Source organism: Procambarus clarkii, chromosome 61, assembly GCF_040958095.1.
Source record: "Procambarus clarkii isolate CNS0578487 chromosome 61, FALCON_Pclarkii_2.0, whole genome shotgun sequence".
Classification (NCBI taxonomy): Eukaryota; Metazoa; Arthropoda; class Malacostraca; order Decapoda; family Cambaridae; genus Procambarus; species Procambarus clarkii.
This window is the reverse complement of record NC_091210.1, coordinates 9,132,126-9,204,214: the sequence shown is the minus strand read 5'-3', so window position 1 is coordinate 9,204,214 and position 72,089 is coordinate 9,132,126.

Here is a 72,089-nt window from a genome sequence, read left to right as displayed (position 1 = left end):
TTGTGATGCCCAAATCTCTGACATCTAAAGCATCTTAGGGGTTCTGGGGTGTAAGGCCTGTGTTGGAACACCCCCCAGATTCCAAGGTCAAGTTTTTCTGGGATCCGTCCTCTTACTGTGAGAAGGACTTGTCGAGTTTCTTGTTTTGTTCGTACTTGGCATCTCTCTGCTGACACCACATAGTTCAGCTTTTCGAGATGGCCAAGGCCCATATGCAAGGGATAATGGAGGACAATGACTTTACTTATTTTATCCTCTGGTTTCAATTCCTCACATTTTGCGTAGTTTTTTAGAATCGTAGCGGCCGACTCGTCTTTTGGCCTTAGAATGTATTCTCCTTTGAGATTAGGTTTTGCCCTGACCTGGAGCTGGGGGTACTCTTTTTCCAGGTCCACTACAGTAGCGTAGGAAGACTTACCTTCCGTGTGCTGCACTTTGAAGACCGGAAACGTAGATCTAGTCTGAGGCGCTGGGAGAGCTGGAGAAGCTGGAGAGATTAATGGGCGATGGGTCGTCATGGAGTGGCTTGTCCTGTTAGCCTTAGTCACGTGATGCCACTCGCCGTCACTTTCGGAACTGGTGTCCATTATCGATGGTCTTTTCCTACTCTGAGCAGCATTGCTGGATCGATTATAAGTCAATTGGAATTCCATGATGAAATTTCAAATGATCACTTGTGGAGTGGTCTGGTGAGTGAAGGACGTGACGTCTGGTGTACAACTGAGAGGTGTGTGTTGAAAAACGACTGAAAAACGACTGGCAAAACGATGCTGATTTTCAAAATATACCTGGAAAAGATCATTCCTCCCTACACCTGGGGGGTACCTTCGTTAAAATACAATTTCTCCCACCCTACCCATCAACATTGGTGTTCCCCAGGGCAGCATACTTGGCCCTCTCCTCTTTCTCATCTACATTAATGACCTTCCAAATGCCTCCCAACACCTCAAACCAATCCTATTTGCTGACGACACAACCTTCATTTACTCCAGTCCTGATCCCCTTGCTCTAAATGCCACAGTAAATACTGAGCTAAATAAAGTCCATCTGTGGCTAACTGCCAACAAACTCACCCTTAACATTGACAAAACTTTCTATATTCTGTTTGGCAATAAATCCTCTAATCAAATAAATCTCAAAATAAACAATACCCAAATTTGTAACAAATTAGATGGCAAATTCCTTGGCATTCTCATTGACCACAAGCTGAATTTCCAGGGACACATTCTAAACATATCAAAAAAAGTTTCAAAAACTGTGGGCATTCTTTCTAAGATCAGATATTATGTACCACGCCCTGCCCTGGTGACTCTCTATTACTCCCTTATCTATCCATATCTCAACTATGGTATTTGTGCTTGGGGCTCTACTACCCAAAATCACTTACGTCCTCTAATTACTCAACACAAAGCTGCTATTAGGACAATATCCAATTCTGGCCCCAGACATCACTCGGTACCCCTACTCAAGTCCCTGAATATGTTAGACATTAAGTCACTGCACATTCTCTCATGTGTACTATACATATATAAAACGCTAAACTGTAATGCCAATCCTGATCTCAAAAGCTTCATAGAAGGTTGTAACAGAACCCATGAGCACCACACCAGAAATAAATACAGTTTTGATATTCCTAGAGTACGACTTAATCAAACCAGAAATGCTCTACAAATCAAGGGGCCCAGAATGTGGAATGACCTTCCCAACCATGTTAAAGACAGTACCTCTCTCAACCAGTTTAAGTTAAAAACGAAGCTATACCTAATAAATTCCCTGTAACCTACCTTACCCCTCTATTGTCAACCCATGTATGTTTTTTGTTTTTTTTTGTTTTTCAAATCAACGCTGTTTTAATGTAATTTTCTGTAATAATTTGTAATTGTATTTGTGCTGTTTCTTCAACAATGTTCCCCCCTCTTTTACCTCTATTTTTATTTGTACTCAACGCATTTTTTTCTTTTTACCCATTAGTTTTAAGCTTTAGTCAGTAGTGTTTTTTCCTGCCCGAAACGCTTTGCGTAATAGTGGCTTTAGGCATTGTATGTACTAGCTCTTATCTATAAAGCCAACAAACTTTGTAAAATCTCTTTATGTATGTACCTTTGCCTAAATAAAAATTATTATTATTATTATTATTATTATTATTATAAGTAAAAAGGTATACAGAAATAACAAAGAAAATAGATATGAATACTATTACCTTCGATGTTAGTAGTAGATGTGCAAGTGAGGAGAAAGAAAAAATATTACGGAGTTGGAAGGAAGTTTCTAAGGTACTCTCGTATCTCATGGAATGTGACGGACAGGGCAAAGGTAGTTTTATTATTAATCATGGATGAAAGTAGATTGATAATATTATCTTGGAACGTTAATGGATTAAAAACTAGAGTGGTGGATGTACACTATTATACTCTTAGAGAATATTAACATAGTAGCACTCCAGGAAACTGGGGATAGGGATGGTAACATTCTGAACATGAAGATGAACATGTTGAACATGAAGATGTTCAACTGCTGGGCGAGCCCTCTCCTACTCATCTGAGGGGAGGGAGATTAGATTATGCTTGTTTGATAAATGCTAAGGGCATAGAGGAGAATTGTCTTACTGTGGATGAAATGCTAAGAGATTTTGCATTACAAATACAGCTTAAACTAGATAAAAAGCATGCCTGCCTTCAGAGGAAAAGCTTAAAGTTTAATAAGGGAGAATTAAGGGGTCTTGTTGGTCATATTAAGTCTTGGTATGATACTTATAAGCCAGATTCGGCAGAAGCATTTTATTAAGTTTTAATTAAGGAGGTAGATGTATTTAATGCAACATTGAACCGGAAAACATCTGGTATAGAAAAGCATCCTCCCCCATAAAAGTGTGCGGAGAAGAGAAAGGAAATTTGGAGCAAGTATTGGCAGGAGTTTGCAGAGAAAGTTAGGAGTAACAAACGTGAAGGAAATCTGCCAAGACATAAATGAAATAAGGGGTAAAAATCATAATTTTGTTGCACATCCTGACCCGTAAGGAATTGCAAAAGGTCTCGTGAATAAATGGGCGGAAGCTGCCAAACTTAGTTCATTTAATTACCCGCTGTAACGAGAGAGTCGTTTGATTCTTGGAAAGATCTAAGAAAGGATTTTATACTTACAGCAGGTAACAGTGGTGATGTCACTTGCACAGGTATTACCAGAGAAGAACTAATAACGGCGATTAAAGTTGGGAAATCTACCGCCCCCTGGGGAGGATGGAGTAACTTATGAAATACTTAATGAACTTGCCATTATGACGAAAAGCCCGCTGTTAGACCTCTTTAATATTAGTTATAAAGAGGGCAGAATTCCCAGTAAATGAAAAAGAACTATGATCATCCTTATCCCTAAAGCCAATGGAGAGTACAGACCTGTGTCTTTAACCTCGTGTTTTTGTAAAATGATGGAGAGGATCATTTTAAATAAACTTTTGTATATAATAGGTGATCAGCTGTCTAATAATTTTTCGGGTTCCTCAGAGGAAAAAGTACCTCTGACTGTATTATTAAATGTCTAGCTAATGGTAATGATTATTATAGAATTTTTATTGATTTATAAGGAGCTTTTGATAAAGCCAACAAAGAGGTTATTTTATATGAATTAGCTAGGTCTTGGTGTTGAAGGGAGATTATTGCGCTGGATAGGGGATTATCTTCAGGAAAGGAAGGCTCAGGTGTGGTATCAAGGTTGTATGGTTCAAGGTTCAAGGTATCAAGGTCAAGAACTCTGCACACCATCAGGGAGGAGTGTTGAGTCTCACCCTGTTTAATGTACTAATGAATAAGATAGCATCTGAGAAATACTCAAATTGGGTAACTCCAATCATATATGCCGATGATATTTTGTTTCAGGGCAAAGATATTTCAAAGGTTCAAACAGTGTTGGACAATTTCGGAAACCTGTGTCACCACATGGGACTAGTGGTTAATGAAGACAAAACTAAAGTTTGAATGTAGAAGTCGGAGGCCCATTATATTGGAAATAAACGGTAAAAATATATAGAGAGTTAATATATATAAATATTTAGGCATATATGTTGGATATACCTATGAGAGTTTGGAAACTGAGATGAACAGACTGTTGAGTCAATGTCGGAAGAGATTACAACCTCTGAAGGCCTTGGCATGCTGTGGAAAGGAGTGGGAGTCCAAGTGCTACGAATGATGTACTTGAGTACTGTGAGATTTCTTATTGATTATGCTGCACCTGTCATTTCTTGTTTTGGTAAAGGTAGGATGGGCAAGTTGGAGAAGATACAAAATGAAGCCGTTGGGGGTCGTGGTGAGCCGCTTCTACCTGAATTTTTGCCCACACTTGTCTTGCAGACGTTTCTCTTCCAATAGAGCTAGTGAACTCTAGTCATTGTCTTTCCCTTTGTAACTCATCTGCAATGTATGTACCTTTACCTGAATAAAACATCTAATCTAAATCTATATCTAATCTATATGCTTAGATATATGCAAATGAGAGAGTAATAGAGCGAAACCTTTAAAATACTGAACAATTTGGAGGATATTGATTCATACAATTTCTTCAAAAGGTCAGATGTAACACGAACAAGGAGCAAAGGTTTCAAGCTCAACAAGCCACAGTGTAGGAGTGACAACAAATGCTTTTTAACCCATACGATTATGATCATGGCAATAAGGTTTCTAAAACAGTAGGCATTCTTCCAAAGTCAGACACTGTACTATGTTCCTCGCCCTAACCTAGTCACTCAGTATTATTCACTCATTTATCTGTCTTGTCTATTTATGTCTTAAAGGTTACAAGACGTACATTAGTCAATACAATTGGTGCTTAAAATGTTAAGGATCTCTTGTGAAACACGGGTATTAATAAAAAAATTTATTATGTAAAATAAATAAAAAAGGCCCAAGGGCCATGAAGTAACAAGAATGCAAGGCTGGCCCAAGCTGGCACAAGCTGGCGTAAGTAGAGAAGACGGAAGATTCTTCATATTAAAAGACCCTGCTTCTCCAAGATGGCAGTCACACCCTGCTTGCCCTGGACAATCACCATATGGAGAAGGACTGTGTACTGTGAAGGGAAGTCCACAAATGCAATGCCAGCATGAGTCAGTCTTGAAGGGTAAACGATGATGGCACCCTCACAGTAACACAAAAGCCGAGCAAGCCCAGTGAGGAAGACCTGTTGATGGGAAAGGAGGAGAATCATTAGTCACAACAAAATCCACATAGAAACAAAGGAGAGAAAAAAAATAAAGTGAATGTCTTCTTTTTGTATAGACATAATAAATATTGCCATTTGGCTATGTATTTATATGATATATAATAGAATACAGCATAAAACAAAATAAGAGGGGTGGTAGGAGAAGAAAAGATTAGTGTTCAGTGAGAATCCACAAGGTCTTCTCTGAATACTCTTATTTTCTTCAAGGCTGTGGGTCCCTACAATTGCACCAGAGGTGGTACACACCCCTATTATTATTTAAACAGGTGAGTAAAAATAGGTGAGTACACATACGGTGTCAGCAAACTTAGCCTCCAAACACACACACACACATGGTATCAGCAAGCTTAGCCTCCAAACACACACACACACATGGTATCAGCAAGCTTAGCCTCCAAACACACACACACACACATGGTATCAGCAAGCTTAGCCTCCAAACACATACACACACACACATGGTATCAGCAAGCTTAGCCTCCAAACACACACACACACACATGGTATCAGCAAGCTTAGCCTCCAAACACACACACACACATGGTATCAGCAAACTTAGCCTCCAAACACACACACACACATGGTATCAGCAAGCTTAGCCTCCAAACACACACACACACATGGTATCAGCAAGCTTAGCCTCCAAATACACACATGGTATCAGCAAGCTTAGCCTCTAAACACACACACACACACAAACGGTATCAGCAAGCTTAGCCTCCAAACACACACACACACACACACACACATGGTATCAGCAAGCTTAGCCTCCAAACACACACACACATGGTATCAGCAAGCTTAGCCTCCAAATACACACATGGTATCAGCAAGCTTAGCCTCTAAACACACACACACATACACAAACGGTATCAGCAAGCTTAGCCTCTAAACACACACACACAAATGGTATCAGCAAGCTTAGCCTCCAAACACACACACACACACACACGGTATCAGCAAGCTTAGCATCCAAACACACACACACACATGGTATCAGCAAGCTTAGCCTCCAAACACACACACACACACACACACACACACACACACATGGTATCAGCAAGCTTAGCCTCCAAACACACACACACATGGTATCAGCAAGCTTAGCCTCCAAACACAGACACACACACATGGTATCAGCAAGCTTAGCCTCCAAACACACACACACAGGTATCAGCAAGCTTAGCCTCCAAACACACACACACACACACAGAAAATGGGGACATTGAAACAGTTGATAAACTTGATTTCAAGAGAGAGAGAGGTCACTATGGGGAACTTTAAAAAATTTTTAATAAGTAATTAGGCAGACTTGTTGCTAGACAGGGAAGTAAATTAAATGTATGCCAAATTTTGCAAAATATACAATGAAGGCACACAAACATTCATACCAAAACAGAGATGCAGGGCCAGAAAACAGGATTGGTTCAACAGAAATTGAGAGAGGGCCACAGACCAAAAGACACAAAAATGGAATGAAAGACATTGAAAAACTACAAGCAGATGTCAACAAAGTTTTCGATTGGGCAGCAGAAAATAACATGATGTTTAACAGTGATAAATTTCAGGTATGGCAAAAATGAGGATCTGAAACATAATACAGGGTACAAAACACAATCGAATCTTCCCATAGTAGAAAAACAGCATGTCAAGGATTTGGGAATAATGATGTCCGACGATCTAATGTTTAGGGAGCATAACCAAGCAAATATTGCGTCGGCCAGAAAAATGATCGGATGGATTATGAGAACTTTCAAATCCATGGATCCTATCACAATGGTTGTACTCTTCAAGTCACTTATGTTGTCCCGTCTCGAGTACTGCTCAGTATTCACTTCCCCCTTCAGAGCAGGAGAGATTGCTGAAATAGAGGGAATACAGAGAACATATACGGCACGCATAGACGAGATAAAACACCTAAATTATTGGGATCGTCTCAAAGCTCTCCAAATGTACTCTCTAGAAAGGAGATGAGAGAGATACCAAATAATATACACATGGAAGATACTGGAGGGCCAGGTCCCAAATCTACACAGTAAAATAACAACGTACTGGAGTGAACGATATGGAAAAAAATGCAAGATTGAACCAGTGAAGAGCAGAGGTGCCACAGGCACAATCAGAGAGCACTGTATAAACATCAGAGGTCCGCGGTTGTTCAACGTCCTCCCAGCGACTATAAGAAATATTGCCGGAACAACCGTGGACATCTTCAGGAGAAAACTGGACTGTTTTCTAAGAGAAGTTCCGGATCAGCCGGGATGTGGTGGGTATGTGGCCCTGCGGGCCGCTCCAAGCAACAGCCTGGTGGACCAAACTCTCACAAGTCGAGCCTGGCCTCGGGCCGGGCTTGGGGAGTAGAAGAGCAGAACCCCATCAAGCAGGTATCAATATAGAAAGAAGCCAAACCCCCAATCATACCAGCGATACAAAGATGCGAGAAACAACTATACAGCAGTAAGGGAAGAGGCAGAAAGAAATTTTTAAAAAGGGATAATGGATAAATGTAAAACAGAACTGGGCCTATTCTACAAATTCATAAACAACAAATTGCAGGTAAAGGATAATATCCAGAGGTTGAAAATAGGAAACAGATTCACAGAAAATGATAATGCAATGTGTGAAACATTAAACCAAAAGTTCCAAAGTGTGTTTATACAAAATGAAATCTTAAGAGAACCAGACACAATAAGAATTTCTGAGAACATCATAGAGCGTATAGAGGTGTCTAGAGATGAAGTGGAAAATATGCTAAAGGAGCTAAGTAAGAACAAAGCAGTTGGTCCAGATGGAGTTTCACCATGGGTTCTGAGAGAATGTGCATCTGAGCTCAGCCTTCCACTTCACCTGATCTTTCAGGCATCCCTGTGTACAGGAGTCATAGCAAACATGTGGAAAAAGGCTAACATAGTTCCAATCTACAAAAGTGGCAACAGGGAAGACCCCACCTCTCTCAGTTATAGACCTGAATCATTGACAAGTGTAACAGTGAAAAGATTGAAAAAACAAATAATAAAAACTAAATGGGTAGAACACCTGGAGAGAAATTATATAATATCACACAGACAGTATTGTTTTCGATCTGGAAGATCCTGTGTATCGAATTTACTCAGTTTCTATGATTGAGCCACAGAGATTTTAAAGGAAAAAGGTAGTTGGGTTGACTGCATCTATCTAGACATAAAAAAGGCTTTCGACAGAGTTCCACATAAGAGGTTGTTCTGGAAACTAGAAAATTTTGGATGGGTGACAGGTAAGCTTCTAACAGGGATGAAAAATTTTCTGACTGATAGAAAAATGAGGGCAGTAATCAGAGGCAATCAGACTGGAGAAGTGTCACAAGTGGAGTACCACAGTACATGCACCAGAAATGTTCATTGTCTACATAAATGATCTACCAGTTGGAATACAGAATTATATAAACATGTTTGCTGATGATGCTATGATAATGGGATGGATAAGAAATTTAGATGATTGTCATGCCCTTCAAGAAGACCTGGACAAAATAAGTATATGGAGCACCACTTGGCAAATGAAATTTAATGTGAATAAATGCCATGTTATGGAATGTGGAATAGAACATAGATCCCACACAACCTACAAATTATGTGAGAAATCTTTATATAATTCTGATAAAAGAAAGAGGTCTAGGGTTGATTCTAGATAGAAAACTATCACTTGAGGCCCACATAAAGAACGTTGTGTGAGGAACCTATGCCACGCTTTCTAACTTCAGAATTTCGTTTAAATACATGGATGGCGAAATACTAAAGAAATTGTTCACGAGTTTTGTTCGGCCAAGGCTAGAATATGCAGCGGTTGTGTGGTGCCCATATCTTAAGAAGCACATCAACAAACTGGAAAAGGTGCAAAGACATGCTACTAAGTGGCTCCCAGAACTAAAGGGCAAGAGCTATGTGGAGAGGTCAGAGGCATTAAATATGCCTAAACTAGAAGACAACAAAAAGAGGTGATAAAATCACTTTGTACAAAATAGTAACAGGAATTGATAAAATCGATAGGGAAGATTTCCCGAGACCTGGAACTTCAAGAACAAAAGGTCATAGATTTAAACTAACTAAACAAAGATGCCAAAGAAATATACAAAAATTTCCTTTCGCATACAGAGTGGTACACGGTTGGAATAAGTTAAGTGAGAAGGTGGTGGCGGCCAAGACCGTCAGTAGTTTCAAAGCATTATGTGACAAAGAGTGCTGGGTAGACGGGACACCACGAGCGTAGCTCTAATCCTGTAACTACACTTAGGTAATTACATATGGTGTCAGCAAGCTTACCGTCGAAACACACACAAACAGCCTGCCTATTATTCAAGGCCTTCTCTGAGTACTCTCTATTTTCTTCTCTGAGGCTATGGGTCCCTAATCTTGCACCAGAGGTGGTACAACTTTTAAGTTTCTAACTACTGCACTGAGCACCTGATTTTGGCAAAGACTTCTTAGTACAATTGTCAAGGACATAGTTCTGGTATTTTTTTGTTTATAAATATTCAGGTATAGTTAATGTCAAAATGTTTCAAAACTCAACAATTTATATTTCAAAACAAAAAAAGTAATGAAAACATTACAAAACATTAAAATATAGCCTAATTAATTAATTAATAAAATAGCACAACTCTCAGAATGTCTAAAGGTGCTTTGAGCAATGAAGTAGTTAATTTTATATATATAATATTATATATATAATATATATTTACCTGTGACTAATGCTTAACAAAAATTTGATCTCTGTGAAAATTGGTCTCGTCATTGCTAGGAGATATTTTAAGACCATGATTTGCTGTGGATGGCACTGTAATCTTCAAGTCATCAATCTAAAAATAGAGGTAATCTTTTAAAATGTAAATTTTGTATAAAAAAAATGCAAAAATAAATTGCAAGAATAATATGAAGTTATTATACAATTTTTTTTAATTATTTAAATATTTGTGAGACATTATTAAGAAATGTATGAAGTACAGATTCTCTAAGACCTGATATGTATCTGCTTATGTTCCACCACATTACATTCAGGGCTGAAGAGAAAACACAGCCAGTAAGGTAATGATCACTTAGGATGGACTGGGATGCTACATGTAGGTTGGGGCTAAGCTGTGTGAGGCTAGGATGCCCAGCCTGCCTTGTCTAGGCTGTGCTGGGCTAGGCAACACTAGGAAGGAGTTAACAAATCTCTGGAGTGCCTTACTTTTCCTGATATCCTTAAAAAAGCAAGAATGATGCCATTTTATAAAGGAGGCGAGACAGCAGAAATAAACAATTAAAGAAAAATATCAAATCTATTTATACTTTCAAAAATATTTGATTTTTTTTTTACAAACATCTCTTCCTACTTTGTAAAATTCAACATGAACACAAACACACACACACATCCCTAGGAAGCAGCCCATAGCAGCTGTCTAACTCCCAGGTACTTATTTACTGTTAGGTGAACCAGATACTGTATAGAGAATAACCACAAAATGCTATCTTTATAAGAACTATCTTGTAAAGCCACTAGTACACGCAGCATTTCAGGTACACGCAGCATTTGATATATATATATATATATATATATATATATATATATATATATATATATATATATATATATATATATATATATATATATATATATATATATATATATATATATATATATATATATATATATATATATATGAGTGTCAGACCATGGAGGAATGATTTTTTTTTATTTAATTTATATAAAAAATTATTCCTTCTGAAGATGTATTAATAGATGAAAGTACTTAAGGAAATTCCTGTTTCAATTCTTCCTCCGTGGTCTGACACTGACACATTTTTCATCAAGTGTTAATTTTTGTGATTTACACACACGTGACATGTTTACACACACATTATTTATATTATATATATGTATATATATATATGTTTCATTGAATATGACCGCATATTCTGTATTTATTATTTTTTGGTTTAGGGCTTCTATCCCTCTAACTATTTTCTTAGCATCAGGGCTTAATTGGAATAGGAGTTCTCCAAAACTCATTTTCGTACTTTTAAGGTGAAGAAAAGAAGTGATTTACTATAGAGTGTATTACACTTATTTGTATAATTTGCACGACGTTTCGAACCTCCATGGTTCATTCTCAAGTGAACAGATCTTACAATACTTGTTGATTTTATACCCGCATTAGGTCAGGTGATAATACAATGAAGGTGAAAAACATGGGGGGATACATAAGGGATAAACATAGGGGCTGCAGAAGGCTTATTGGCCCATACGAGGCATCTCCTATCCAAACACAAAGATTAATCCAGTGTAATTGGCCTGTTATGTTGGACATTGTCTTCTGTGTTGGCATCGATATGTTCTTGTCTTGTCCTTACTCTCATGGTGGGTAGAGTAAATAGTTCCGTGATTTGGGTGTTCATGGTAGGTCGCTCTATTCTTATGTGAATTGCCTCAAGAATTTGTAATCTTCTTGAATCTTGGGTTTTGTCTATTATGCAAGTATTCTTGTTCAACATTTCTCTTGTTAGAGTAATGTCATGGGCTTGTCTCATGTGATTCCTAGGGGCACCAGATTAAAGATGGCATGTCAAACGCCTCGTCAGCTTGGTCGACGTCATACCTATGTACTTACATTGAAGGTTACATCCTTCGTGGGGGCAAGTGTACATGTATACAACGCTTGACTGCTGTAGAGGGTTCTCCGTCGGCTTCGGGCTGTTTTTGATAAGGAGTTCGGAAGTCTTCTTGGTTTTGTAGAATATTATCAGGTTTATGTTTTGGTTAGGAGTAGTGCTTTTTACTCCTTTACGGAGTAAAAAGTGAGGTGGCGCTTAGACAGCAACACCATTTATGGAGTGGATAGGTGGGCGTTTGTGTCTAAGCCTGTAAGTGAGTGTCTAAGCCCTAGAGCGTCCCCAGTACTAATGACGTGTCTGATTACAGAGTCGACCTGGGACTGCTGTATTGGACGATGTGGCAGTCTACCCAAGGCAGCCAAAGTCTCTCCACGTGTTTGCTGCAGAAGCTGTGAGTCACCCCCGGACGAACACTATTGAGAGTGTTAGCCTGCCTGTGACGGGGCAGTACCAGGAATCGTCTTATCCGGGGCTGGCTGTTGGAAGAGACTAGCCACTGTGGTGCTGAGAGAGGAGAGTGATCAGCAGGATCACACGAGGCTCCTGCCTAGGGCTCGCAACCCTAGTATCGGTCGTGGAGTGGCCTACACAGCGGAGCTGATCGGAACCTGCCAGCTACAGGCTGGATTTGTGGTTGAAGGCCTCCACGACGGAGCACCCAGTGGGACTGTGATTTGGCTGGCCTGTGGCCAGGGTAGATTCACCGAGAGAATCAGAGGATTCATCGTGGGCCTCAAAGAAGAGAACCAGGGCTACTCATCGTGAGCACCGTGGAACATCCTGAGTCTTCGGAGGAAGACAAGTTATTGTACATAAGTGTAGTTATAGCTCCCGCATGTGACTGTGATATATTTATTTATGGTGGTGGTAGAAATATATATATCAAGCAGTGCATTTGTATCCCTTCCCCTTTAATTTAACTTGCTTTACTGAACGCACCCCTTGAAAGCCACTACTAGCTTGGGGCCAGATACCCAAACTCTAATAACATCAGAGAAGAACCCGGTTGCGACCCAATAGGGCCGTAAAATGGGGTCAACTACAGCTCATCAGTTGGGGAGTGGGGTCAACTATAGCTCATGGGTTGGGGTATGGAGTCAACTACAGCTCACAGGTTGGGATATAGGGTCAATTACAGCTCATGGGTTGGGGATTGGGGTCAACTACAGCTCACAGATTGGGTTATGGGGTTAACTCCAGCTCATGGATTAGGGTATGGGGTCAACTTTAGCTCATGGGTTGGGGTATGGGGTCCACTTCAGCTCACGCATTAGGGTATGGGGTCAACTACAGCTCATGGGTTGGGGTATGGGGTGTACTACAGCTCACGGGTTGGGGTATGGGGTCAACTTTAGCTCATTGATTGGGGTATGGGGTCCACTTCAGCTCACGCATTTGGGTATGGGGTCAACTACAGCTCATAGGTTGGGGTATGGGGTCAACTACAGCTCATGGGTTGGTGTATGGGGTCAACTACAGCTCACGAGTTGGGGTATGGGGTCCACTTCAGCTCACGGGTTGGGGTTTGGGGTCAACTACAGCTCAAGGGTTGGGGTATGGGGTCAACTACAGCTCACGGGTTAGGGTGTGGGGTCAACTACAGCTCACGGGTTGTGGTATGGGGTCAACTACAGCTCATGGGTTGGTGTATGGGGTCAACTACAGCTCAAGGGTTGGGGTATGGGGTCAACTACAGCTCACGGGTTGGGGTATGGGGTCAACTATAGCTCATGAGTTGGGGTATGGGGTCAACTATAGCTCACGGGTTGGGGTATGGGGTCAACTACAGCTCACAGGTTGGGGTATTGGCCAACTACAGCTCACAGATTGGGGTATGGGGTCAACTTTAGCTCATGGGTTGGGTTATTGGGTCCACGTAAGCTCACGGGTTGGGGAATGGGGTCAACTACAGCTCACGGGTTGGTGTATGGGGTCAACTACAGCTCACGAGTTGGGGTATGGGGTTCACTACAGCTCACGGGTTGGGGTATGGGGTTCACTACAGCTCACGGGTTGGTGTATGGGGTCAACTACAGCTGACGAGTTGGAGTATGGGGTCCACTTCAGCTCAAGGGTTGGGGTATGGGGTCAGGTAAAACTCATGGGTTGGGGTATGTGGTCAACTACAGCTCACGGGTTTGGGTATGGGTCACCTACAGTCACAGGTTGTGGTATTGGGTCATCTACAGCTCATGGGTTGGGGAATGGGGTCAATTACAGTTCACGGGTTGAGGCATGGGGTCAACTTCAGCTCACGGGTTGGGGTATGGGGTCACCTACACCTCACGGGTTGGGGAATGGGGTCAACTACAGTCACAGGTTGAGGTATGGGGTCCACTACTGCACATGAGTTGGGGTATGGGGTCAACTATAGCTCACGAGTTGGGGTATGGGGTCAACTACAGTCACAATTTTGGGTATGGGGTCCACTAAAGTTCACGGGTTGGGGTATGGGGTCCACTTCAGCTCACGGATTGGGGTATGGGGTCAACTACAGCTCAGGGGTTGGGGTATGGGGTTCACTACAGCTCACGGGTTGGTGTATGGGGTCAACTACAGCTCACGGGTTTGGGTATGGGGTCAACTACAGCTCATGGAATGGGGTATTGGGTCAACTACAGCTCACGAGTTGGGGCATTGGGTCTACTACAGCTCATGGCTTGGGGTATAGGGTCAGTTTTAGCTCACGGGTTGGGGTATGCGGTCCATTACTGCTCATGGGTTGGGGTATGGGGTCAACTACAGCTCACGGGTAGGGGTATGGGGTCAACTACAGCTCACGGGTTGGGGTAAGGGGTCAACTACAGCCACGGGTTGATGTATGGGGTCAACTACAGCTCACGGGTTGGGGTATGGGGTCAACTACAGCTCACGGGTTGATGTATGGGGTCAACTACAGCTTACGAGTTGGGGTATGGGGTCAACTACAGCTCACGGGTTGGGGTATGGGGTCATCTATAGCACACGGTTTGGGATATGGGGTCCACTACAGTTCACGGGTTGGGGTATAAGGTCAACCACAGCATATAGTTCATGGGTTGATGTATGGGGTCAAATACAGCTCATGGGATGGGGTATGGGGTCAACTACAGCTTATGAGTTAGGGTATGGGGTCAGCTACAGCTCACAAGTTGGGGTATGGGGTCAGCTACAGCTTATGGGATGGGTTATGGGGCCAACTACAGCTCACGGGTTGGGGTATTGGGGTCAACTACAGCTCACAGGTTGGGGTATGGGGTCAATTGCAGCTCATGGGATGGGGTATGGGGTCAACTACAGCTCATGGGTTGGGGTATGGGGTTAACTACAGCTCATGGGTTGGGGAATGGGGTCAACTACAGCTCAAGGTTTGGGGTTTGGGGTTTGGGGTCAACTACAGCTCGAGGGTTGGGGTATGGGGTCACCAACAGTCACAGGTTGGGGTATGGGGTCAAATATAGCTCACGGGATGGGGTATGGGGTCTACTACAGCTCACGGGTTCGGGGTATGGGGTTAACTACAGCTCATGGGTTGGGGTATGGGGTCAACTACAGCTCACGAATTGGGGTATGGGGTAAACTACAGCTCATCGGTTGGGGTATGGGGTTAACTACAGCTCATGGATAGGGGTATGGGGTTAACTACAGCTCATGGGTTTGGGTATGGGGTCAACTACAGCTCAAGGTTTGGGGTATGGGGTCACCAACAATCACAGATTGGGGTATGGGGTCAAATATAGCTCACAGGTTGGGGTATGGGGACAACTACAGCTAATGGGTTAGGGAATGGGGTCAACTACCGCTCATGGGTTGGGGCATGGGGTCAAATATAGCTCACGGGTTGGGGTATGGGGTCAGCTACAGCTCATGTGTTGGGGTATGGGGGTCAACTACAGCTCACGGGTTGTGGTACGGGGGCAGTGTGAGGGAATCTAGATTCCCTCAGCTAGTTTTCCTAGTTTCTAGATTAGGCTAGTCGCTCTAGAAACTGAAGCTTTCAAACTAACATATACTTGTGGGGTGTTGAATGAAAGCTTATGTTATGGACTATCATTTGTGAGTAGTCAGAAGTCTGGGATTGCTCTGTGTAGAGAATTACAAAGACTTTCCTGTTTCTGTGAAATAGTATGAGGACGGGAGAGTGTAGTGATGTAGGGAGGTACTTGACTCTCCCAACGGTTTTACAGGGGGGGAGGGACAGTGGGTTGAACGTTGCCTTCCCCCCCCCCCCCCCACCATGTGAGACAGTACGCCACTGTCTTTTAGGCCTCCCCCTCCTTGTGACGTCACAGGACGCTTGGGGGTGAGTGAGGCTGGGATTGGTAGCGGCAGGAGGGAACACTGGCGGCTCCCTGCTGGTTGGTCAAGTCAAAGTAGGGAGGAGGTATGGGCATTTTGAGTTTCCTTAGCCCAGGAAATCGTCAGTCTGAGCAGGGTAGCAGGTGGACGAGGACGTGTCTGGGTGGAGGGGGGAGTTTTCCCCCTCCACCCCCTTTAATCGCGGACGTTACCGTGTTAACTAGCAGGGATGGCACCCCTGCTATCCCTGGTTGTGTCTATGCCCAATTTTCGTGAAATTCGAGGGCCGACGAGGTACGGAATGACCAGTAAAATAGCCTCAGAGACAGTGGGCACCCATGAGGCAGCTGGCAGTGCCTCATGGTGTAACGGGTGGTTCGAGTATTCTGTCTAGTGTTGTATGGACAATGGACAATCGGTGGTATTATGGGCAGTGTAATTGAGTGTGATATTACAGGCCCTGTTGGATTTTTGCATTCCACCTGGCGGCGGCCATGTGGTGACGCCGCCGGCCATTGTCACCACAGTGTAGAGCAAGGCAGGCCCTGGTTTGCTGGAGTTGTGGGCGATTCCTCAACCACGTTTGTATGCCCGGGGGCTACCCCACGCCACCCTGGCCACCGGCCACATGGCCCGGCCACCCGCCTGCCCGCGCGCCGGCTACCACCCCCCCCCCCTCAGCTCGGGAGGGGCGCTGTGGGTCACGCGGTGGTCACATGCCTTGGCCACCTCCTTGGGCCACTTGGCCACTTTCCCGGGACAGCCTAGGGCCACATCTTGTTGACGCATGAGAAGCAAGCTAAGTGTTGACAGCTAGATTGGTAGTGACCTGGGAAATGAGTGAAAGAAGGAGAGGAAAAAGTGAGTACAATAGTCAGTGTAACAGTGTCTCAGTATTAGTGGAAATTCAGGGTAAGGCTGTGTTGTCCCATAGCCCTGCCAGGCTAGGGAAGCAGCTGAGAGACAGCTGTCTGTAGCATGTCCAGGTGACTGGTAGGGCGGTACCTGGAGATAGATGTTGTACACGGTACCACACTGTAGTTATATATATGTATGTTATATATATATATATATATATATATATATATATATATATATATATATATATATATATATATATATATATATATATATGTGTGTGTGTGTGTAGACTGACTCGAGTATGTACCGGTCAGTGTAGAGATTTACCATATAAGTGATCCAGCCTGTCGATTCCATATAATTTTTTTTTTTTTTTTTTTTTTTTTGAGATATATAGAAGAGTTGTTACATTCTTGTACAGCCACTAGTACGCGTAGCGTTTCGGGCAAGTCCTTAATCCTATGGTCCCTGGAATACGATCCCCTGCCGCGAAGAATCGTTTTTTCATCCAAGTACACATTTTACTGTTGCGTTAAACAGAGGCTACAGTTAAGGAATTGCGCCCAGTAAATCCTCCCCGGCCAGGATACGAACCCATGACATAGCGCTCGCGGAACGCCAGGCGAGTGTCTTACCACTACACCACGGAGACTGCTTACTTATAATCGTTCAGACTGAATTAATGTCATAGAGTACCGTAATTATAATCATTAGAGGTAGGCAGGCCAGGTTGCAGGGAGGTCAGTGGGTTCCCCTGAGGTCTGTGTAGTTAGACATACATTTACCTGATGATATAATTTTCATTGATTATGTGAATGCCATTTCTATGTGTTCATTTGCTTGCTTTATGTACTGTGTTGTGTGGTAAGTCAGTAGATGTGATTGCTGACTGATTGCCTAATGATGTCATTAGCATGTGGGGTATGCTGACGGCATCATTATGTTGCAGGTTTGTGCAGTATTTTTATCAGTTTATACGATATTGCTGCCCTCGGAGCGGTGTTGAGGGTTTAAGGGACCTCTAGGATTATTCAGGGGAATTCACAGTGCTTAATGAGAGCAGGCAATTGATGGGTTAATTGCCTTGCTGAGGTAAGTGTGTGTTCACAGTAGTCCTTTGCAACGGTTGCATGAAAAGGGGGGCAGTAATATTGATATACTCATGTGTGTTGCACAACCGTGTGTCATTATTGTTTGGGCACAGTAATTAACGAGTTGCAGTAACCGCAACCGTATGTGGGCAATGCATTTGTGTTGGTGCATGCCATTGTAGTGTGACCTATGTAACACTGGGGTTACTTTGTTTCTTTAAGTTGTGTTGAGGACTTAAGGATTCAATGAGTTAATAATTGGGGAATTAACTGGATAAGGGGTGCACACTTATTGTGGAGTGAGTGAGGGCTGTTATGAGAGAGAACAGCGTTGAGCTTGAGTGAGATATGTCTCGGGAGCAATTAATTGTCCGTGTGACAACTAATTGACCACTCTAGCTAATTATGTAATTAGCCTTCTCATCATGAATTCACGTAGGGGGAGAGGATCTGTCAGAGTCTGTCAGTATTTGTGTTAACATAATTTGCTCGAGACTAATTACCTTTCTGGGGTATAGCAATTAGTGGCTCATGTTAATTAGTAGAGTAATTAACATCGGAGAGCTCCGATGACCCGGTAAAGCGAGGTCATGGAGCTAGCATAAATCGTTGTATTAATCATATCCTGTCTGAGGGCAGTGGATTAGTGGCACATCTTGTTAATTAGGGGTAATTAACTCCTTTCCAGTGAATTCATAGTGTTTGGTGAGACCTGCTTAGGCAGTGCGGAGTGAGACGTATTTATGGATGATTAATTATCGGTCCTGGTGACAGTTAATTAATTGCTCAGCATTAATTAGGGTAATTAACACTCACTAGTAATTTTTTGACACAGACTGTTGAGAAGCTACCAAGTTAGGGTAGGCTTAGTTAACGTAACTCAATGGGGATGTAATTAGTGGTCCGTTTGACCTTAATTGAGAATTACTCACTGAATACTTGCTAGGAGTCAAGTGTGATGTAATATAAGTTTGAGTTATTGTTAACAAGAGAGACAAGTGTTAAAGATTAACGTAGAGTATCGCCATGATGTTGTATAGTGTGAGACAATTGTTTGTGATTAACGTAGTACTTTGTTGCTGACTGCTGCGATCAGTCAATTAACGTAATTAATCACTTAAGGCAATTTCTTTGGTTGTCGTCTGGTGACGAGAGTAGAGTAATCTAGGGATTTGTGGAGCTGTGTCCCAGAATCCCGCCTTGCCTGTCTTTGTTACTAATTACAGGGCAACTTCTTGTAGGGAGTTGCAAAGAGTGTTCACACTGGGTTGTGATAGGGGGGGGGTCACTGTTGGACTACCCGCCTAGTTACGTGGGTCTCTCCTGGGGGGGCGGGAGGACCCCTAAGCTTGTGATTATAGTAGCTGTCAGGGAAACCGAGACACTATTGATTGCATGCTTGTGTCTTCAGTGGATATCCTTCATTTGTTCAGTTAGTTCATGTTGTCAGCCCGAAGTGTCAGCAAGATGGAGCCTGCTGTCACTTCTCGAGGAGCTGTTGAATAGCTGTGTTGCAAATGCCACTTGATGGACAATAACGTAACCATTCGCTGTGGTAAACTTAGTCTGTGATATTTTTCTTTGTTTTGCAATATTGCGTCATCATTGGGCACACCTGTGTTCAGGTTAGTTCAGCATGCAGCCTCACAGCAAGGGTTGCTATTTAGCTGTTTGTTATCGTGCCACTGGATGGACATTAACGTAACGTAAACTCGGTAATGTAGTAGTTAGTCTCTTGTTATTAATAAATTGTTATGTTACAGAAAACGGTCTTTGGTGTCTACCCTTCAACCATATTATTCCACCATATTTCTGCATATTACGATTAAATGTTGATGTGATTGATATGACGGCTGTTCTTGGGAATTCGAATTCCAATTCATAGCGCCACATCAAATATAAACCAGGGGTGATTTGATTGTGAGAACCCGTCGGTTACCCTTTATTAGTTTTAATGCCCTGTTTAACTAGGAAGAGCCAGCGGCCTATTGTGAACAGGTTTTCACCCCTGGTGGTGGAGGCCTGGCGGTTTGCTCCCGCTTTTCCTTTTTCTATTGGACTCATGCTTAACTGCTGTGAGCAGCCTTTAAACTTGTAGTCCACCTCCTACGGGAGGTAGGCATAGAAAAAAATCTCACAGGCAGTTACAGCTCATGGGTTGGGGTATAGGGTCAGGTAAAACTCATGGGTTGGGGTATGGGGTCAAGTACAGTTCATAGGTTGGGGTATGGGGTCAATTACAGCTCATGGGATGGGGTATCGGGTCAACTACAGCTCATAGGTTGGGGTATTGGGTCAACTACAGCTCACGAGTTGGGGTATAAGGTCAGTTTTCGCTCACGGGTAGGGGTATGCGGTCCACTACTGCTCATGGGTTGGGGTATGGGGTCAACTACAGCTCACGGGAAGGGGTATGGGGTCAACTACAGCTCACGGGTAGGGGTATGGGGTCAACTACAGCTCACAGGTAGGGGTATGGGGTCAACTACAGCTCATGGGTTGGGGTAAGGGGTCAACTACAGCCACGGGTTGATGTATGGGGTCAACTACAGCTTACGAGTTGGGGCATGGGGTCAACTACAGCTCACGGGTTGGGGTATGGGGTCATCTATAGCACACGGTTTGGGATATGGGGTCCACTACAGTTCACGGGTTGGGGTATAAGGTCAACCACAGCACATAGTTCATGGGTTGATGTATGGGGTCAAATTCTGCTCATGGGATGGGGTATGGGGTCAACTACAGCTTATGAGTTAGGGTATGAGGTCAGCTACAGCTCACGAGTTGGGGTATGGGGCCAACTACAGCTCACGGGTTGGGGTATTGGGGTCAACTACAGCTCAAGGTTTGGGGTTTGGGGTCAACTACAGCTCACGGGTTGGGGTATGGGGTCAAGTACAGCTCACAGGTTGGGGTATGGGGTCAATTGCAGCTCATAGGATGGGGTATGGGGTCAACTACAGCTCATGGGTTGGGGAATGGGGTCAACTACAGCTCATGGGTTGGGGTATGGGGTCAACTACAGCTCATGGGCTGGGGTAAGGGGTCACCTACAGCTCACGGGTTGGGGTATGGGGTCAAATCAAGCTCATGGGTTCGGGTATGGGGTCAACTACAGCTCACAAGTTGGGGGTATGGGGTTAACTACAGCTCATGGGTTGGGGTATGGATTCAACTACAGCTCACTGGTTTGGGTATGGGGTCACCAACAGTCACAGATTGGGGTATGGGGGTCAAATATAGTTCACTGGTTGGGGTATGGGGTCACCTACAGCTCATAGGTTGGGGTATGGGGTCAAATCAAGCTCATGGGTTGGGGTATGGGGTCAACTACAACTCATGGGTTGGGGTAAGGGGTCACCTACAGCTCACGGGTTCGGGTATGGGGTCAAATCAAGCTCATGGCTTGGGGTATGGGGCCAACTACAGCTCACAAGTTGGGGGTATGGGGTTAACTACAGCTCATGGGTTGGGGTATGGGGTTAACTACAGCTCATGGGTTGGGGCATGGGGTTAACTACAGCTCATGGGTTTGGGTATGGGGTCACCAACAGTCACAGATTGGGGTATGGGGTCAAATATAGCTCACGGGTTGGGGTATGGGGTCAACTACAGCTCATGGGTTGGGGTATGGGGTCAACTATAGCTCATGGGTTGGGTTATGGGGTCAACTACAACTCATGGGTTGGGGTATGGGGTCAACTACAGCTCACGGGTTGGTGTATGGGGTCAGGTAAAACTCATGGGTTGGGGTATGGGGTCAAATACAGCTCATGGGTTGGGGTATGGGGTCTACTACAGCTCACGGGTTGGGGCATGGGGTCAAATATAGCTCACGGGTTGGGGTATGGGGTCAGCTACAGTTCATGTGTTGGGGTATGGGGGTCAACTACAACTCACGTGTTGGGTACGGGGGCAGTTACAGCTCATGGGTTGGGGTATAGGGTCAGGTAAAACTCATGGGTTGGGGTATGGGGTCAACTACAGCTCACGGGTTTGTGTATGGGGTCCACTACAGCTCACGGGTTGGGGTATAGGGTCAGTTTTAACTCACGGGTTGGGGTATGCGGTCCACTACTGCTCATGGGTTGGGGTATTGGATCAACTACAGCTCACGGGTTGGTGTAAGGGGTCAACTACAGCCACAGGTTGATGTATGGGCTCAACTACAGCTCACGGGTTGGGGTATGGGGTCAACTACAGCTCATGGGTTGGGGTATGGGGTCAACTACAGCTCACGGGTTGGGGTATGGGGTCATCTATTGCTCACGGTTTGGGATATGGGGTCCACAACAGTTCACGGGTTGGGGTAGGGGGTCACCAACAGTCACAGGTTGGGGTATGGGGTCAAATATAGCTCACGGGATGGGGTATTGGGTCAACTACAGCTCATGGGTTGGGGTATGGGGTCAAATATAGCTCACGGGATCGGGTATGGGGTCAACTACAGCTCATGGGTTGGGGTATGGGGTCAACTACAGCTCATGGGTTGGGTAATGGGGTCAACTACAGCTCACGGGTTGGGGTATGGGGTCAACTACAGCTCACGGGTTGGGGTATGGGGTCACCTACAGCTCATGGGTGGGATATGGGGTCAACTACAGCTCATTGGTTGGGTTATGGGGTCAACTACAGCTCATGGGTTGGGATATGGGGTCAACTACAGCTCATAAGTTGGGGTATATGGTCAGGTAAAACTCATAGGTTGGAATATGGGGTCAACTACAGCTCACGGGTTGGGGAATGGGGTCAACTACAGCTCAGGGGTTGGTGTATGGGGTCCACTACAGCTCACGGGTTGGGGTATGGAGTCCACTACAGCTCACGGGTTGGGGTATGGGGTCAGCTACAGCTAACGGGTAGGGGTATTGGGTCAACTACAGCTCATGGGTTGGGATATGGGGTCAACTACAGCTCATTGGTTGGGTTATGGGGTCAACTACAGCTCATGGGTTGGGATATGGGGTCAACTACAGCTCATGGGTTGGGGTATATGGTCAGGTAAAACTCATGGGTTGGGATATTGGGTCAACTACAGCTCACGGGTTGGGGAATGGGGTCAGCTACAGCTAACGGGTTGGGGTATGGGGTCAACTGCAGCTCATGGGTTGGGGTATGGAGTCAACTACAGCTCACGGGTTGGTGTATGGGGTCAATTACAGCTCAAGGGTTGGGGTATGGGCTCCACTACAGCTCACGGGTTGGGGTATGGGGTCCACTACAGCTCATGGCTTGGGGTATGGGGTCAACTACAGCTCACAGATTGGGGTATAGGGTCACCTTTAGCTCACATGTTGGGGTATTGGGTCAACTACAGCTCACGGGTTTGGGTATGGGGTCAACTACAGCTCATGGGTTGGGTTATGGGGTAGTTCCAGCTCATAGACTGGAGTATGGGGTCAACTACAGCTCATGGATTGGGGTATGGGGTCAGCTACAGCTCACAGGTTGGGGGTATGGGGTCAACTACAGCTCACGGGTTGGGGTGTGGGGTCAGCTACAGCTCATGGGTTGGGGTATGGAGTCAGCTACAGCTCATGTGTTTGGGGTATGGGGTCAGCTACAGCTCACAGGTTGGGGGTATGGGGTCAATTACAGCTCATAGGTTGTGTGATGGCGTCAACTGCAGTTCATGGGTTGGGGTATGGGGTCAACTACAGCTTACGGGTTGGGGAATAGGGTCCACTACAGCTCACGGGTTAGGGAATGGGGTCAACTATAGTCACAGGTTGCGGTATGGGGTCCATTACAGCTCACGGGTTGGGGTATGGGGGGTTCACTACAGCCCACAGATTGGGGTATTGGGTCAACTTTAGCTCACGGGTTGGGGTATGGGGTCCACTACAGCTCATGATTTGGAGTATTGGGTCAACTTTAGCTCACGTGTTGGGGTATGTTGTCCACTACAGCTCATGATTGGGAGTATGGGGTCAACTACAGCTCATGGGTTGGGGTATGGGGTCAACTACAGCTCACAGGTTGGGGTATGGGGTAAACTTTACCTCACGGGTTGGAGTATGGGGGTCAACTACAACTCACAGGTTGGGGTATGGGGTCAACTTTAGCTCACGGGTTGGGGTATTGGGGTCCACTACTGCTCATTAGTTGGGGTATTGGGTCAATTACACCTCACGGGTTGGGGTATGGGGTCAACTACAGCTCATGGGTTGGGGGTATGGGGTCAACTACAGCTTATGGGTTGGGGTATGGGGTCAACTATAGCTTACGGGTTGGGGTATGGGGTCAACTACAGCTCACTGGTTGGGGTATGGGGTCAGCCTCAGCTCACGGGTTGGGGTATGGGGTCAACTACAGCTCACTGCCTGGGGTATGGGGTCAGCTTCAGCTCACTGGTTGAGGTATGGTGTCAGCTTCAGCTCACGGGTTGGGGTCCTAAATGGTTTCCATCACCATGACATCCATTGATGTCATGGGTGATGGATGATGCCTCCATCACCCATGTCAGGTACATGCATAAAATAAATATGAATAAGTAAATAGTTTATGTAGATAAAAGTACATACACACATTTTGAGTTACAATTAGCATGTGTGGGAAATCTGGGCTTGACTCAATTTATTTAATTATTAAATTAATTGAAATCAATTACGAAGGACCACCCACTTTTAAGAAAAGAGGGAAACTAATAAGAAGTGATCATTTGAAACACAAAGAAGAACCAATGTCTATGGATAAATATCAGAAAGCATAATCACTTAAATAATTAATGGGCTGTATGGTTAATTAACTAAAGTCAGAGCCTCAAACACCTACATTGGGGGGGGTATTGCTAGAACTTCATATACGTCTAGGAACTAGTGTGGTTCGTGCACCAGTTCATTGTTTGATAATTAATATTGTGACCAAAATATTAAAGAATCAATAGGCGATTACCACCAGAAATTATAAAGATTATTAGCATTAGAAAGTAATCATCTAAATAAACGCATATTACCTCCAGTGTACATGACAAGTAATCAATTAGATAGAATCATGAACATATAGCAAAAATTGGAGTAATTAAATGTGTACAAGAAGTCTTAGCTTTAAGACGATTTCTATGACATCATTCACGCCTCGTCCTCGTGACTTCAGGAATTCCACGTAGAAGCCCTTAGAGGTGAATAACACGAATGTAGGTAACAGCTCGTTGACTCCTCACATACGAGCTGTAATTTAAGGGATATTACGTAGCATTGAACTAGGCTACTTAAATCTCAATATTCAGAAATATAAAATAAAAATTAGTGTGGTACTAACGTTGGATTTTTTGTAGTCGTTCGATATAACGACAGGCTACCCACGACATATACAATCTCTAATGATGCATCAAAAAAAGAACTATATACTTATCGAAAGGTGCAAATTATGCTGAAGCTTGCCGGTATCGCTTCTCAGGCTCAAACTTCCACAATGTTGTACACGTTGTTGATAGCTTGGCTTGAATATCGACGCGTTATTAGTTGACCGAGCACTGCAGATCACGTAGAACAATAATAATTCATTCTCGGTTGAGTATCAGTGTAATTCTTGCTGATAATCTCAACGTCACGTGTCTCAGACTCTGACGCCACGACCTTTGTTGCTCAATTCCGCAACACGAGTACACCACACACACACACAATGGCGTCTCCCCTCCCTCTTCAACCCGCGTCCCCGCATTCACCACAGAAATTATTTATCACGAATAATATTATTTCGCGCAATTGTGGCTGGAAGACTTTAATAAAGACTGGGTTGTAATTCTAGGGATTTAAATATTATTACTTTCTCGTCTTATGGTGGTAAACAAGAAATGGAGAAGATTTTGGTTTTCTCCATTGCATTCACGCGTGACGGTAAATTTCTTACTTGATAACAATTGTAACTAAAAACTCTCGATTTAGAATTATCTGGGAGTTATGTTATCCATAAATAATTATCACACGGAATACTGATGATTTTAGAGAATCACATTCAATTCTCTAACACACTGGCTATAAATGTGTTTAACTAGATATAATCTGACGCAATACTGGTGCTTGGTTTATTAAGATTTCCAGTATCCTTATGCAGATATAATGGTTAGTTTATGTGAACATTACTGTTAGTAAGTTTTAGTAACTACTGTAATTAGTATATTTTGATACTGATTTATTATAATACAATAGTATTGTATTAGTGTTGGAAATTTCCAACATAACTCCGGGGGGAGATTTTTCGGGTCGCAGTGCAATGTTGCGTACTGACATACCTATCCCGAAGTTAGTATTAATGTTAATATGTTAGTATGTTAGTACACACATAACGGATGTCCCGTAATTGTCAAGGACATACAAGAAACTTAAGTCTTGCAAAGAAATTCATGTTGAATGGAACATGTTATTGGAAATCATCTAAAGTTAATGACTAATAAAGCCTACAATAAACTCTGGGACTGGTGTCGCTATGACATGTCATGTTTATGTTACTAAGTCTTAAAGTTTTGTAAACTCTCAGATACTCTAGACGAAATAATGTTATTATTAATAGCCTATACAACAAATTAAGATTTAAATCATACAATTTAAAGCAACTGAGAATCCACTGTGATGAGAATGTTCTGGGTCATTGTGACTTGTAACGATTTGTTACTTGACATCACAACACAGTATCATCATGATTACTTAAATTGGATGGGAAATTATTTGCTCTTGGTCAGAGCTATAATAGGCTTGTAGTTTCCGTTTGCATTGTTGAGCAGCAGCTCTAGTGGGGCGGTTGCTCGGTGGATCAGAATTGTTGTCCTCGGAAACTGTTGGTGAAGCTGGTTCTGGTAAACACTCTCGTTCTGCTAATTCGAGAGGTACCAACTTCTTTAAGGTTTTTAGGGTAGTGTTGCCTCGGCATAAAACCTTGACTACTCTCAGGATGCCTTGGTGATCTGGGTGGATAGCAACAATTTTGCCTATGGGCCACTCGGACCTTGGTCCATCACTGTCAACCGATACTAGGTCTCCTGGTTTAAGTTGTACTTTATTATAGGGACTCGAAGCTCCGTAGTGGTACTCTCGTAGAGCTGTGAGGTATTCTCGAGTTCACACCTCATTCCACTTTTCAATTACTATTGAAAGATGTTGGTAACTTTCTACTAAGTCACTCCTGGTTACATGTGAAGGGTCGACGGGGTCCTCTTCTGCCAAAGGTATTAGAGGGCTCAGCAGGCCTCAATGTATTAAGTGTGAGGGACTCAGAGGTTCTCTCTGTGAGAAATCATCTGATAGGTATGTTAATGGGCGATTGTTGACTCGCGCCTCGATTTCCACGACAAGTGTTTGGAGTTCGGAGTAACTAATTTTCTGTCAATGCAAGGTCTTCCTTAAACACTTCTTGACAGTTCCTATCATACGTTCGTAGAACCCACCTTGCCAGGGGGCTCTGGGAGCAATAAATTTCCAGTGGCATTGTCGTCTCTGTAGGACTGACTGCACTTCTGGATGATTCCATACCTCTCGCAGACAGGCTTCTCCTGCTACAAAATTTGAACCATTGTCCGAGATCATTAGTTTGGGACAGGATCTGCGAGCTGCAAATTTACGAAAAGCTTGGATGAAGGCTTCAGCACTCATGTCCGAAGTCACTTCCAGATGTACGCCACGCGTGGTAGCACACGTGAAGAGGCAAATATAAGCTTTCACTGGTATCTTATCTGGATTGCCAGTGAGAAGTAAGGCTCCTGTGTAATCGACACCAGTGGTCTCAAAGGGACGAAGATGAACTACTCTTTCTTCAGGGAGTGGTGGAGGTCCTGGGTAAGGACACACTCGAGCATCGTATCTTTTGCAGATCACACAGAATTTAATAATTGATTTGACTGTTTGACGACCTTGAGGAAGCCAATATTTTTGTCTAAGGTCGGTGAGAGTGTCTAACACTCCACCATGCAAAGTACCATATTGATGGTAATGTAAAACTAGAAGTTTGGTGATAATGTGGTGACGTGGTAGAAGGATCGGATTCTTTGTATCCAAATATATTTTTGCATGAAGCAAACGACCTCTACACCTTAATATATTATGAGTGTTGGCATCATACCAGATACCTAGAGACTTGATTAATTTATCTGGAAGATTTTCATATTCACTTCCATATGTCTCTTGCTGTGCACGCTTGATCCAGTAGAGGATAGGATTTGGAAACTTATGTCTGATTCCTATCTTAGCAAGAAAGTCAAACACATGTGCTGTCACTCTTAATAACTTACTCAAGTTAGAATAATTGTGAGGATTAATAACTAAGATTCGATGAGGTTCTGGTTCTTTCATGGGAGTAGTGATATTGGTCACTATGACTTGTGGCTTTTGTTTGGGCCACTCACCACTAACAAGCCATGAAGGTCCATTAAACCACATCGAAGACTTGATAAGTTGTTTTAGTGTCAATCCTCGAGATAAGTAATCTGCAGGATTGTCCTTAGTAGGAACATGTCTGAATTTATATCCAGCAGATAATTCATTGTTACGAACCCGGATCCAGCGTCCGAGCACGGAGCAGTAACGACCACGCCATCTGTGGGTCAGCTCCCGAAACCCCCGCCAAACGGACGACGACACCTGGGGAGGACGGCAAATACCGGCCACAAGGGCCAGTTTTCAGTCCCGTTCAGCACTTTACACCGCCGCTGCTGACCTCTGGTGAGGTGGTGCTCAGACACCAGCGCCATCTATGGAGTGGATAGGTGGCCGTTTGTGTATGAGCCTGTAAGTGAGGTGTTTTAGTGTCCCTGTTATTGATGACGTGTCTCCTTACAGAGTCGACCTGGGACTACTGTGATGGGAGTCGAGTCAGTCTACCCGAGGCAGCCGTCTCCAAACCTTGAGTTTTGCTGCAGCAGTTGCGAAGTCGTCCCCACGGAAGAACACTGTGGTGTGTTAGCCTGCCAGTGGAGTGGCAGTAAAAGGTTTACCCGGGACCGACTGTTGGAGACGATCGTCCACTGGGGTATTGAGGACGGGAGAGTGACTTGTGGTGTCACACGAGGCTCCTGTCCAGGGCGTTCCCCTTATATCGTTCGTGGAGCGGCCTGACCAGCGTTGCGGGTCCGGAACCTGCCAGCAGAGCCCCTGCTGGATTTGTGATTGACGGCCTCCACGGCGGTGCCCCCCAGTGGACCTGTGTTTTGGCTGACCTGTGGCCAGGGTAGGCTCAACTTCTCAGAGGATTCGTTGTGTGGCCACGAATGCACCGAGGACTCAGCACCGAGAGAGAGCGAGGATCCATAGTCTCCAGCAGAAGACTACAGTTTAATCCCCTTGTATAGTGTTAATACCCCTCCCCCTGTGTAACCTTTTTATATATTATTTATTGGTGGCGGACATTATATTATATTAAGTTCCTAACTTTCTTTCCCTTCACCCTTTAAGTTACTTGCATCACGGATTGCATCCCTTGAAAGCCTCTACTGGCTTGGGGTCGGATACAACTTCCTCTAACATCAGAGTAAGAACCCCGTTGCATCCCGAGAGGGCCGTAACATAATTGGCATCCCCAGCAGGATCCGTCCCCTTGTTAAGTATGTTTGACAGGGGTGGTGAAGTGGCATAATTCCTGTATATAATTCCCCCTGTGTGACGATTGTGACGTTATACGTCCTGTGCGGTGCTCAGAGTGACTAAGTGCGATATTGTGCAGTGCGGTGCTCGCCGTGATTAAGCGATTAAGTGCAATATTGAGTAGTGCGGTGCTCAGTGATTCAGTGCAATATTGTAGAGCGAAGGGTTCGCTGTGATTAAGTGCGATATTGCGTAGTGCGGTACCCGAAGTGATTACGTGCAATATTGGCAAGTGCAGTGTTTGGTGCGATAAAGTGCAATATTGACGTAGAACAGTGCTCGGTGCGTGAAGTGCTAACGTGAAAGCGGTGTGTTAAGTGCTAGTTGAGTGTTCCATCTGTGACAATGGCAGAAAAAGCTACCATCGATGATCTGGACGATGTTCAGGCTTTTCTGAACAGAGTGGACTGTCTTGCCAGATTAAAATATCTGAGCAAACCAGAGCTTGCACTAGTGAGCGCCTACCTGGAGATCAAGATCCGTGTCAGTGATTCCCGTGTGGAGATCTTGTCCAAGGTTCACCGGCACCTGAAGGCAGAAGAGAAACAGGAAGGCGAGACTCCTAGTACAAGGGAAGGTGAGGAAATAGCTTCCACGGAAAAGGAAGATAAGGGCAGTGACATTGACAGTGATGCAGGTGAGCTTAATATCAGCTTCCTAACAGTCAAAATGCGTGCCCTAGAGATCAATCGCGAGATAGAGTGGAAGAAGTTAGAATTAGAACGAGAATTAAAAGATAAAGAAATGGAGATGAAAGAAAAAGAATTGGCGATGAGGCGTTTAGAATTAGAAAGAGAAGAGAAACGAGAGAGAGAAGAGAGAGAAAGAGAAGAAAGAAGAGAGGAACGAGAAAGAGAAGAGAAAAGAGAAAGAGAAGAGCGAGAAAGAGAAGAGAAAAGAGAAAGAGAAGAGCGAGAAAGAGAAGAGAAACGAGAGAGAGAAGAACGAGAAAGAGAAAGGGAAGAACGAGAAAGAGAAGAGAGACGAGAGAGAGAAGAACGAGAAAGAGAGAGAGAAGAGCGAGAAAGGGCAGAAAAAGAAAGAGAGAGACAACATGAACTAGAAGTTTTGCGATTAGGCGGTGGTCGGAGGCAAATAACGGACACCAGTAGCTTCGATCCGGTAAGAAACATCAAAATGGTCCCCAAATTCCATGAGAAGGAAGTGTCAAAGTTCTTTGCAGCCTTCGAGAAAGTCGCTGCCTCTTTGGAGTGGCCAAGGGAGAATTGGGCCATCATGATATAGTCAGTCTTGACTGGGAAGGCCCAAATCGCCTACTCTACGTTATCCCTTGACGACTCCGGCGATTACGACAAGGTGAAGAAGGTTGTGCTCATGGCGTACCAATTGGTACCTGAGGCATATAGACAGAAGTTCAGAAACCTGAAGAAGACCTCAGAGCACACGTTCACCGAATTCGCCACGATCAAGGAGCGACTTTTCCAGGAATGGTGTGCCTCTCGGAAGGTGGAGACCAAGGAAGACCTCGAGCAGCTGATTCTGCTAGAGGACTTCAAGGATTGTTTGTCTGGAGACCTGAAGACGTACCTAGAGGAACAGCAGGTAGAGACCTTGAGTGCGGCAGCCACCATGGCTGAAGAGTATATCCTGACTCATAGGCCGTCTGCTAAGTACGTCCCAAGGGATTACCGGCGCCGGTTTGACAGACCTCATGACGAAGAGGAAAGACCCGTCCCACAAAGTGCTAAGAAGACGCCCCCAAGTAGCCCTCGAAGAACAAGTCCTAGCAGTCCGAAACACCGGAGTCCAAGGAGGAATATGGTGTGCTGGACTTGTGGGCAGAAAGGGCATGTAGCTGCTAGGTGCCGAGGCAGAAGAGGTATCAGCGCACGTAGGGAGGTGATGATGATGAGCTGTGTGATACCACCAGCAGGAAGCCAGTCGACGACGACGCAGGAAGGACCAAATTTGTTTGCCCCTCACACTTCAAGCGGGTATGTAACGAGTGATCATACTGGTAGATCAGTTGTAGTGCTCAGAGATAGTGGAGCAGCCCAGTCCCTGATCGTGAAGAGCTCGTTATCCGAGGGAGTAAGTGTGGACGAGAGACAACAGGTTGTCCTGGTTGGGTTTCCTAGGACGCAGTATATCGCCCCCTTAGTGCCGGTACATCTCGACTCGCCTTATTTCAGCGGCACATGTGCGTTGGCAGCAGTCGATACCCTCCCTGTGGCTGGGATTGACGTGGTACTAGCCAACGACTTGGTGACCGATTGGAGCACCAATCATCCCAAGATAGCGGACGAGTCAGCCAGAACAGTACGGTCAGAGGTGTCTACAGGCAATGGTAATGTCCAGGTAAAGACAGACCCGGATGTAACTATGTTTAATTTGTCCTCTCGCCTACAGATTGAGAACGTTCTAGCAGTGTCTCCTGATTTTTCTCTCAACAAGAAACATGAGGTTACGATGACAGAAGTACCTGAGCTAGAAGAGAGGCCTTGTGTACAGGCACCCGCGGATACCAACGAGTCTGGAGCGAAGGCGGATGTATACTTGCGGTATGGCAAGGTACAACGTTCATTGAACCAGCCAGAGATTCCCCAGACGTCAGACGTATGTGAGGTGTGTTCGGAAGGTCTAGTGCCCTCTTTGGTCCAAACCAGGCTAGTGGATATAGCCTGCTATGGACATGACAGGCTCAGGAAGCTTATCCCTCAGGTAACCAAATGTTTCTTAGCGGTATTTTGTTGTGTTCTCGCATGTGTTCTCAGTGTTCTCAGTAAGGACCAGTGGACGACCCGAAGGATGATGGCTCCCATGAACATCGTGAAGAGATCCCAGGGATTGGGGATTTGCACTGCAAGTGTTGCAGTTGAAGAAGGGACCTGGAAGGTGATGGTTGATACGGGAGGTACGCAATACGGTAATATGAGTGACTGTTTCCAACAGGTTGACACCCCCCGCGTGATAGCTGAGCCTCAATGCAGCGTTATGCGGAACGTTGGTCGGCCTGACGGTGGCAGAGCGAATGCCATCTTCGGTGTGCAAGCAGCCCTGTTGGGACTAGGAGTGGACCTAGTAGGGTATGCTGTAAGTATTGACTTACCCACTGTCGCGATCACTCTGAATTATCAGACCCCTGTATTCCAGGTTCCTGTCTCCCTGAAGGACCGTCGGACCGGTACCAGAAATGCCGTCTGTGATCAGCCATCATCGGTGCCACGACGCAGGGAAGTGTCGAGTCGCCCCAGATCGTGTCTACACCGATCCTTGCTTGAGAGATGTGAGATGATGCCCCTGCTTGACATCGCAGTGGAGACGTGGAAGGTTACCCCAGGCAGGACATTGCCTTCAATCTTCAAGTTCCCGTTGTGCCGGAATTGCCCAGTAGGCCAGTTCTGTGGACGAGACAGCCTCGCCGTTCCAGATTACAGTATAAGTAAGTCCATTTGGAGTTGTGTCGCCGTACTAATTTGGTTGGTGTTTCTTTTTCTAGAACCCCAAACCAAATTCTTTTTGGTGGGGAGGTGTTACGAACCCGGATCCAGCGTTCGAGCACGGAGCAGTAACGACCACGCCATCTGTGGGTCAGCTACCGAAACCCCCGCCAAACGGACAACGACACCTGGGGAGGACAGCAAATACCGGCCACAAGGGCCAGTTTCCAGTCCCGTTCAGCACTCTACACCGCCGCTGCTGACCTCTGGTGAGGTGGTGCTCAGACACCAGCGCCATCTATGGAGTGGATAGGTGGGCGTTTGTGTCTGAGCCTGTAAGTGAGGTGTTTTAGTGTCCCTGTTATTGATGACGTGTCTGCTTACAGAGTCGACCTGGGACTACTGTGATGGGAGTCGAGTCAGTCTACCCGAGGCAGCCGTCTCCAAACCTTGAGTTTTGCTGCAGCAGTTGCGAAGTCGTCCCCCCGGAAGAACACTGTGGTGTGTTAGCCTGCCAGTGGAGTGGCAGTAAAAGGTTTACCCGGGACCGACTGTTGGAGACGATCGTCCACTGGGGTATTGAGGACGGGAGAGTGACTTGTGGTGTCACACGAGGCTCCTGTCCAGGGCGTTCCCCTTATATCGTTCGTGGAGTGGCCTGACCAGCGTTGCGGGTCCGGAACCTGCCAGCAGAGCCCCTGCTGGATTTGTGGTTGACCGCCTCCATGGCGGTGCCCCCCAGTGGACCTGTGTTTTGGCTGACCTGTGGCCAGGGTAGGCTCAACTTCACAGAGGATTCGTTGTGTGGCCACGAATGCACCGAGGACTCAGCACCGAGAGAGAGCGAGGATCCATAGTCTCCAGCAGAAGACTACAGTTTAATCCCCTTGTATAGTGTTAATAACCCTCCCCCTGTGTAACCTTTTTATATATTATTTATTGGTGGCGGACATTATATTATATTAAGTTCTTAACTTTCTTTCCCTTCACCCTTTAAGTTACTTGCGTCACGGATCGCATCCCTTGAAAGCCTCTACTGGCTTGGGGTCGGATACAACTTCCTCTAACATCAGAGTAAGAACCCCGTTGCGTCCCGAGAGGGCCGTAACATTCATGAATTTCCCTAATGCGATTACTGACGTAGGGAGTTTTATTGTTGTTGTTTCTTACCCATTGTAAGACTGCCTCATTGTCAGACCACACGACGATTTCACCAAAGTGGATATGATTGAGTGTCTTGGTCAGGCAATGAGCCAATCTTACTCCCACCAGCAATGCAGTTAACTCCATTTGAGGTAAAGATCTCTTCTTAAGGGGGAGCAACTCTTGCTTTAGATGTGAGCAAAATTGATTCTGCACTATTGACTAAGTAGGCTACAGCGCCATACGCTTTGCCAGAGGCATCGCAAAAAACGTGCAAATTTGTGGGCAAGTTTTGTCCTGAAGCATTACGAGGAAATTTCAAAACACCTAACTGATTGAAATCCTTTGTGAGTATCTGCCATTTATCTTGCAACTGAATTGGCAACGGATCATCCCATCCCATATGTTTCTGCCAGCATTCCTGCATTATGAGTTTGCCCCTTATTAATATAGGACTAAGTAAGCCTAAAGGGTCAAATGGTTGACTGATATACGAGAGTAATTTTCTCATGGTAAGGGATGAATTATCGGTTTGTACTGACTTGACATTCATCTCGTCAGAACTTGTGTTCCATTCCACACCCAGAACTTTTAATTGATTAGGTACCTTATAACCTGAAAACTCTTTCTCGATTATCTGGTTTAATGATTTATTATTTGAGGTCCATGATTGTAGTGGCATATTGGCTCCTAACAACTCACGGTTAGCCTCATGGTAGATTTCTACCATATTGGATTGATCATTTGTAGTTCCCTGGAAATTATCGACATACAAGTTGTCACTGATTTCTGCCTTATAAGGGCTATTTGACTTCCTCAAATGTGTATCTAATGTTGCTTGAAGTAGAAACGGGGAGGAAGTCGCTCCAAATAGCACTGTGGCAAAACGATAAGTTATGATATCACTGTTAGGATTCAGTGGGTCCTTAATCCAGAGAAACTTTGTGTAATTACAATCCTCCTCTAAGGAAAGCTTTACTGATATCAACAGTATAAGCAAAAATACCAGTACGGAATCGTAATAACACATCATGTAGCCTTTGTGTTAGGCTAGGTCCCGTTTGGAGACATTCATTCAAAGACACTGTTTGGCTTCACTTTAGCACTACAGTTGAAGACAATACGTATTGGTGTTGTCAATGAATCTTTCACCACAGCGTGATTGGGTAAATAGTGACCTATTTTTCGGTCATCATTATCAACAACCTCGATAAATTTACTGTTGAGTTGTTGTTGGATTAGTTGATGATACATGTTCAGTTTGTCCGGCTGCTTCTTCAGTCATGTTAATTGAGACTGTAATTGTGAGGTTGCCATGAAATAATTAACTGGAAGTTGTGGATGATTCAACTTCCATGGTAGTCTCACCCAGTATTGTTTATCTTTATAGACAACTGTATCCAGATATTGCTGGTAAGTCCACATATCATCAGGGCTTGGTTGTTCAGGGATAATACCAAAAGTGTCTAAATCCCACAGACGATGTACAGGTGGATCAGACTCAATATCTTCAGATATTTCTCTGAAATGTAGGGGTGACTGTTCCGAGCCTAGTCACGCCACTATTGTATTGTTAGATTGTTGGTTGGTTGACGCTGGATTTTGTTGGAAAAGCACCGGTCCAGTAAGCAATTTGCCTCCAGCAGATGACAACAAATTCATTCCGTTTTGTCTGGTGCATCCCGTTATAAATTTATAATAATGGTCAGCGCCTATAAGTATTCCAACATCAGTGAGGCAGTCAGAATTTATTTTGTAGTCTGCTAGCCTCATGCGGTTTCGATTAAGATATTTCGCAGTGCGAGCTAATCCTGTGACCTGCAGGTCTGTAGGAAGTTTGTCTACTACTACCGCTTGTATTGGACTAGTGGAAGATCCAAGTCTCACTAATACCTTAACTACTTGGTATTCACGAGGTCCACTATTAGTCAAGAAACCAGAAATATTCAATCTCCCACTTTGGCAGTTTTTAATTTTAACTGCTCGACTAATTGTTGTGTAATGAAGGTTTTCTGTGATCCTTGATCAAAAAGACCTCTAGTGTTAACTTTAGATTTCCTGTTAATTAATCTAAGTTGAGCTGTAGGCAGAGTGGTATTATTGCCTGACTCAGTAGCAAGTACATTTATTTCTTGATGTACCTTGCAATATTGTACTGTGGTAGAATTCGTGGAATTCTCCCCAGTTGTCATGGATTGGGTAGAAGTTTTTCTACATAAGGCATAATGATGTATACCTTTGTTGCATCTACTGCATGAACGTAGTTGCACTACACATTTACTGGGATCATGAGAGCCCATGCACTTGGTGTACCTGTGTATTTCTTGTAACCGTTTAATCCTGGTATTAAAGTTAGGATAAACAGCGCATTGGTAGGTGGCATGTTCTTGACTACAGAACAGACACCTTATATCTCTGGTTGACTTTGTCCCTTTAGTAGACAAGTCATTGGTTACACCAGAAGGAGATACTGAATAAGTACCAACATTACCACTCCCTCTTCCAGTGGATGGAGCAGTCCTAGGTTTAAATTTATTAGACTTATTTAAAGTCGTTTTGGGTTTGACTGAAGTGTCAATATGAGCTGAGTTACGATGGGAGTTAGTAGAGAAGTTTGAAACACTTTTCCCATCTTGGTTGGCTCTTTGTCTTTCGACTAAGGTATGTAGACCTTCTGTAATTTCTTTCAAGGTCAGAAAGATTTTATTGTACATAGTACACAATTTATCTAAGGTTTCTCTTGGCAATTTTCGCCTTACAACTACTTTGGTCATCCATTCAGCTGTCTGAATTTGGACTTTAAGGCTTAAGGCCTTGAGTAAAGATTCTAACTCTAGCCTGAAAGTTTGGAGAGAATCTGTAGTATTATTAGCAGATGGTAAATCTAGCAATTTTTGAACTAAGACAGTAATAGTTCTCTCCTTGTTATCGTTGTTGGTTTTGAGCAATTGAACAGCTAGGGTGTAACCATCACTGGTCAGTGTTATATTAGAGATTACTTTCAAGGCTTCATTTCGTAACAAGCCTTGTAAATAAGTGAATTTGGTTGTTTGAGGAATGTTGACTTTAGAGTCTACTGCATCCACGAATTTACTCCAGAAATCATCCCAACTTTCATTTTCGTTACCAGAGAATGTGGGTATGTTGATTTGAGGTAATTTGACATCAGGATCTGTATGTGCAGTAGAAGTTATTGTTAATTTGTTTTTAGCAATTTGCCTTTTAGAGATGAAGCTTAACCTGTATATCATCTTCATTCTCGGCTAAGTCATTTACAACATCTTCAAGTTCACTATTACCTATAGAAGTTGAGTGAAGTTCTGTCAAATACAGATTCATATGTTGCTTAATAGGGGCGAATTTGCTTTCAGCAACTTGAAGTAAATCTTCTAATTCAAAGTAGTCAACAGGTGACTGTTGTGACAAATTTTGACATTTAGTAATCTGTCGGGTCAAATGACCTTTCAGACCGATAAGGGTACTTTTCATTTTCTCAGCCGTTTCCATTATGGTGGGTAAAGGCTGGTTTGACAGTAAATAGTTGTTACTGAGATAACTGGGATATTGACTCATTCAATGGAGTTCAATATCAATAATAATAGCCTAATATATTTGAATAGACTACACTACCTCTTTCAGAGGTTAATTTACCTACCTAACAAGAAATAACTAATTATTTTGAGTAGTGCTCGAACTTCACCATTAACTTTCGTCCGGCTAGCTCATCTTTATCACCATTAGATGTAATGGTGATCATTCAGCAGCACTCAAAATGTATACACACAAAATAATGAGTACAAGAAGAAATAATATGGATATACTCTAATCAGAGTTATCTTAAGGTTTAATCCCACCCTTGATAGGGTCAGCACAAATGAATAATATATGTACTACTAACTAGCTCAAGCCTAGTCGTGAGAATTTCTACCTAAGAAACTACAAATTTATTTAATCTGTGTTTGTGCCAAATTCAGCACAATCACAGCCTAAATTCCTACCTAATTGTCGGAAAATCCGACACCATTTAATATATCATACAGACAGATAATTGCTGCTGTATTGTATAAACAAGTTAACCCATAGAAAATGTAACTTGTAGTGGAATTACCATCTATAGAAAACGGGATATCATCACCACATACTATTATAAATTCACCAGCTATTCTGCTGGGAATTATTCTTAAATACATTAGTCTTTTGACTTTACCATCATTAAAACATCTCATATAAATTAACTTAATTATCAGAATTAAAGTAGAGTAAATGTGACCCTTCTATCACTTATTGACATCTGGACAATGTAGGCCAGTAGCGTCAGGGTGAGGGAGTGGCCAGAGCTTTGTTGTTGTCACCTCCGAGACGCATGGAGCAAATTCGGTTCCTATCATATCTGGACAATGTCGGCCAGTAGCGTCAGTAGTATGGAGTGTCGCCATTGTTTGTACTAGACCAGAGGCTCACGGGAGCAATTCGGCTCCTGTTAATTTTACTTGGACGAAGTGTTATGGAAACCAAAGGAGTACCATTATCAACACGCTGTCAACAAATTCAAGTTAAGTGTTCTACCGAAACCCATTTATCTATCATTTATGGCCATTAATATCATTAGATAGGGTGGACCGGTTAGAGCATAAGATCGCCTCATACTACAGGTAATTAAGCCAGGTCTTTAAGGTTCCATGTACAGTGTTTTCTCTGATATAGTTGTCATATATTAGGATTCTGGCTTTACAGCTAGCGCCCTTTTGACAGGTCAAGACGAGGAAGCATGCTTTGTGCATCAGTTACCAGGGTGATGGAAGCTACCTCAAAGAAGGAAAATGTGGTGTCTACATCCTGGTTATACCTGGTGGACTAAGGCCTGCTGTACTATAAGATAAGGAACCTCTTCAATGTATGTAGTCTAATACTGTAGTTTGATTGGCTGCATATATATAAATTCAATTAATATAAACCCCCCTAATGTGTAGAGGATCGATTTGTGAGATTATGAGATTATTGCAGAAATACAGTCCACTTATCATTATACAAATTGCTATCGAAGTATATAAATTAACGTAAATATAAATTCATATAAATTAAATAAATATAAATCTCACAGGTCGGTACCCACATTATTTGGTCATCTTCGAACCGGATGACGGATTATTTGGTCCTTTGAACCCACATTTGGTCATCTTAGTACCGGATGAACCAGTTAACCAGTGGATTCATTAAATATACTAGTGCAGTGTGATTTAAACAAAGGCCAGCAGTCAAAGATGGCGGCGTTGCCTCAAGCGAAGTTCACGAGCCCCGCTCAGTTCAGATCAGCCTCGTCAGTGGTTTCATGCACACCCAGAGATTTGGTGGCGTGTTATTCTATGAAATGACAGCGCTAATATTGACGCCAGCCAAAGTAGTGGCTGTGGTCTTCATGAGATTGTTCACGGATTTCGTGGGGTTAAATTTCGCGAGAGATTATCTACGAATTTTGTGGAGTTTATTTCGCGAGGTCACTAATAATATTTAATACTTCTAGATAATATTAGAAGTTTCTTCAAAACAAGCAAAAGCAGCATAATCCACTAAAGATCTGATGTCTGCAAGATACATCATTTTGACAATTCTGACATTGGCACCATAGCCTGAGTGATAACCTGCAACAGCCTTGAGAGCTCGGAGCCTCTCTTTATACTGACGACAGAGTCTGAATACATCAGGACCATACAGTGGCACCTCAAGGCCAAGGTATTTGAATCTGTTTACATTGTCAAGCTGGGAGCCATCAGACAGTTGCATCTTGCAAACAGCTCCTCCCTGCCTGAGTGGGCGCCGATTTAGTATCTTTGTTTTTTCTGCTGAAATGAGTCTAATACAGAGTTAAGAGTGTTCTGCGTGTTACCATACCCAGTGGTGTGTATCATTGTATCATCAGCTTAGCTAATGATGTGGACGTTGGGTTTGCTCGGTACAGAGTTTAACAGCGTGTTTATTAAGATATTAAATAAGGTAGGACTGAGGACACCTCCCTGCGGGATACCTAGTTCGAAGTCTCTTGTTACACTCCTATGCCTCTGGAAAAATACAGATGACTTCCTGCTGAATAAGTAACCCCTGATCCAAGAAAGAAGCCGACCACCAATATTCATTCTTGCAAGCTCACTCAAGATAACATGTTGATTTGCAATATCAAAGGCAGACTTGAGATCCAGGAAGGTGGTATATGACTTTCCAGTGTGCAGGGTAAGAAAGGTGGTGATGCAATGATGCACACTCCTTCAATGCATGAAGCCATATATCTGGGTCGGGGGGGGGGGGATAGCACGGTTCTTATTCTATGGAGGAGACGGTTTAGGACCATTCTCTCGAATGTTTTGCAAATGCAGCTAGTAAGGGAAATTGGGTGGAAAGCATTTTCTTGGTTTGTCTTGGGAATTGGAATTATTATACTGTTGGTCCAAGAGATAGGAAGTTCCCCAGTAACATAGCTCATATTATACAACTCAAGAAGGGGATTCCCTGGTACTAAAGGAAGCAGACGCAATATGTCTTAAGTGATACCATCCTCACCGGGGATGTGGCTTTACCTTTGTTTAGGGCCGTGAGTACTTCAAACTCAGTAAATGGCACATTGCATTCATCTTCTTTGTGGAGCATGCAGTCAACGAGCCTTTCTCGATCTCCGTAACCAGCATTTATTCTGAATTGTGTGGGGGAAGAACCACTTCCAGAACCAGGAAGTGGCCACTCTACATCAGGGACAGGTTCACCACTGGCAGAATTGGGGAGTGTCCACTCTACATCAGGGGCAGTCTGCCACAGTCAAGGTGCCATGCTTGAACACCTCTCCTGCCAGAGTCCACGTGCCAGACTTGAACACCACTCCTGCCACAGTCAAGGTGCCAGACTTGAACATCACTCCTGCCAGAGTCAAGGAGCCAGGCTTAAACACTGCTCCTGCGACAGTCAAGGTGCCATGCTTGAACACCTCTCCTGCCAGAGTCCACGTGCCAGACTTGAACACCACTCCTGCCACAGTCAAGGTGCCAGACTTGAACATCACTCCTGCCACAGTCAAGGCGCCAGGCTTAAACACTGCTCCTGCGACAGTCAAGGTGCCATGCTTGAACACCTCTCCTGCCAGAGTCCACGTGCCAGACATGAACATCACTCCTGCCACAGTCAAGGTGCCAGACTTGAACATCACTCCTGCCACAGTCAAGGTGCCAGGCTTAAACACTGCTCTTGCAACAGTCAAGGTGCCAGGCTTAAACACTGCTCCTGCGACGGTCAAGGTGCCAGACTTGAACATCACTCCTGCCACAGTCAAGGTGCCAGGCTTAAACACTGCTCCTGCAACAGTCAAGGTGCCAGGCTTAAACACTGCTCATGCTACAGTCAAGGTGCCATGCTTGAACACCGCTCCTGCCACAGTCAAGGTGCCAGGCTTGAACACCGCTCCTGCCACAGTCAAGGTGCCAGGCTTGAACACTGCTCCTGCCACAGTCAAGGTGCCAGGCTTGAACACCACTCCTGCGACAGTCAAGGTGCCATGCTTGAACACCACTCCTGCCACAGTCAAGGTGCCAGGCTTGAACTCCACTCCTGCCACAGTCAAGGTGCCAGGCTTGAACACTGCTCCTGCCACAGTCAAGGTGCCAGGCTTGAACACCACTACTGCCACAGTCAAGGTGCCTAGCTTGAACACCGCTCCTGCCATAGTCAAGGTGCCAGGCTTGAACACCACTCCTGCCACTGTCAAGGTGCCAGGCTTGAACACCACTCCTGTCACAGTCAAGGTGCCAGGCTTGAACACCACTCCTGCCACAGTCAAGGTGCCAGGCTTGAACACTGACCCTTCCACAGTCAAGGTGCCAGGCTTGAACACTGCTCCTGCCACAGTCATGGTGCCAGGCTTGAACACCACTCCTGCCACAGTCAAGGTGCCAGGCTTGAACACTGCTCCTGCCACAGTCAAGGTGCCAGGCTTGAACACCACTCCTGCCACTGTCAAGGTGCCAGGCTTGAACACCACTCCTGCCACTGTCAAGGTGCCAGGCTTGAACACCACTCCTGCCGTAGTCAAGGTGCCAGGCTTGAGCACCGCTCCTGCCACAGTCAAGGTGCCAGGCTTGAGCACCGCTCCTGCCATAGTCAAGGTGCCAGGCTTGAGCACCGCTCCTGCCACAGTTTATGCATTTTTCACTTACTGGGTGTAGCTCATTTATGAGTTTAAAACACACCTCAGATTTATGAGGTTCACCACACACGGCACAAAAATAGTTTTTGCTTGAGCAGTACCTGGCCACGTGACGTCCCCAGCGTTGACACTTATAACACCTACGAGGGGCAGGGTTGTAGAGTGCTATGTTATAGTGCCGACCTAAAACTGTTCTAGAGTAAATTCTATTTGGTATAGGCATGGCACCTTTCCATGTGGCAGCTATGAGGCCATATCTCAGACGTTTAGGGTTTACAACATTTTCATCACAGAGATATACAGGCTAAATATGTTTATTAACATTGAATATGGCAATGGTTACTTTTGGACACCTTGGTACTGCATTTCTCATCATAATGCCTGCATACTCTGTGTTTAGCAACACATCTACAGAAGCACTGTCGTTTGTAACGAAGACATAGTCACTTTTATCTCTAGGAAACTTAATGACCATGTCATAATATGTCGCAGAGGCTTCACAACCACTGCACTTTTCCCTCTACTGTGGTTCCAAGAGAAAAATCTAGCCGTAAAGTTTGGCAGCAGCCGAATTGGGTGTGTTAGATCGTGCCGTTCTCGAATGCTTACGTCGCTGACTTTTACTCATTTGCACCTTGTAACCTTTATCATATGCACCGCCCTCTGATGTATCGTGGGTCATCACTGAGGAGATCGCACCATCATTAGACAACAATTGAGCATACGACGGTCCCCAAAGTCACTATCTGGCAACGGTGATGTGCTGCCCGGCATCTCGCCCAGGACAGTTGCCATGACGTCAAAAACATAACATCTATATGCAGGGTATTACGGTACACTCGCCCCACAGTGAACCACAAAGCAGCACACCAGTAGATGGCCTATTCACAGGGTGGAAGGGGCCGCGAACCATCAAACAAGATCAGCAGAAATAAATCGGCCAGCCTGCATATATGAGGCTCCACTATTTTCAAGGTCAGAGCGTACTTGCAGATCCGCGAGCTAAATTTTAAGTTAGTGGCATACGCATAAATACCTGGAGTCTGCTCAATACTCACAACAAAATTGAAATACGCAGTCAACAAACCGTAGTTCTTGAGAGTTCTTGAGAGATGTGCAATAAGCATGTTGATCATGAACGCGTTCCGGGCACCATATTTTCCTTTCCTGGCCGGGCGAGGAGCTAGGCCTAACACAGCTATAGTTGGTGCCACACCAATGCCCAATATTCCAACGGCTCCTTTGTTAATCCACAAAGTATTTGTAATTAAAGTTTCTAACCCCCCTCAATCGTCAGAGCACTACTACTCATCAACTAATGTAGAAGTGGGAGAGTTAAGGCATCACTCAAAGTATCTACACTGAAAAGAGTCTGCATTGTTTCATGGTCACTAGCGTCTCCGATCAAAGAAAAAGGCAATCACGGCTCAGCCGTTGTATGGCGCAAGAGTTATTTTCGGGTACCTGACATGTTTGGTTTAGGCCCAATAGGTATGTGAGGAGGAGAGGCGTCCCTTCGCAGGCCAGCAACAAGGCTACAAATGTCACTTCTAATTTACCAGTGCAGGTGATAACCAAGTTTCAGACCCACCTGGTGTGTATGTGTGCCCCAGATTAGCTATTAAGCTTTGTAAATGCAGCAAGTCCAATTACAACATCGTCAACGAGCGCCAACGCCGGAGAGGACCCCACAAACGTCCATCCCCTACGCAGCCTAAGCCTACACTTTCTCAGTAGAAAAAAGAAAGATCCTGAACCGACGCCCACGCAGACGAGGTGGGGCTGTTCGCAAGATGCAGCTGTGTGGATTCTCTGCTCCATTATGTAACCAGATACAACTTCCTTGGTCTTGAGGTCCCACTGTACAGCAGTGTTGAACCAGACTGGGTCGCCAATGTAGAGAGAGGCTATGTGCTCTCAAGGCTGTGGCAGGTTACCATCCAAGATATGATGCATATGTGAGAATTAGCAAAATGATGTATTTCTCACATATTAGATCTCCAATCGATTATGTTGCATCTATGCTTGCTCTAGTACCTTAGAAAATGCTTGTAGGGTTCGAAAAGATGCAAAACGTAGCCATGAGGATTATCCTCGGATGCCCCCGTACAACTATATCACAAAACACAAGGAAGGAACTGAATATTTCATGTGTGTAAGTGATCGTGGCACTGAAATTAATGCATTAATTGGTATCAAGATACTTAGGCTAACCCACTCTAACCCCTGCACTGAAGACCTCCAAGCCTTCTTTCTTGAAGGTCAGCATCCCTCCAAATGGATTGCCAAAACCGCCACTGTGCTCAGCTTGTATTATATTCATCACCTCTACCAAGATAGACAAGAACGACACTTTCCTGCCCAATGGGAGACTACAACTTTCCAAATTACTGCCCCCCCCCCCCCTTTCCCACCCAAGAAGCTGATTAAAGTACAAGCCTTGCTTCCACAAGAAGCAAAGTTCAATGCTAAGCGATGCATTGGTCAGTGAGTGCTCCCTTTTCCAAATTATTTATACTGATGGCTCCTTGCAACAGTCTCATGGTGCAGCTGGAAGTGCAGTTGTTGTGACAGCGAGAGATGGTTCCTTCTCCCATGAGTGTGGAGCGCATCTAAGTAACTGGGCCTCCACTCTTCAAACAGAATTGTTGCCATAATTTTTGCACTCGAGCACGTATATGAATCCAAAGTTGACACGCTAATTTTAAGTGACTCCTTGTCATCCTCGACTGCCCTCTGCTCCTCAAGGCATAACTGTGACTTGCATATATATGAAGCTAGACACAAATATGGTGAAATAATCAATGATGGAGCCTGAGTTTGTCTCCTGTGGATTCCTTCCCATATTGGTCTCCGAATGCGTGATACAACTGATGCGTTAGCCAAGACTTTTGCTCATAACAAAGAATTGATTACAATTTTGGACTGTCTTTGAGCAGCCTGATGGCAGTAATATTCCGGGAACATCAACAAAATTTCGTTGACTTGATGTAAAATGAAATTCACACCAGTTACTCCATCAATCATCATTCTATTATGCAGGAAGAATCGCACGAGCGAACCAGAACCGAACCAGCGTCTACGGATCATTTAATAAGGTTAGCAGACCTCTAGATGTTACCACTGCTAGGCTGAGGCTCGGCTACAAGCACCACTGGGAGTTTCTAACATCTGCAGATGTAGATTTGACTAAATGTAAGCTCTGTCAGCAAAACTACTCGCATACATTGCGTCATTATATAATGGAATGAAAAAATTGCGGAATTCAGAGAAAACACCATCAATGGAGTCCAAGAAATGTGTATGTACTTCATTCATAGTGATGTACTTCCGGAAATCTTAGCGAAATATGCAAATTAATGCATGCATATGGTATACATGGTATGCATATGATATGTATATGGCATGCATATGGTATGCATGGTATACAGATAAATTGGGAGCAAATAAACCAAGACTTCACAGAAATAAGCTGGGAAGAACAGCAAGAAAATGAAAACCTGAACCAGTGCCTGAAAAAAATAAGCTCAGTAGGACTAAATATGCTACTACCACTAAATAGAAATATGCTCAAACTGCATACCCCTAAGAAAAAAGAGGAAGAGATGCAGATTGGAACGAGAACATCGTTCCCTCTATAGGCGAAGAAAACGAATCGCGGAACAACTTGAGAGTCGCACCCTATCAAGAACGGCGAAGAAGGTTAGGTAGAGAAACTAAAACAATTATACTAAAGCTACAAGAATCATACAAAACCCAGGAGAGGTAAAGAGAGCAAAAGGCCATCAGTGAAATAGAAAGAAATCCTAAGTACTTTTTCTCCTATGCAAAATCAAGATCAAAAACCACATCTAGTATCGGGCCCTTGCGAAAGGGAGATGGAACTTTCACCGATGACAACAAAGAAATGAGTGAGATACTGAGGAAGCAGTACGACTCTGTTTTCAGCGAGCCACTAAACACACTAAAGATTGATAACCCAGGCAAGATAACACACTGATAGATTGATATATATATATATATATATATAATATATATATATATATATATATATAGATATATATATATATATATATATATATATATATATATATATATATATATATATATATATACAACTTTAGAACACTTTCCCACCAGGAGACTCGAACCCTAGCCAGCACAGAAGCCTTCCAGCAACTGGCATAACAGGTACGCCTTAACCCTCTTCACCACCTGCTCAGACCCTTAAAAGAGATGGTAATTTCGGAGTATTTAAATACACCAAAGATCAACACCTCCCAAGAGCACTAGAGCAAGTGAGGGGTCATTTAGACGTTAATTTCATCAAGTCCCTGTTAATATGGGAAGACACAGTGTCTATGCTTAAGGCACAACTCTCCTAAACACGAGAGTGAAGTATACAACTTTAGAACACTTTCCCACCAGGAGACTCGAACCCTAGCCAGCACAGAAGCCTTCCAGCAACTGGCATAACAGGTACGCCTTAACCCTCTTCACCACCTGCTCAGACCCTTAAAAGAGATGGTAATTTCGGAGTATTTAAATACACCAAAGATCAACACCTCCCAAGAGCACTAGAGCAAGTGAGGGGTCATTTAGACGTTAATTTCATCAAGTCCCTGTTAATATGGGAAGACACAGTGTCTATGCTTAAGGCACAACTCTCCTAAACACGAGAGTGAAGTATACAACTTTAGAACACTTTCCCACCAGGAGACTCGAACCCTAGCCAGCACAGAAGCCTTCCAGCAACTGGCATAACAGGTACGCCTTAACCCTCTTCACCACCTGCTCAGACCCTTAAAAGAGATGGTAATTTCGGAGTATTTAAATACACCAAAGATCAACACCTCCCAAGAGCACTAGAGCAAGTGAGGGGTCATTTAGACGTTAATTTCATCAAGTCCCTGTTAATATGGGAAGACACAGTGTCTATGCTTAAGGCACAACTCTCCTAAACACGAGAGTGAAGTATACAACTTTAGAACACTTTCCCACCAGGAGACTCGAACCCTAGCCAGCACAGAAGCCTTCCAGCAACTGGCATAACAGGTACGCCTTAACCCTCTTCACCACCTGCTCAGACCCTTAAAAGAGATGGTAATTTCGGAGTATTTAAATACACCAAAGATCAACACCTCCCAAGAGCACTAGAGCAAGTGAGGGGTCATTTAGACGTTAATTTCATCAAGTCCCTGTTAATATGGGAAGACACAGTGTCTATGCTTAAGGCACAACTCTCCTAAACACGAGAGTGAAGTATACAACTTTAGAACACTTTCCCACCAGGAGACTCGAACCCTAGCCAGCACAGAAGCCTTCCAGCAACTGGCATAACAGGTACGCCTTAACCCTCTTCACCACCTGCTCAGACCCTTAAAAGAGATGGTAATTTCGGAGTATTTAAATACACCAAAGATCAACACCTCCCAAGAGCACTAGAGCAAGTGAGGGGTCATTTAGACGTTAATTTCATCAAGTCCCTGTTAATATGGGAAGACACAGTGTCTATGCTTAAGGCACAACTCTCCTAAACACGAGAGTGAAGTATACAACTTTAGAACACTTTCCCACCAGGAGACTCGAACCCTAGCCAGCACAGAAGCCTTCCAGCAACTGGCATAACAGGTACGCCTTAACCCTCTTCACCACCTGCTCAGACCCTTAAAAGAGATGGTAATTTCGGAGTATTTAAATACACCAAAGATCAACACCTCCCAAGAGCACTAGAGCAAGTGAGGGGTCATTTAGACGTTAATTTCATCAAGTCCCTGTTAATATGGGAAGACACAGTGTCTATGCTTAAGGCACAACTCTCCTAAACACGAGAGTGAAGTATACAACTTTAGAACACTTTCCCACCAGGAGACTCGAACCCTAGCCAGCACAGAAGCCTTCCAGCAACTGGCATAACAGGTACGCCTTAACCCTCTTCACCACCTGCTCAGACCCTTAAAAGAGATGGTAATTTCGGAGTATTTAAATACACCAAAGATCAACACCTCCCAAGAGCACTAGAGCAAGTGAGGGGTCATTTAGACGTTAATTTCATCAAGTCCCTGTTAATATGGGAAGACACAGTGTCTATGCTTAAGGCACAACTCTCCTAAACACGAGAGTGAAGTATACAACTTTAGAACACTTTCCCACCAGGAGACTCGAACCCTAGCCAGCACAGAAGCCTTCCAGCAACTGGCATAACAGGTACGCCTTAACCCTCTTCACCACCTGCTCAGACCCTTAAAAGAGATGGTAATTTCGGAGTATTTAAATACACCAAAGATCAACACCTCCCAAGAGCACTAGAGCAAGTGAGGGGTCATTTAGACGTTAATTTCATCAAGTCCCTGTTAATATGGGAAGACACAGTGTCTATGCTTAAGGCACAACTCTCCTAAACACGAGAGTGAAGTATACAACTTTAGAACACTTTCCCACCAGGAGACTCGAACCCTAGCCAGCACAGAAGCCTTCCAGCAACTGGCATAACAGGTACGCCTTAACCCTCTTCACCACCTGCTCAGACCCTTAAAAGAGATGGTAATTTCGGAGTATTTAAATACACCAAAGATCAACACCTCCCAAGAGCACTAGAGCAAGTGAGGGGTCATTTAGACGTTAATTTCATCAAGTCCCTGTTAATATGGGAAGACACAGTGTCTATGCTTAAGGCACAACTCTCCTAAACACGAGAGTGAAGTATACAACTTTAGAACACTTTCCCACCAGGAGACTCGAACCCTAGCCAGCACAGAAGCCTTCCAGCAACTGGCATAACAGGTACGCCTTAACCCTCTTCACCACCTGCTCAGACCCTTAAAAGAGATGGTAATTTCGGAGTATTTAAATACACCAAAGATCAACACCTCCCAAGAGCACTAGAGCAAGTGAGGGGTCATTTAGACGTTAATTTCATCAAGTCCCTGTTAATATGGGAAGACACAGTGTCTATGCTTAAGGCACAACTCTCCTAAACACGAGAGTGAAGTATACAACTTTAGAACACTTTCCCACCAGGAGACTCGAACCCTAGCCAGCACAGAAGCCTTCCAGCAACTGGCATAACAGGTACGCCTTAACCCTCTTCACCACCTGCTCAGACCCTTAAAAGAGATGGTAATTTCGGAGTATTTAAATACACCAAAGATCAACACCTCCCAAGAGCACTAGAGCAAGTGAGGGGTCATTTAGACGTTAATTTCATCAAGTCCCTGTTAATATGGGAAGACACAGTGTCTATGCTTAAGGCACAACTCTCCTAAACACGAGAGTGAAGTATACAACTTTAGAACACTTTCCCACCAGGAGACTCGAACCCTAGCCAGCACAGAAGCCTTCCAGCAACTGGCATAACAGGTACGCCTTAACCCTCTTCACCACCTGCTCAGACCCTTAAAAGAGATGGTAATTTCGGAGTATTTAAATACACCAAAGATCAACACCTCCCAAGAGCACTAGAGCAAGTGAGGGGTCATTTAGACGTTAATTTCATCAAGTCCCTGTTAATATGGGAAGACACAGTGTCTATGCTTAAGGCACAACTCTCCTAAACACGAGAGTGAAGTATACAACTTTAGAACACTTTCCCACCAGGAGACTCGAACCCTAGCCAGCACAGAAGCCTTCCAGCAACTGGCATAACAGGTACGCCTTAACCCTCTTCACCACCTGCTCAGACCCTTAAAAGAGATGGTAATTTCGGAGTATTTAAATACACCAAAGATCAACACCTCCCAAGAGCACTAGAGCAAGTGAGGGGTCATTTAGACGTTAATTTCATCAAGTCCCTGTTAATATGGGAAGACACAGTGTCTATGCTTAAGGCACAACTCTCCTAAACACGAGAGTGAAGTATACAACTTTAGAACACTTTCCCACCAGGAGACTCGAACCCTAGCCAGCACAGAAGCCTTCCAGCAACTGGCATAACAGGTACGCCTTAACCCTCTTCACCACCTGCTCAGACCCTTAAAAGAGATGGTAATTTCGGAGTATTTAAATACACCAAAGATCAACACCTCCCAAGAGCACTAGAGCAAGTGAGGGGTCATTTAGACGTTAATTTCATCAAGTCCCTGTTAATATGGGAAGACACAGTGTCTATGCTTAAGGCACAACTCTCCTAAACACGAGAGTGAAGTATACAACTTTAGAACACTTTCCCACCAGGAGACTCGAACCCTAGCCAGCACAGAAGCCTTCCAGCAACTGGCATAACAGGTACGCCTTAACCCTCTTCACCACCTGCTCAGACCCTTAAAAGAGATGGTAATTTCGGAGTATTTAAATACACCAAAGATCAACACCTCCCAAGAGCACTAGAGCAAGTGAGGGGTCATTTAGACGTTAATTTCATCAAGTCCCTGTTAATATGGGAAGACACAGTGTCTATGCTTAAGGCACAACTCTCCTAAACACGAGAGTGAAGTATACAACTTTAGAACACTTTCCCACCAGGAGACTCGAACCCTAGCCAGCACAGAAGCCTTCCAGCAACTGGCATAACAGGTACGCCTTAACCCTCTTCACCACCTGCTCAGACCCTTAAAAGAGATGGTAATTTCGGAGTATTTAAATACACCAAAGATCAACACCTCCCAAGAGCACTAGAGCAAGTGAGGGGTCATTTAGACGTTAATTTCATCAAGTCCCTGTTAATATGGGAAGACACAGTGTCTATGCTTAAGGCACAACTCTCCTAAACACGAGAGTGAAGTATACAACTTTAGAACACTTTCCCACCAGGAGACTCGAACCCTAGCCAGCACAGAAGCCTTCCAGCAACTGGCATAACAGGTACGCCTTAACCCTCTTCACCACCTGCTCAGACCCTTAAAAGAGATGGTAATTTCGGAGTATTTAAATACACCAAAGATCAACACCTCCCAAGAGCACTAGAGCAAGTGAGGGGTCATTTAGACGTTAATTTCATCAAGTCCCTGTTAATATGGGAAGACACAGTGTCTATGCTTAAGGCACAACTCTCCTAAACACGAGAGTGAAGTATACAACTTTAGAACACTTTCCCACCAGGAGACTCGAACCCTAGCCAGCACAGAAGCCTTCCAGCAACTGGCATAACAGGTACGCCTTAACCCTCTTCACCACCTGCTCAGACCCTTAAAAGAGATGGTAATTTCGGAGTATTTAAATACACCAAAGATCAACACCTCCCAAGAGCACTAGAGCAAGTGAGGGGTCATTTAGACGTTAATTTCATCAAGTCCCTGTTAATATGGGAAGACACAGTGTCTATGCTTAAGGCACAACTCTCCTAAACACGAGAGTGAAGTATACAACTTTAGAACACTTTCCCACCAGGAGACTCGAACCCTAGCCAGCACAGAAGCCTTCCAGCAACTGGCATAACAGGTACGCCTTAACCCTCTTCACCACCTGCTCAGACCCTTAAAAGAGATGGTAATTTCGGAGTATTTAAATACACCAAAGATCAACACCTCCCAAGAGCACTAGAGCAAGTGAGGGGTCATTTAGACGTTAATTTCATCAAGTCCCTGTTAATATGGGAAGACACAGTGTCTATGCTTAAGGCACAACTCTCCTAAACACGAGAGTGAAGTATACAACTTTAGAACACTTTCCCACCAGGAGACTCGAACCCTAGCCAGCACAGAAGCCTTCCAGCAACTGGCATAACAGGTACGCCTTAACCCTCTTCACCACCTGCTCAGACCCTTAAAAGAGATGGTAATTTCGGAGTATTTAAATACACCAAAGATCAACACCTCCCAAGAGCACTAGAGCAAGTGAGGGGTCATTTAGACGTTAATTTCATCAAGTCCCTGTTAATATGGGAAGACACAGTGTTTAGGAGAGTTGTGCCTTAAGCATAGACACTGTGTCTTCCCATATTAACAGGGACTTGATGAAATTAACGTCTAAATGACCCCTCACTTGCTCTAGTGCTCTTGGGAGGTGTTGATCTTTGGTGTATTTAAATACTCCGAAATTACCATCTCTTTTAAGGGTCTGAGCAGGTGGTGAAGAGGGTTAAGGCGTACCTGTTATGCCAGTTGCTGGAAGGCTTCTGTGCTGGCTAGGGTTCGAGTCTCCTGGTGGGAAAGTGTTCTAAAGTTGTATACTTCACTCTCGTGTTTAGGAGAGTTGTGCCTTAAGCATAGACACTGTGTCTTCCCATATTAACAGGGACTTGATGAAATTAACGTCTAAATGACCCCTCACTTGCTCTAGTGCTCTTGGGAGGTGTTGATCTTTGGTGTATTTAAATACTCCGAAATTACCATCTCTTTTAAGGGTCTGAGCAGGTGGTGAAGAGGGTTAAGGCGTACCTGTTATGCCAGTTGCTGGAAGGCTTCTGTGCTGGCTAGGGTTCGAGTCTCCTGGTGGGAAAGTGTTCTAAAGTTGTATACTTCACTCTCGTGTTTAGGAGAGTTGTGCCTTAAGCATAGACACTGTGTCTTCCCATATTAACAGGGACTTGATGAAATTAACGTCTAAATGACCCCTCACTTGCTCTAGTGCTCTTGGGAGGTGTTGATCTTTGGTGTATTTAAATACTCCGAAATTACCATCTCTTTTAAGGGTCTGAGCAGGTGGTGAAGAGGGTTAAGGCGTACCTGTTATGCCAGTTGCTGGAAGGCTTCTGTGCTGGCTAGGGTTCGAGTCTCCTGGTGGGAAAGTGTTCTAAAGTTGTATACTTCACTCTCGTGTTTAGGAGAGTTGTGCCTTAAGCATAGACACTGTGTCTTCCCATATTAACAGGGACTTGATGAAATTAACGTCTAAATGACCCCTCACTTGCTCTAGTGCTCTTGGGAGGTGTTGATCTTTGGTGTATTTAAATACTCCGAAATTACCATCTCTTTTAAGGGTCTGAGCAGGTGGTGAAGAGGGTTAAGGCGTACCTGTTATGCCAGTTGCTGGAAGGCTTCTGTGCTGGCTAGGGTTCGAGTCTCCTGGTGGGAAAGTGTTCTAAAGTTGTATACTTCACTCTCGTGTTTAGGAGAGTTGTGCCTTATATATATATATATATATATATATTTATATATATATATATATATATATATATATATATATATATATTAGTATATTTTGGTAGCAGTCTTTCCTGTAGACATATATTATTAAATATGACCGAAAAAGTAAGATTAATAATTCTAACACGAATTTTCTCAATCTTTCGTACATTACGCTTCACTGTTGGAGGTAAATCAAAAATCACTTCTCCAAAATTCATTTTTATTTCTAGTCTGACGCGACACGGGCGCGTTTCGTAAAACTTATTACATTTTCAAAGACTTCACAAATACACAACTGATTAGAACTTACGTATCTCTGATTTTATATCAACATTTGAGTGAGGTGGGAGGGGTGATGTGGCATTAACACAAGACAGAACAAGAGGGGATATTAATAGGGTATTAAAAGTATCAACACAAGACAGAACAGAAACAATGGGTATTGAATAGAAGTGTTTGTAGAAAGCCTATTGGTCCATATTTCTTGATGCTTCTATATTGGAGCGGAGTCTTGAGGTGGGTAGAATATAGTTGTGCAATAATTGGCTGTTGATTGCTGGTGTTGACTTCTTGATGTGTAGTGCCTCGCAAACGTCAAGCCGCCTGCTATCGCTGTATCTATCGATGATTTCTGTGTTGTTTAGTAGGATTTCTCTGGCGATGGTTTGGTTATGGGAAGAGATTATATGTTCCTTAATGGAGCCCTGTTGCTTATGCATCGTTAAACGCCTAGAAAGAGATGTTGTTGTCTTGCCTATATACTGGGTTTTTTGGAGCTTACAGTCCCCAAGTGGGCATTTGAAGGCATAGACGACGTTAGTCTCTTTTAAAGCGTTCTGTTTTGTGTCTGGAGAGTTTCTCATGAGTAGGCTGGCCGTTTTTCTGGTTTTATAGTAAATCGTCAGTTGTATCCTCTGATTTTTGTCTGTAGGGATAACGTTTCTATTAACAATATCTTTCAGGACCCTTTCCTCCGTTTTATGAGCTGTGGAAAAGAAGTTCCTTTAAAATAGTCTAATAGGGGGTATAGGTTTTGTGTTAGTTGTCTCTTCAGAGGTTGCATGGCTTTTCACTTTCCTTCTTATGATGTCTTCGATGAAACCATTGGAGAAGCCGTTATTGACTAGGACCTGCCTTACCCTACAGAGTTCTTCGTCGACTTGCTTCCATTCTGAGCTGTGGCTGAGAGCACGGTCGACGTATGCGTTAACAACACTCCTCTTGTACCTGTCAGGGCAGTCGCTGTTGGCATTTAGGCACATTCCTATGTTTGTTTCCTTAGTGTAGACTGCAGTGTGGAAACCTCCGCCCTTTTCCATGACTGTTACATCTAGAAAAGGCAGCTTCCCATCCTTTTCCGTCTCGTAAGTGAAACGCAGCACGGAACTCTGCTCAAATGCCTCCTTCAGCTCCTGCAGATGTCTGACTTCAGGTACCTGTGTAAAAATGTCGTCAACATACCTGCAGTATATAGCCGGTTTCAAGTTCATGTCGACTAAGACTTTTTGCTCGATGGTACCCATGTAGAAGTTTGCAAACAGGACACCTAGGGGAGAACCCATGGCGACCCCATCTACTTGCTTATACATGTGCCCATCCGGGCTCAAGAAGGGTGCCTCTTTAGTACAAGCTTGGAGTAGTTTCCTCAGAATACTTTCTGGCATGTCAAGAGGAGTACAGGCTGGATCACGATACACTCTGTCGGCTATCATTCCGGCACATGTATCATTGTCGGCACATGTATAAGCAAGTAGATGGGGTCGCCATGGGTTCTCCCCTAGGTGTCCTGTTTGCAAACTTCTACATGGGTACCATCGAGCAAAAAGTCTTAGTCGACATGAACTTGAAACCGGCCATATACTGCAGGTATGTTGACGACATTTTTACACAGGTACCTGATGTCAGACATCTGCAGGAGCTGAAGGAGGCATTTGAGCAGAGTTCCGTGCTGCGTTTCACTTACGAGACGGAAAAGGATGGGAAGCTGCCTTTTCTAGATGTAACAGTCATGGAAAAGGGCGGAGGTTTCCACACTGCAGTCTACACTAAGGAAACAAACATAGGAATGTGCCTAAATGCCAACAGCGACTGCCCTGACAGGTACAAGAGGAGTGTTGTTAACGCATACGTCGACCGTGCTCTCAGCCACAGCTCAGAATGGAAGCAAGTCGACGAAGAACTCTGTAGGGTAAGGCAGGTCCTAGTCAATAACGGCTTCTCCAATGGTTTCATCGAAGACATCATAAGAAGGAAAGTGAATAGCCATGCAACCTCTGAAGAGACAACTAACACAACACCTATACCCCTATTAGACTATTTTACAGGAACTTCTTTTCCACAGCTCATAAAACGGAGGAAAGGGTCCTGAAAGATATTGTTAATAGAAACGTTATCCCTACAGACAAAAATCAGAGGATACAACTGACGATTTACTATAAAACCAGAAAAACGGCCAGCCTACTCATGAGAAACTCTCCAGACACAAAACAGAACGCTTTAAAAGAGACTAACAGTCGTCCATGCCTTCAAATGCCCACTTGGGGACTGTAAGCTCCAAAAAACCCAGTATATAGGCAAGACAACAACATCTCTTTCTAGGCGTTTAACGATGCATAAGCAACAGGGCTCCATTAAGGAACATATAATCTCTTCCCATAACCAAACCATCGCCAGAGAAATCCTAGCAAAAACACAGAAATCATCGATTGATACAGCGATAGCAGGCGGCTTGACGTTTGCGAGGCACTACACATCAAGAAGTCAACACCAGCAATCAACAGCCAATTATTGCACAACTATATTCTACCCACCTCAAGACTCCGCTCCAATATAGAAGCATCAAGAAATATGGACCAATAGGCTTTCTACAAACACTTCTATTCAATACCCATTGTTTCTGTTCTGTCTTGTGTTGATACTTTTAATACCCTATTAATATCCCCTCTTGTTCTGTCTTGTGTTAATGCCACATCACCCCTCCCAGCCTCACTCAAATGTAGATATAAAATCAGAGATACGTAAGTTCTAATCAGTTGTGTATTTGTGAAGTCTTTGAAAATGTAATATATTTATATATATATATATATATATATATATATATATATATATATATATATATATATATATATATATATATATATATATATATATATTAGTATATTTTGGTAGCAGTCTTTCCTGTAGACATATATTATTAAATATGACCGAAAAAGTAAGATTAATAATTCTAACACGAATTTTCTCAATCTTTCGTACATTACGCTTCACTGTTGGAGGTAAATCAAAAATCAATTCTCCAAAATTCATTTTTATTTCTAGTCTGACGCGACACAGGGCGCGTTTCGTAAAACTTATTACATTTTCAAAGACTTTAGTTCACAAATACACAACTGAATAGAACTTACGTATCTCTGATTTTATATCTACATTTGAGTGAGGTGGATGGGGTGATGTGGCATTAACACAAGACAGAACAAAGTGTGGTATTAATAGGGTATTAATTTCATCAACACAAGACAGAACAAGAGTATTAATAGGGTATTAATTTCATCAACACAAGACAGAACACGAAGCAATGGATATTGAATAGAAGTGTTTGTAGAAAGCCTGTTGGTCCATATTTCTTGATGCTTCTATATTGGAGCGGAGTCTTGAGGTGGGTAGAATATAGTTGTGCAATAATTGGCTGTTGATTGCTCGTGTTGACTTCTTGATGTGTAGTGCCTCGCAAACGTCAAGCCGCCTGCTATCGCTGTATCTATCGATGATATCTGTGTTGTTTACTAGGATTTCTCTGGCGATGGTTTGGTTGTGGGAAGAGATTATATGTTCCTTAATGGAGCCCTGTTGCTTATGCATCGTTAAACGCCTAGAAAGAGATGTTGTTGTCTTGCCTATATACTGGGTTTTTTGGAGCTTACAGTCCCCAAGTGGGCATTTGAAGGCATAGACGACGTTAGTCTCTTTTAAAGCGTTCTGTTTTGTGTCTGGAGAGTTTCTCATGAGTAGGCTGGCCGTTTTTCTGGTTTTATAGTAAATCGTCAGTTGTATCCTATGATTTTTGTCTGTAGGGATAACGTTTCTATTAACAATATTTTTTAGGACCCTTTCCTCCGTTTTATGAGCTGTGGAAAAGAAGTTCCCGTAAAATAGTCTAATAGGGGGTATAGGTGTTGTGTTAGTTGTCTCTTCAGAGGTTGCATGGCTTTTCACTTTCCTTCTTATGATGTCTTCGACGAAACCATTGGAGAAGCCGTTATTGACTAGGACCTGCCTTACCCTACAGAGTTCTTCGTCGACTTGCTTCCATTCTGAGCTGTGGCTGAGAGCACGGTCGACATATGCATTAACAACACTCCTCTTGTACCTGTCTGGGCAGTCGCTGTTGGCATTTAGGCACATTCCTATGTTTGTTTCCTTAGTGTAGACTGCAGTGTAGAAACCTCCGCCCTTTTCCATGACTGTTACATCTAGAAAGGGCAGCTTCCCATCCTTTTCCATCTCGTAAGTGAAACGCAGCACGGAACTCTGCTCAAATGCCTCCTTCAGCTCCTGCAGATGTCTGACATCAGGTACCTGTGTAAAAATGTTGTCAACATACCTGCATTATATGGCCGGTTTCAAGTTCATGTCGACTAAGACTTTTTGCTCGATGGTACCCATGTAGAAGTTTGCAAACAGGACACCTAGGGGAGAACCCATGGCGACCCCATCTACTTGCTTATACATGTGCCCATCCGGGCTCAAGAAGGGTGCCTCTTTAGTACAAGCTTGGAGTAGTTTCCTCAGAATATTTTCTGGTATGTCAAGAGGAGTACCGGCTGGATCACGATACACTCTGTCGGCTATCATTCCGATTGTCTCGTCCACAGGTACGTTGGTAAACAGCGATTCTACGTCCAACGAGGCTCTTATCCCTGTGGCCCGTGTGCCCCGCAGTAAGTCAACAAATTCCTTTGGAGACTTCAGGCTGAAGGCGCAAGGAACATAAGGAGTCAGCAGGCCGTTGAGTCGCTTCGCCAGTCTGTACGTGGGTGCGGGTATCTGGCTAATGATTGGCCGAAGTGGGTTTCTAGGCTTGTGCGTCTTGACATTTCCATACCCATATCCAGGTTTATATTCCCCCTTTTATATTTATATTCCCAGGGGAATATAAATACATAATGAATACATAATGAAATGGGTAGCTTTATCATTTCATAAGAAAAAAGTTTGAGAAAATGTATTAATTCATAAAAACTTGGCTTATTAGGCAAATCTGGCCTTGCATATTAGGCTGAGAAGTGCGTTCTGGCTACTAGGTACGACATATATATATATATATATATATATATATATATATATATATATGTCGTACCTAGTAGCCAGAACTCACTTTTTGGCCTACTATGCAAGGCCCGATTTGCCTAATAAGCCAAGTTTTCCTGAATTAATATATTTTTTCTAATTTTTTTCTTATGAAATGATAAAGCTACCCATTTCATTATGTATGATGTCAATTTATTTTATTGGAGTTAAAATTAGCGTAGATATATGACCGAACCTAACCAACCCAACCTAACCTAACCTAACCTATCTTTATAGGTTAGGTTTGGTTAGGTAGCCGAAAAAGTTAGGTTAGGTAGGTTAGGTAGTCGAAATACAATTAATTCATGAAAACTTGGCTTATTAGGCAAATCGGGCCTTGCATAGTAGGCTGAGAAGTGCGTTCTGGCTACTAGGTACGACATATATATATATATATATATATATATATATATATATATATATATATATATATATATATATATATATATATATATATATATATATATATATATATATATATATATATATATGTCGTACCTAGTAGCCAGAACGCACTTCTCAGCCTAATATGCAAGGCCCGATTTGCCTAATAAGCCAAGTTTTCATGAATTAATGTTTTTTCGACTACCTAACCTAACTTTTTCGGCTACCTAACCTAACCTAACCTATAAAGATAGGTTAGGTTAGGTTAGGTAGGGTTGGTTAGGTTCGGTCATATATCTACGTTAATTTTAACTCCAATAAAAAAAATTGACCTCATACATAATGAAATGGGTAGCTTTATCATTTCATAAGAAATTAGAGAAAATATAATATTTCAGGAAAACTTGGCTTATTAGGCAAATCGGGCCTTGCATAGTAGGCTGAGAAGTGCGTTCTGGCTACTAGGTACGACATATATATATATATATATATATATATATATATATATATATATATATATATATATATATATATATATATATATATATATATATATATATATATATATATATATATATATATATATATATATATATATATATATATATATATATATATCTATATATATAGATATATATATATATATATATATATATATATATATATATATATATATATATATATATATATATATATATATATATATATATATATATATATATATATTTATATCTGACCGCTTAATCCTCTTTGACCATTCTAAGCTAAGCTATACCTGTTTTTGGTTAATTACACCTGACCAACCCTAGGGATAGGTTGGTCAGGTGTCGGCCTATATATCCTCCCCCCTTCTCCCTTCTCCTTAGTCAGTCTGGTGTTGACAAAGGCTTTAACAAAGCCGAAACGTTCACCTCATTTCATATTTCTCTGTGGATTTTCCGCATATATATATATATATATGTATATATATATATATATATATATATATATATATATATATATATATATATATATATATATATATATATATATATATATATATGAATGAAAACTCACACCCCAGAAGTGACTCGAACCCATACTCCCAGAAGCAACGCAACTGGTAACTACAGGGCGCCTTAATCCGCTTGACCATCACGGCCGTCAAAAGGAAGTGATAGCCGAGGCTATTTGAGCCACTTCCCCGACGGCAACTCGGATGGTAATCTTGGGCATAGCATTTCACCAAATCACCTCATTCTTTGGGGCACACGTGAGGAACACAAATGCGAACAAGCCTGAATGGTCCCCAGGACTATATGCGAATGAAAACTCACACCCCAGAAGTGACTCGAACCCATACTCCCAGAAGCAACGCAACTGGTAACTACAGGGCGCCTTAATCCGCTTGACCATCACGGCCGTCAAAAGGAAGTGATAGCCGAGGCTATTTGAGCCACTTCCCCGACGGCAACTCGGATGGTAATCTTGGGCATAGCATTTCACCAAATCACCTCATTCTTTGGGGCACACGTGAGGAACACAAATGCGAACAAGCCTGAATGGTCCCCAGGACTATATGCGAATGAAAACTCACACCCCAGAAGTGACTCGAACCCATACTCCCAGAAGCAACGCAACTGGTAACTACAGGGCGCCTTAATCCGCTTGACCATCACGGCCGTCAAAAGGAAGTGATAGCCGAGGCTATTTGAGCCACTTCCCCGACGGCAACTCGGATGGTAATCTTGGGCATAGCATTTCACCAAATCACCTCATTCTTTGGGGCACACGTGAGGAACACAAATGCGAACAAGCCTGAATGGTACCCAGGACTATATGCGAATGAAAACTCACACCCCAGAAGTGACTCGAACCCATACTCCCAGAAGCAACGCAACTGGTAACTACAGGGCGCCTTAATCCGCTTGACCATCACGGCCGTCAAAAGGAAGTGATAGCCGAGGCTATTTGAGCCACTTCCCCGACGGCAACTCGGATGGTAATCTTTAAGATTACCATCCGAGTTGCCGTCGGGGAAGTGGCTCAAATAGCCTCGGCTATCACTTCCTTTTGACGGCCGTGATGGTCAAGCGGATTAAGGCGCCCTGTAGTTACCAGTTGCGTTGCTTCTGGGAGTATGGGTTCGAGTCACTTCTGGGGTGTGAGTTTTCATTCGCATATAGTCCTGGGGACCATTCAGGCTTGTTCGCATTTGTGTTCCTCACGTGTGCCCCAAAGAATGAGGTGATTTGGAGAAATGCTATGCCCAAGATTACCATCTGAGTTGCCGTCGGGGAAGTGGCTCAAATAGCCTCGGCTATCACTTCCTTTTGACGGCCGTGATGGTCAAGCGGATTAAGGCGCCCTGTAGTTACCAGTTGCGTTGCTTCTGGGAGTATGGGTTCGAGTCACTTCTGGGGTGTGAGTTTTCATTCGCATATAGTCCTGGGGACCATTCAGGCTTGTTCGCATTTGTGTTCCTCACGTGTGCCCCAAAGAATGAGGTGATTTGGTGAAATGCTATGCCCAAGATTACCATCCGAGTTGCCGTCGGGGAAGTGGCTCAAATAGCCTCGGCTATCACTTCCTTTTGACGGCCGTGATGGTCAAGCGGATTAAGGCGCCCTGTAGTTACCAGTTGCGTTGCTTCTGGGAGTATGGGTTCGAGTCACTTCTGGGGTGTGAGTTTTCATTCGCATATAGTCCTGGGGACCATTCAGGCTTGTTCGCATTTGTGTTCCTCACGTGTGCCCCAAAGAATGAGGTGATTTGGTGAAATGCTATGCCCAAGATTACCATCCGAGTTGCCGTCGGGGAAGTGGCTCAAATAGCCTCGGCTATCACTTCCTTTTGACGGCCGTGATGGTCAAGCGGATTAAGGCGCCCTGTAGTTACCAGTTGCGTTGCTTCTGGGAGTATGGGTTCGAGTCACTTCTGGGGTGTGAGTTTTCATTCGCATATAGTCCTGGGGACCATTCAGGCTTGTTCGCATATATATATATATATATATATGTATATATATATATATATATATATATATATATATATATATATATATATATATATATATATATATATATATATATATATATATATATATATATATATATATATATATATCAATCTATCAGTGTGTTATCTTGCCTGGGTTATCAATCTTTAGTGTGTTTAGTGGCTCGCTGAAAACAGAGTCGTACTGCTTCCTCAGTATCTCGCTCATTTCTTTGTTGTCATCGGTGAAAGTTCCATCTCCCTTTCGCAAGGGCCCGATACTAGATGTGGTTTTTGATCTTGATTTTGCATAGGAGAAAAAGTACTTAGGATTTCTTTCTATTTCATTGATGGCCTTTTGCTCTCTTTACCTCTCCTGGGTTTTGTATGATTCTTGTAGCTTTAGTATAATTGTTTTAGTTTCTCACGGAGCCGGTCGGCCGAGCGGACAGCACGCGGGACTTGTGATCCTGTGGTCCTGGGTTCGATCCCAGGCGCCGGCGAGAAACATTGGGCAGAGTTTCTTTCACCCTATGCCCCTGTTACCTAGCAGTAAATAGGTACCTGGGTGTTAGTCAGCTGTCACGGGCTGCTTCCTGGGGGTGGAGGCCTGGTCGAAGACCGGGCCGCGGGGACACTAAAGCCCTGAAATCATCTCAAGATAATCTCAAGAAGATAATCTCTACCTAACCTTCTTCGCCGTTCTTGATAGGGTACGACTCTCAAGTTGTTCCGCGATTCGTTTTCTTCGCCTATAGAGGGAACGATGTTCTCGTTCCAATCTGCATCTCTTCCTCTTTTTTCTTAGGGGTATGCAGTTTGAGCATATTTCTATTTAGTGGTAGTAGCATATTTAGTCCTACTGAGCTTATTTTTTTCAGGCACTGGTTCAGGTTTTCATTTTCTTGCTGTTCTTCCCAGCTTATTTCTGTGAAGTCTTGGTTTATTTGCTCCCAATTTATCTGTATACCATGCATACCATATGCATGCCATATACATATCATATGCATACCATGTATACCATATGCATGCATTAATTTGCATATTTCGCTAAGATTTCCGGAAGTACATCACTATGAATGAAGTACATACACATTTCTTGGACTCCATTGATGGTGTTTTCTCTGAATTCCGCAATTTTTTCATTCCATTATATAATGACGCAATGTATGCGAGTAGTTTTGCTGACAGAGCTTACATTTAGTCAAATCTACATCTGCAGATGTTAGAAACTCCCAGTGGTGCTTGTAGCCGAGCCTAAGCCTAGCAGTGGTAACATCTAGAGGTCTGCTAACCTTATTAAATGATCCGTAGACGCTGGTTCGGTTCTGGTTCGCTCGTGCGATTCTTCCTGCATAATAGAATGATGATTGATGGAGTAACTGGTGTGAATTTCATTTTACATCAAGTCAACGAAATTTTGTTGATGTTCCCGGAATATTACTGCCATCAGGCTGCTCAAAGACAGTCCAAAATTGTAATCAATTCTTTGTTATGAGCAAAAGTCTTGGCTAACGCATCAGTTGTATCACGCATTCGGAGACCAATATGGGAAGGAATCCACAGGAGACAAACTCAGGCTCCATCATTGATTATTTCACCATATTTGTGTCTAGCTTCATATATATGCAAGTCACAGTTATGCCTTGAGGAGCAGAGGGCAGTCGAGGATGACAAGGAGTCACTTAAAATTAGCGTGTCAACTTTGGATTCATATACGTGCTCGAGTGCAAAAATTATGGCAACAATTCTGTTTGAAGAGTGGAGGCCCAGTTACTTAGATGCGCTCCACACTCATGGGAGAAGGAACCATCTCTCGCTGTCACAACAACTGCACTTCCAGCTGCACCATGAGACTGTTGCAAGGAGCCATCAGTATAAATAATTTGGAAAAGGGAGCACTCACTGACCAATGCATCGCTTAGCATTGAACTTTGCTTCTTGTGGAAGCAAGGCTTGTACTTTAATCAGCTTCTTGGGTGGGAAAGGAGGGGGGGCAGTAATTTGGAAAGTTGTAGTCTCCCATTGGGCAGGAAAGTGTCGTTCTTGTCTATCTTGGTAGAGGTGATGAATATAATACAAGCTGAGCACAGTGGCGGTTTTGGCAATCCATTTGGAGGGATGCTGACCTTCAAGAAAGAAGGCTTGGAGGTCTTCAGTACAGGGGTTAGAGTGGGTTAGCCTAAGTATCTTGATACCAATTAATGCATTAATTTCAGTGCCACGATCACTTACACACATGAAATATTCAGTTCCTTCCTTGTGTTTTGTGATATAGTTGTACGGGGGCATCCGAGGATAATCCTCATGGCTACGTTTTGCATCTTTTCGAACCCTACAAGCATTTTCTAAGGTACTAGAGCAAGCATAGATGCAACATAATCGATTGGAGATCTAATATGTGAGAAATACATCATTTTGCTAATTCTCACATTTGCATCATATCTTGGATGGTAACCTGCCACAGCCTTGAGAGCACATAGCCTCTCTCTACATTGGCGACCCAGTCTGGCTACAACACTGCTGTACAGTGGGACCTCAAGACCAAGGAAGTTGTATCTGGTTACATAATGGAGCAGAGAATCCACACAGCTGCATCTTGCGAACAGCCCCACCTCGTCTTTTCCCGAACCGACGCGTGGGCGTTGGTTCAGGATCTTTCTTTTTTCTACTGAGAAAGTGTAGGCTTAGGCTGCGTAGGGGATGGACGTTTGTGGGGTCCTCTCCGGCGTTGGCGCTCGTTGACGATGGTGTAATTGGACTTGCTGCATTTACGAAGCTTAATAGCTAATCTGGGGCACACATACACACCAGGTGGGTCTGAAACTTGGTTATCACCTGCACTGGTAAATTAGAAGTGACATTTGTAGCCTTGTTGCTGGCCTGCGAAGGGACGCCTCTCCTCCTCACATACCTATTGGGCCTAAACCAAACATGTCAGGTACCCGAAAATAGCTCTTGCGCCATACAACCGCTGAGCCGTGAGTGCCTTTTTCTTTGATCGGAGACGCTAGTGACCATGAAACAATGCAGCCTCTTTTCAGTGTAGATACTTTGAGTGATGCCTTAACTCTCCCACTTCTACATTAGTTGATGAGTAGTAGTGCTCTGACGATTGAGGGGGGTTAGAAACTTTAATTACAAAAACTTTGTGGATTAACAAAGGAGCCGTTGGAATATTGGGCATTGGTGTGGCACCAACTATAGCTGTGTTAGGCCTAGCTCCTCGCCCGGCCAGGAAAGGAAAATATGGTGCCCGGAACGCCTTCATGATCAACATGCTTATTGCACATCTCTCAAGAACTCTCAAGAACTACGGTTTGTTGACTGCGTATTTCAATTTTGTTGTGAGTATTGAGCAGACTCCAGGTATTTATGCGTATGCCACTAACTTAAAATTTAGCTCGCGGATCTGCAAGTACGCTCTGACCTTGAAAATAGTGGAGCCTCATATATGCAGGCTGGCCGATTTATTTCTGCTGATCTTGTTTGATGGTTCGCGGCCCCTTCCACCCTGTGAATAGGCCATCTACTGGTGTGCTGCTTTGTGGTTCACTGTGGGGCGAGTGTACCGTAATACCCTGCATATAGATGTTATGTTTTTGACGTCATGGCAACTGTCCTGGGCGAGATGCCGGGCAGCACATCACCGTTGCCAGATAGTGACTTTTGGGACCATCGTATGCTCAATTGTTGTCTAATGATGGTGCGATCTCCTCAGTGATGACCCACGATACATCAGAGGGCGGTGCATATGATAAAGGTTACAAGGTGCAAATGAGTAAAAGTCAGCGACGTAAGCATTCGAGAACGGCACGATCTAACACACCCAATTCGGCTGCTGCCAAACTTTACGGCTAGATTTTTCTCTGGGAACCACAGTAGAGGGAAAAGTGCAGTGGTTGTGAAGCCTCTGCGACATATTATGACATGGTCATTAAGTTTCCTAGAGATAAAAGTGACTATGTCTTCGTTACAAACGACAGTGCTTCTGTAGATGTGTTGCTAAACACAGAGTATGCAGGCATTATGATGAGAAATGCAGTACCAAGGTGTCCAAAAGTAACCATTGCCATATTCAATGTTAATAAACATATTTAGCCTGTATATCTCTGTGATGAAAATGTTGTAAACCCTAAACGTCTGAGATATGGCCTCATAGCTGCCACATGGAAAGGTGCCATGCCTATACCAAATAGAATTTACTCTAGAACAGTTTTAGGTCGGCACTATAACATAGCACTCTACAACCCTGCCCCTCGTAGGTGTTATAAGTGTCAACGCTGGGGACGTCACGTGGCCAGGTACTGCTCAAGCAAAAACTATTTTTGTGCCGTGTGTGGTGAACCTCATAAATCTGAGGTGTGTTTTAAACTCATAAATGAGCTACACCCAGTAAGTGAAAAATGCATAAACTGTGGCAGGAGCGGTGCTCAAGCCTGGCACCTTGACAGTGGCAGGAGTGGTGTTCAAGCCTGGCACCTTGACTGTGGCAGGAGCAGTGTTCAAGCCTGGCACCTTGACTGTGGCAGGAGTGGTGTTCAAGCCTGGCACCTTGACTGTGGCAGGAGCAGTGCTCAAGCCTGGCACCTTGACTGAGGCACAAACAGTATTCAAGCCTGGCAACTTGACTGTGGCAGGAGTGGTGTTCAAGCATGGCACCTTGACTGTAGCAGGAGCGGAGTTCAAGCATAGCACCTTAACTGTGGCACGAGCAGTGTTCAAGCCTGGCACCTTGACTGTGGCACGAGCAGTGTTCAAGCCTGGCACCATGACTGTGGCAGGAGCGGTGTTCAAGCCTGGCACCTTGACTGTGGTAGGATCAGTGTTCAAGCCTGGCACCTTGACTGTGGCAGGAGTGGTGTTCAAGCCTGGCACCTTGACTGTGACAGGAGTGGTGTTCAAGCCTGGCACCTTGACAGTGGCAGGAGTGGTGTTCAAGCCTGGCACCTTGACTGTGGCAGGAGTGGTGTTCAAGCCTGGCACCATGACTGTCGCAGGAGTGGTCTTCAAGCCTGGCACCTTGACTGTGGCAGGAGCAGTGTTCAAGCCTGGCACCTTGACTGTGGCAGGAGCGGTGTTCAAGCCTGGCACCTTGACTGTGGCAGGAGCAGTGTTCAAGCCTGGCACCTTGACTGTAGCCGGAGCAGTGTTCAAGCATGGCACCTTGACTGTGGCAGGAGCAGTGTTCAAGCCTGGCACCTTGACTGTGGCAAGAGTGGTGTTCAAGCCTGGCACCTTGACTGTGGCAGGAGCGGTGTTCAAGCCTGGCACCTTGACTGTAGCAGGAGCAGTGTTTAAGCCTGGCACCTTGACTGTTGCAGGAGCAGTGTTTAAGCCTGGCACCTTGACTGTGGCAGGAGTGATGTTCAAGTCTGGCACCTTGACTGAGGCACAAGCAGTATTCAAGCCTGGCAACTTGACTGTGGCAGGAGAGGTGTTCAAGCATGGCACCTTGACTGTCGCAGGAGCAGTGTTTAAGCCTGGCACCTTGACTGTTGCAGGAGCAGTGTTTAAGCCTGGCACCTTGACTGTGGCAGGAGTGATGTTCAAGTCTGGCACCTTGACCGTCGCAGGAGCAGTGTTTAAGCCTGGCACCTTGACTGTTGCAGGAGCAGTGTTTAAGCCTGGCACCTTGACTGTGGCAGGAGTGATGTTCAAGTCTGGCACCTTGACTGTGGCAGGAGTGGTGTTCAAGTTTGGCACGTGGACTCTGGCAGGAGAGGTGTTCAAGCATGGCACCTTGACTGTCGCAGGAGCAGTGTTTAAGCCTGGCTCCTTGACTCTGGCAGGAGTGATGTTCAAGTCTGGCACCTTGACTGTGGCAGGAGTGGTGTTCAAGTCTGGCACGTGGACTCTGGCAGGAGAGGTGTTCAAGCATGGCACCTTGACTGTGGCAGACTGCCCCTGATGTAGAGTGGACACTCCCCAATTCTGCCAGTGGTGAACCTGTCCCTGATGTAGAGTGGCCACTTCCTGGTTCTGGAAGTGGTTCTTCCCCCACACAATTCAGAATAAATGCTGGTTACGGAGATCGAGAAAGGCTCGTTGACTGCATGCTCCACAAGGAAGATGAATGCAATGTGCCATTTACTGAGTTTGAAGTACTCACGGCCCTAAACAAAGGTAAAGCCACATCCCCGGTGAGGATGGTATCACTTAAGACATATTGCGTCTGCTTCCTTTAGTACCAGGGAATCCCCTTCTTGAGTTGTATAATATGAGCTATGTTACTGGGGAACTTCCTATCTCTTGGACCAACAGTATAATAATTCCAATTCCCAAGACAAACCAAGAAAATGCTTTCCACCCAATTTCCCTTACTAGCTGCATTTGCAAAACATTCGAGAGAATGGTCCTAAACCGTCTCCTCCATAGAATAAGAACCGTGCTATCCCCCCCCCCAGATATATGGCTTCATGCATTGAAGGAGTGTGCATCATTGCATCACCACCTTTCTTACCCTTCACACTGAAAAGTCATATACCACCTTCCTGGATCTCAAGTCTGCCTTTGATATTGCAAATCAACATGTTATCTTGAGTGAGCTTGCAAGAATGAATATTGGTGGTCGGCTTCTTTCTTGGATCAGGGGTTACTTATTCAGCAGGAAGTCATCTGTATTTTTCCAGAGGCATAGGAGTGTAACAAGAGACTTCGAACTAGGTATCCCGCAGGGAGGTGTCCTCAGTCCTACCTTATTTAATATCTTAATAAACACGCTGTTAAACTCTGTACCGAGCAAACCCAACGTCCACATCATTAGCTAAGCTGATGATATAATGATACACACCACTGGGTATGGTAACACGCAGAACACTCTTAACTCTGTATTAGACTCATTTCAGCAGAAAACACAAAGATACTAAATCGGCGCCCACCCAGGCAGGGAGGAGCTGTTCGCAAGATGCAACTGTCTGATGGCTCCCAGCTTGACAATGTAAACAGATTCAAATACCTTGGCCTTGAGGTGCCACTGTATGGTCCTGATGTATTCAGACTCTGTCGTCAGTATAAAGAGAGGCTCCGAGCTCTCAAGGCTGTTGCAGGTTATCACTCAGGCTATGGTGCCAGTGTCAGAATTGTCAAAATGATGTATCTTGCAGACATCAGATCTTTAGTGGATTATGCTGCACCTCTGCTTGTTTTGATGCCTGAAAGACAGCTTGGAGGGCTTGAAAAATTGCAGAACGAAGCCTTGAGGATAATCCTTGAGTGCCCTCGTACCACAAAGATACTTATCATGAGAAAGGAACTTAATATTACGAGCGTTGTTGATCGTGTTACTAAAATTAACTGTTATATTGGTTTAAAAATGCTTAGGCTAACTCATCTTAACCCTTGCACAGAAGCCCTCCAGAATTTCTTTATTGAAGGTCAGTATTGTTCCAGATGGATAACTAAAACTAGAACTAAACTCATAATATATCAGATTTATAATTTGTACCAAGACAACAACGGCACTTTCCTGCACCGTGGGAGATTACACCCTTTCCAATTTCAATCCCTCCCTTTGCACCCAAGAAACTAATTAGAGCTTTGTCCAAGCTTCGTCTTGAGGCAAAGCTCAACGCCTTCAAGTCATATTGATGCTCTCTCCACAGAGCATTCTCTCTCTCAAATTATATTCACTGATAGTTCCCTACACCGCACCACTGGTGCAGCTGGAAGTGCAGTTGTACTGACAATGGGCGATGGCTTATATTTTGAGTCCGGATAAACAACTGGGCCTCTACCCTTCAGACCGAACTATTTGTCTTGCTCCTTGCACTGAAATGTGTACAAGTCTCCAAAATTGATACATTAATTGTAAGTGACTCTTTGTCATTCTTAAATGTTCTCAACTCTTTAAGACATAACTGTAACATGCTCGTGTCCGAAGCTAGACACAAATACAACAAAATGATGGTAACAGAGTCCATTTCATTTGCAATCCATCTCATGTTGGCTTCCGAATGCATGGTAGAGCTGATAAGTTAGCCAAAGAATCTGCCTTTAAAGGAGACGTTGAGTGTAACCTTGGATTGTCAATGAGCAATCTGAGAGCAGCAGTACACCATGAACTTTAACAAAATGTTGTAGATCTGAGACAAAGTGAAATCGACACCAGTAATTCCATCTATCATCTTACTATCATGCAAGAGGAGCCACACATCTATGGTTCAACCAATAAAATCAGCAGACTTCAAGATGTTACTACTGCTCGGCTTAGACTCGGTTACAAGTATCTCTGGGAATTCTCATTATCTGCCGATGTATACCTGACCAAATGTAAACTGTGTCAACAAAATTATTCGCACACCCTCCGTCACTATGTGTCGGAGTGCGAACAAATACGTGAATTCAGAGGCAACTCTATAACCAATGTTCCAGCAATGTGTCAATATTTCACTCAAAAGGATCTGCTACTAGAAATTTAATCCAAATATCCCCAGATTGCTAACTGTAGGTAGTAACTAAGTGACTGTAACCTATCCACCGCTGCCCACTGGATAAGGGGCGGTGTAACCTATCCTCCGCTGCCCAGTGGATGGGGGGCGTTGTGCAGGACAACAATATCAATTGTGTCACTAGCTCTCCACATATGTCAGTTCCTTAATTAATATAGAAATTGTACTTGTGGTCGATCTCGAACCCATTGATGATATGACGACTTATACTGAATTTTGTAACTAGCTCATCAAGATTGTAACTTACTTTGCTAAATGAATTGTGGGGTTCAATCCCTGAGCCCATTATGTGCCTCTGTAACCCTTTTCACTACCGCCCACAAAATGGGGTATGGGGTGCATAATAAATTAACTAAAGTAACTAAAATACACATATATAATAAAAACAAGTGAAGCAATAAAAAGGTTACTGTATTGAGACAGTAGGATCAAAATAATAATGCACTAAGTTACAAATGAGGAAATGAACAATAAACAAAATAGTGGGTTAAACTAGAAAGAAGAAAAAAATAACTTAAAATTATAAAATTAAAAACTTTTCGAAAGGAAAGGCAGAGCTATAGCACACTTTGGTTATTAGATGAAACTATTAATCTTTATTAATCTTTGTTAAATTACCATTCAGGCTGTCAATGCAATCAATCAGAGCTACCGATGTGCTTTAATGTACCTACTAATCTCCCTCATCTCATTTTTTCCCATGCAATGTACATGTTATCACTTTATAAGTTTTTCTAGAATTTACCTACTTAAAATTATGTTAGATTAAGGACCAGCCCGAAATGCTGAGCATACTTTTTTTTTTATTTATTATTTTTACACGTAACACATGCAAATTAAATACAATAAAAACAATAAGTACATTATCAAACAAAACAAAACAAAACAAGACAATAAACCACCGGCCAGAAGGGCCGACAGCAAATTACAAACATGAGAAATGCAAGAGCAAACATCAAAAGAGAAAACAATGTCAAACAAGCAAGCACAGTAACAGTACAAAACAAAACAACTATCAAGATGTATAACATGAAACATAACAAGAAAAATACAATAAACAACAAACAAAACAAAAATAACAAACAGGTACAACATTGTAATGCACTAATAAAACACCAGTGCAAAGTACATCACAGAAAGAAGACATGAATAAAAACACTCACACCAAACTAACCGCCTCGCAACAAACAAAGGGAGAGGCCAAAATTATACAATAATAACAATTATATAATAATACAAGCACTCCATGCAATCAAGAAAACAAAACATCGTAACATACACAACAAACAAGCACCGGCCTGAAGGACCGAGAACAAACACATCATAGAGGTCATCATGAAATAGAACAAGAAAATCGCACAGCACACAACAAGCCAAAAACAACAATAAAAAACAATAATAAAAATAACAACAAAAACAATAATAATCAAAGATAATAATAAAAACTAATAAAAACAAACTAAAAAATAAAATAAAAATAAAATGATATAAAAATAAAATAAAAATAAAAACAAAAATAAAACAAAAATAAAAACAAAAATAAAAACAAAAAACAATACAGTCAAGC